Genomic DNA, 65856 nt, shown 5'->3' on the forward strand with positions numbered 1-65856 from the left:
GCAGGAGGCAGCCGCATTTCTCAGGAGTGCCGGGCCAGTGTAAACCCAGCACTGCCGCCAAGAATTTGCTAACAATTCCCTGGAACTTCCCCATCTGCTCCGGCAGGGTTTGCTGCTTCCCATAAACCCCGCTCCCACTTGGCAAAGCTGCTCCCAGACCTCTCCAGGCGCTGGATCCACAGGGACTGCCCCAGAGCAGCAGGTTGAGGGGACTGGGGGGGACATGCCACTGTACGGAGCAGCCCCCAGCACTGCCATGTCCCCAGGGATGCTGTGGGTTTGCTGCCAGGTGAAATAGTTAAGGCAGACTCCCTTGTTTGTCCCTTCCCAAGAGGTACAAGCCTCCATCCTGCTGCCCAGACAGCTGCTCCCAGGGCACTACCTGACTCGCAGGGACCCTCATGGGCCACGGTGAGGTTGGCGTCTGGGTGGGCACGGGCAACCTCCAGGAACCTGCAGATCTGGGCGTAGGTTTTGCCGTCGGAGCCGCAGAGGGCCAGGCGGGAGAGGCAGGTGCACTGGGGCTCGGGCACCTCTCCGTGCCGCAGGTCCCCGGCATCCAGCTGGCACTCCAGGTGCTCCCCGCACTTGCCATAGAAGTGGTTGGTGTTGTCCAGGTCACAGATCTGTCCCTCCAGGTTGGCACACTCCCAGCAGCAGTCGCAGGCATCCCGCACCGTGCCAGCAAGGCACCCTCGCGGCGCCGGGCACTCCTCTGGCCGGCACTCAGCACAGCCCTCCCCTTCCTCCAGCAGCCGCTGCCAGCCCCGCTGGAGGTAGTCAGAGGTGCTGGGAAAAGCCTGGCCCAGCGGGAGCAAAGCCCAGTGCAAGGAAAGCAAGGAAAGCATAAGGCAAGAGGAGCTCAGGGTCTTGGCTTCAGACATCCTCGCGGCAGCTCCTCTATCCTGGTCCCACCATCACTTGGACAGGGACCTCCAGCACTGCTGTGGCGTCCCTGGCTAGATCCGAGGAGCCATCCTGGCCTGCAAGGAGGGAGGATGTGTATTACCAGCAAAGGAAGTGTTTCCCACCCCTCTGGATCCTGGCTGGCTTGCCCTGAGCAGCAGCACTGCGTGATGTGCAGGGAAGGGTTGGTCCCAGTCCCTCACACCCAGCCCCGCAGCCATGTCCTTCCCACCCTGGGGCTCCCCAACCCCTGCTGGGCTCCTCAACCAGCTCCCACCCCGAGATGCTGACCATCTTCCCGTGGGACGGGGCTGCTGACCCCAGACCCACCAGGTTTCATCCTTCTTCCCCGGCAGCCCAGCGGGCAGACCCCAGCCTGCTCTGACTCCACTAAGGCCTGGGGAGCCACAGTGCTGACGGGGGCCCCGACAGGCTGCTCTACACCGTCATGGCTCAGCCGGTTTGTACCCTGCTCTTCGTCTCCTCTCAGGAAGCCGTTCTCGAGCCAGGCGCCCCTTTCCTTTCCCCATCGCTTTGCAAGTCACGAGCCCTTTTTTCCTCCCTCACCATCCAGACAAGCGCAGTGGAGCGACTCATCCTGCAGACAAGGGGTTCTTTCCGCACTGGAGGCAGCCAGCCGAGAGGAGTCAAGCCAGCAGGATGCTCCCGGTCACGCCTGGCTTTTGTCCTCCTCCCCTCCCTGTGCCGTAACCCCTCTTTCTAGGCACCTCCCACCCAAGCAGTGGCTGAAACACCCCCCAAGAAAGCTTTGTGAAGCCCCCAGATATCACACAGGTGACGGGCTGAGCACGGGGGAACTCAGCACACAAATGGGCAGTCAGCAGGCTGGCAGCAGACCCAGCGTGGTCAGCCTGTACCAGCACTGCGGGATCCCTGTCCTCAAACCCCAAGCCTGCACTGTCCCCCAGGTAAGCAGAGAGGCAGATCTGCCCCTGGGCTTCCCATCCGTGCTGGGAGGATATGTGGGGTCTTGGAGCCCATCCCCAGAGGGGTGACAGTGAACTGAACCCCTTTGCAAGCACCCCCTGACCCCCCGTTACACCCTGGCTGCCTTCCCTGAGGTGGAGTGAAATTACTGTCCCCTGGGCCACCCACCACGAGCGAGCAGGGCTGGGGAGGGGACCCAGGCAGCCGGGTGCCCCCTCTCCTCCTGCTGGGAAGAGCACCGAAGGGCAGGCTGCAGCCCCCCGCAGCTGCACCCCGCAGACTCCCCCACCCTCCGGGACGAACGCAGCCCAGAGCTGGGGTGATGGGGATGGCCAGGCCGGTGGGTTTGCGAGGTTAAACACACAAGCTCCCACCGGATAACAAACGGCGAAGCCGTTTACCGGAGACCGCCGAGACCCCTGGGGCTGGGAGGATCCCCGGCCGCAGCGGGTGGGAAGTGGCAGGGGTGGAAGGGGGTCCCGGTGCCGGAGCCCCCCGCTCAGCCCTCCCTACCCCGGGCTGCACGGAGAAAGGCTCCAGCCCCCGATGGATGTGGGGGCCAGGGAAGGGGGGGGATAACTTCAAAGTTGGTCTCTGGCTCCCCAAGTGCGGGGTGCAGGCGCTGGGGGTCCTGGCTGAGTCCTGGCAAGGGGCACGGCGTCCCCTGGGGTGCCCCGGGAGCCACCCCGCCGTAAGCCGCCACTTACCGGAGGTGCCGGCGCCGGGGAGCGGCGGTTTCGGGGGGCCGCGGGCGGGCAGGCGCGGGTGCGCAGTGGCCGTGGCGGCGGGGCTGCTGGCCCCCGGCTGCTCCGACACCCGCCGTGATGTCAGCGAAACGTGAGTCCCCCCGCCCCTCTCCGGGCCCGCGGCCCATCCCTGGACCGGGACCCGGGCTGGCGGGCACCCCTTCCCTGCCGGGGTCCTGCCACCCGCTGCACCCCTGCACCCTGGCCCCGGGGCTTTGCCGCTCCGGGCCCCTGACACCAGCACCTCCCCTCAGACCCCAACACCGGGGTCACCCCAAGCCATGTCTCGGGACCTGGGCTGATGCTCAGCTCCACCCATGGGGAAGGAGGGGACCGGGGTGGGGGGCAGAGAGCCCTCCCGAGCCAGGGGTGGGCATGGCTGGGGGAGCAGGCAAAAGCATCTCTCAACCTGTAATTTGAGTGGGAAACATGGGCTGAAACAGTGTCATTAAACGGGGGGATAATTCCTGGGGGACGTCTGTGCTCACCACACCCTGGGAGCCAGGTACGAAGCAGGTATTGGGGTGCAAGCAACGGCATTACCTTGGCTGGAGCCGAGCAGTCAGGAGCAGTGGTGGGTCTGCTCCACACCACAGCAGTGCAAAACCCGCACGGGGCTGAGGCTCCAGAGCCTCCGGCAAGCTGCCCGGCTGCTCCCTGCCTCAGTTTCCCCGGCTCCGAGGAGCGGGGCACCCAGCATGCCTTTGCAGCACAAACACGTTGTGCATTTGCATATTGCTCCTGCCACTGTGCTGGGGGCATCCCACAGCCCGTTTCCCCTCCTCCAGGCAAGGAATTTGTGGGATTTGCTTCCCCGGTGAAGCTCAGGCAAAGCAAAGCCGTTGCAGGACCCCTCAGAGGATCTGGTTTCCTTCACCACGCTGCAAAATCTGCTTTTGCTTTCCAACACCCTCCTGCAAATTCGTTCTGGGCTGCGGGGCCTTCGCTCAGTTATGTTGCAAATCCGGCCGTGGCTAACGATGGAAAATGTGCCAGGCTTTGGCCCCCCTAAATCCACTTTTGCCGGCCAAACCCCTCTCCAGTCCCCCACCGCAGAGGGGGGTTTCCTGCCGGCTCTGCCTTCGTCCTCGCCTCCCGCTCCCCCTCCGTGGCCCCCAGCCCCTTGGCTCAGGGCTGCCTCCCTCCCCAGCTCCCCTCGCCTGGCCCATCGAGCACGATCCCAGCATGCCGCAGGTTTTCAGCCCTGCATCCATGAGTCGCTGAGCAGCTGGGGCTGCAGCTGCTTTGGGAGCAGGGAAAAAATCAGGAGGGGCTGAGATTTTCCTGCATGCACCCTCAGAGCCAGTTCAGAGCCTGAGCAGTGAGGGGACAGGCTGAGGTGCTGAGCTGCTGGGCTGCCCCCGCCTTGGGATGAAGCATTGCCTGCATGTTCGGGCATCCCTGTGCCAAGCGCACCCTCGCCTACCCCTGCCCCACACGGGGCAAAGCAGTGGGGCGAGCCTGGCCCCAGATGCCACCTTCAGCCCACACAGCTCCTGGCCGGCACAAAAATAGAGCCAGTACTTAAATCCCAGGCACTGCTGAAAAGTGGGGCCAGGAACGGTCCCTGGTTATTTGCTTCTCTTGCCCTTGGCAGAGGGACAAGGGGGGACAAACTGCTGCTGTCCTTCCCCACACACGAGGACCCCAGCCCTGGCTCCTTCTCCCATGTACCATGCTCTGGGTACCTGGTGTGCCCCTGTCCCCATGGGGTTACCGTGGCCTCTGGGAGGCTGGATTCATCACTGCAGCACCTCCCACTCACAAGGTGGGGAGAGGCCACATCTCCGGATGGAGATCCCCTGGCCAGAGGTGAAATCCAACCACAGATCTGAGCAGGGAAAGCTCCAGCCGTGGGGCAACACAACCCAGCGCCTGGAAGCCATGGGCAGGGCAGGGCAGCAAGATGGAGCTCTAACCTGGCAGGTAATCAAACCTCCTGCTTGATGAGTCTATTGAATGTGCTAATAAATAGTAGGAGCTATGAATGAGGGGTGGAAGATCTAACACATCGATTCAATCAGTGTGGCCCCCAGCTACACGCCGAGCTTGTGGCTCCTGTTGCTGGGAGCAGATCTGGGGGGAAAAGGGTGTTAGCAGCCCTGCGTGGCCTGGAACTGGGGTAGATCACATTCCCGGCTCCCCACCCATGCTGGCCAGTTATCCCTCCTTTCTCCTCATTTGCCCCGAGCCCAGCGAAACTCCTGAAATTGGACTTCGAAGGTGCAGCAAGCCTCAAGCACCAAAGCCCCCTCCTCCCTCCCTGGTGGGTTGCTCCCCATCACCATTTCCCCCCCCCCCAGCAGGGCAGTCACTGCCGGTCCAGAGCACCCCACTGCTCCTGGCCCCACTGACCCCCTTCTGGCCCTGGGCTGATCTCTTGGACCACCCCACAGGGATCTGGGGCTTCCAGCAGTTGAGGCCAAGGAAAAAACCCACCCTGGAAAAAAAGCCCCGGGCCAAGTGACTCAACGTCATGTCAGGGAGGATTGGCGAGTGGTGTTGGGGCTGGCAGGGATGGGAATGCGGGTTATGTCACGGCAGAAGCAAATGTCACCAGGAGATGTTGGAGCAGGGGTTGCTGCCGGCACACTTGCCTGGGGCTGTGGGAGTCTCATTCTGATAATAAACCAAATCTCCCTCATTTCACCTCAAACCCGCTGCTGCTCCTCTCCGTTTCCTGCTGTTCGGGGCAGCCTGACACAGCCGGGATCTGACCAGCCCACCTCAGGGCCATGCGGCTCTTGGGGGTCCCACCCGCATCCCGGGGGTCCACCACGGGGATAAGGGAAGGGCAGCAGGCAGGTCCCTCCCGCCACACGTGCCAGGCAGGACCCACGCTAGGAAGTAGCCAGGCTCAGGTTTCTCCAGGCTTTTCCAGAGCAAATTCCTCTCAAGAACAAACCCGTCAGCAAATTCTTGGGGAAACGTTTGCAGCTGTGAGCAGGGGGGACGGGGACTCTCAGTCGGGCCCCGAGGAGCGGTGGCCGGGTGGCGAGGGATGCTCCGGTCCCCAGGCTGCCACGGTCTCCCCGGCCGGAGGCTGCCGGGGCCCTTCTCCCGCAGGAGTCGCGGCTCTGCGGGGCTGGATGCGGCTCGGCTCCTTCCCCGCAGGAATCCCCCCGCTTTCGCCAGGGATTTTCCACCAGCCCCATCCAAAAGCAGGTCGTATAACCCGAGGCCAGGAACCAAACGGGCAACGGGGGCTGCATTCCCGGGGATGCCCCCCCTCTGCCCACCGCCCGCCTGACACGGCCATGCCAACTTTGACACCTCGGGGCCGGGTTAGCACGGCTCCCACCGCCCCGCGACATGCCAGGCACCCCGGGCTCCGCAGCAAACAGGAGCACCCCCTCAACGTCCCTACCCCCCCGCAGTCCCTGCCTGCCCCCCCCACCGCCTGAGGGGCTGACCCTGCGGAGAGCGGCAGAGAGGTGCGGGCAGGCGGTGCGGGCAGCAGGCTGCGGGGTCTCTGCTGCCACCTCCAGGGCACTGCTGGCCTCGTCCCCTTGCCGTGACACTGTCCCCGTACCTGGGGCCTGCAGATCCTGGAGCAATGCGTGGCCACCACAGTCCCCCCCCCGTCTTCCTGCACCCCAAAACAAGCCCCCCCATATGAGCCCACCCTGGTGATCCCCACCGCAACGTAGTGTCCTGTGGGGCTTCGGGACCCTCCTGAGGTGCGGGGAGCCTCTGCTCAGCCTCTCCTGGGTGCACGGAGCTGCACAGCCCCCCAGCCGGTGAGGGTGCTCTGGAGGGTGCTGCCAGCTCGGTGGCACGGTGCCCTGTGCCCGCTGTCCCCTTTGCCACCCTGCCTTTCCCCAGCCTCCAGCAGCGCCAGAGGGGCTGGGACGCAGCCAGGGAAGGTGACCCACCGCCAGCACCCCGGCACCCCCTGCACCAGGGACGGGCGCTGTGGAGGGGGAGCCTGGCTGCCCCCCTCTGCAAGAGGCTGCCCACTTCCAGGCGTCATTAAAGAGCAATTAGCTGGAAATTAAGCTGAGAACAAGTATTGATTAGCTCATTAAGGCTGGGGGAGCCGGCTGTGGTGGTAGGAATTGCTGCTGCTTGCCCTCATTATGGGCAAGGTTAAAGCTTGCGGTCGGGCAGCTCGTTAAAAATGCCAGGGACCAATCAATGTCCCCGGCCCAGCGCCGCCCAGCACCCCTGGGGACACACAGCCGCTGCTTTTTGGGGACTGGCCCATGACCTCTGGGATGAGCCGGCTTCAGAAGGGGCTGAGCATCCTTGCTCCCCCGCATCCACTGCAGCATCCTGGGCTCCCCCACAGAGGCAGCGGTCTCACCTTCGGGCTTGTCAGCCCCCCAAAACTCACTGGCTGTGGGGTGATCTTTCTCTCACCTCCAACCAGGGGACCTATGGGGACAGGTGCTCCCTAGCCCAGTGAAGTCACCGAGTCAGTGGGCTCTCAGCAGTGCTGCCAGCTTCGGGGGAGAACAGCCAGTGTGGCTGGTTTGCAGGGCAGCACCCTAGACCTGCTTCCCACCAGAGCTGAGTTTGTCAGGTCTCAGCCTAGCATTGCCAGCTTTTATGGGTGGGAGGCAGGCCAAAGGGGGTCTCAGGGGTGGGATGAAAGCAGCTGGGGACATGGGGACAGGCAAAAGCCACCCAGAGACTCTGTAGCAGTGCGCTGCTGTGCCACCCTGCCCTGCACCCCGGCCCCGCAGCTCCAGGTGCTCTTGGGGTGAGCCCAGACATTGCCGGCCATCCAGCCAGACCCAGCCACCCCAAGCCCCTGTGTCTCCAGTCCCCTCCAGTGTCCCTCCCATCCCCATCTCTGCCTCTCTCAGCCACCAGCAGCTCAGGGCCGGGTCCCAGCCGGTGCATGAACGGAGGGTGTCCCTGCGCAGGCTGGTGGTGCGGGGGTGGGGGGAAGGTGTCATCATTATTTTTTTCTTTGCGCTGCCCTAGAAATATATTGTATTCTCAGCTAATCCCGTTCAATTACACCACAATAAAACACATAATAAAAACGTAATTCATTTTTCCCGAGCGCTCCATCTCCCTGTGTCTTGGCAAGCTATTAAAAATTTGTCTTCATTTTTCTGGCAAGAGCCTTGTACCTTTTCATCTTTAATTTATGAGAGCAGAATAGCTACTGACAAGCCCTTATTGCGCGGCGAGGGGCTGCATTATTTATAAGCCGCCAATGGCTGGCTCAGGGGACATATTTGCAATATGCCGGGGCCAGCAGAAGGAGGGGGACAGATCCCCGACACACCTGTCCCAATCCGCTCCCCCACCCTGGGTGGGTCTGGATGCAGGTGTCCTCCTGGCTGCCCCCGGGAGGGAGCACCCCCTGCCCAGCCTCTGCCAGCCCCCGACTGCCAGGGAAGCTACAGCACAGGGTGGCTCTGGGCTGCCTGGCCCTTATCTCGCCAGCTGCTGCATCTGCCCATCTTGGGCTTTGCAGCAACTCTCGCTCCTCCATCCCAGCTCGGCGCAGGGGCTCTGTAGAGCACGGTTGCCTCCATCCCTCCTCTCCCTGCACAGACATCCATCACTGCTTCTGACTGCCCTGGCCTGTGAATGACACAGCCGCTGCCTCCGGGCTTGCCAGGGTCCCACAATAGCAGCAACGTGCTCTCCGATAGCCATGCATAGAAAGCGGGATAAAAATATCCTCGCTGGAGGGGCAGGCACAGGCCTGGGGCTGGGGATTGAAGCAGAGCATCCTGTGAGCGAGCTGCAAGAGGGGGTGGGAGTGTGGGCAGAGCCAGAGGTATGCTCCAGCCTCTCCAAACCAGCAGCAGCCAGGGCAGCAGCTTAGAAGAGCCCTCTGCACTGCAGTGAGGTGCAAAGCCGCCTGTGCTAAAAAAAGCCCTCCTGACAGCTGGATGAGCTTAACCACATGCCAAGCCAGCCAGAGCCACTGCAAACGCAGCAGGCTGGAAAACAGGAGCAGAGCCCAGCCATGGTGGGGCACAGGGCCACCCCGGCAGCTGACCTGCCTGTCCCTCCCGCTCCCATTCTCACCCTGATGGCAGTCCCCAGGTGCCTCTCCACCGTGTACAAACCGGCAAGCGACACGCTTCTCTTTGCTTTTGGTTTTGTATAAACAACCTGCCTTTATTATTTGGTATATATAGGTACATTATACGTATATCAAAAATAACTAGAGGAAACCACGGTGCACTTAAAGCTATTTGAGAAGTTCTATCTGAAAGCAAGCACTCCAGGAGGGTGTAGAGTGACCCCTTGGGGGGAGCCCAGCCCTGAACAGAGATGGCATTAAAATGAGAAGAAAAACGTGGACTCTCTGCTGGGATTAAAATGTGCCATTTGCTCTGGTGATGGAAGGAGCAGAAAGCCACATTAAATCCCCAGAGGAGAGCAGAGGGTGAGCTGAGAGCACACGCCTGGGCTGGGAGAGCCCCCCCCAAGTTCGAGCCACTGTGTGCACTTGAAATCACTCACCCACAGCTATTTTGGGTATGGGGAATTTTCCTCTCCAAAAGCTGCTCTGCCATCCCTAGGCACCAGCTGCTGAACCGCACGGGAACATGAGGAGCCTGCAGAGGGGTTCAACCCTCAAACACCATGATTGTCTGCTGTCTCCTAAAGCTAGGGAGCACCATTTTCTTCCCCACCCCACATCCCCACTCGCAAGGTCCCTGGTGCCGCTGCCCACGCTCCCCTGTTCACTGCACACAGCTACGGGCACACACAGGGTGAGCAAGGAAGAAACAGGGGTGCCAGCCAGGAGGTCCCCAGAGTGGGGCTAAGCCCGAGCGCAGGGACGGGGTTCAGCACAGCGCGGTGCTGTGTGGCTGTGGGCATCCCGGGAAGCAGGGCCAGGAACCTGGGACCTACGGACATGGGATGGCCAAGGGAAAGCAGCAGCAGCCCCAAGGTGCTCCGAGGGGCAAAGCTTAGCGATGCGCCGGCCCCGCGGCTCCACAGCACGTGTCTCGGCTGCCCCGGGCACCCCGGGCCCCCTCTTCAGAGCCCTTTGTTGAAGTAGACCGTCTCCAGCCACGGGTCTTTCTCCCGGATCCGAGCTTGGACTTCAGGCTCCAGGCGGCTCATGGGCATCGAGCTGCCAAGGGGACACGGATGCAGGGGATGGAGGGGGGACACCCGCTGGGAGCCCCGGGTTGGGAAACCACCCGCTGCCACCCCTTCTCCACCTGGACCCCATGGAGATGTTGTCCCCATGGCCCAGTGCAGAGCTTTGGGTCTGCACCGCTGCATGTGCACAAAGACGTGTGTGTGCACACACAGTTTTAAGCCTCTGACCGCTCGAAGAGCAAAACTATCTCTTGGGCATCAGACAGCACAAGCTGCCGATGCACCTCCCGCCTGCAGCCCATGCCCGGCCCCACAGGGCTGCACACAGGGGCAAGGTGCCCGTCCTTACCTTTTCTGTGGGAAGAGCGCGCAGCACAGCGGGGTTGCAAACACCAAGCTGCAAAGGAAAGGCACAGAGAGAAGCTGGGCTGCATAAATCACCTGCTCCCACCCATGCCCTGACCCCAAAGCAGCAAGGAGGCAGCCCAGAGCCGTGCAGGGTGCTCAGCCAGGAAAGGGGTAAGGAGATACCCTCTCCGAGTGTTTGGCTCCTGAAGTGGGGCAAAGCCTGTCCCCATCAGTGTGGGGGAACAGCAATGCTGAGCAGGAGCCCACAGCAAGCTTGAGAGACATCAAGATAGAGCAAAACAGCTGCCAGCTCCAGGACATCATATCATATCCCATTTGCCTGGGGGGGCACCAGCCTGGCCGAGCTCTGGCAACCCTTGAGGAACTTTGGGGCAGCTCTCACCTCCCCTGCCAAGCAGACCCCCCAGCAGCATTGCCCCCCATACCCAAGTTTGGTCTGCGCCAGGGCGGCAATGCCTGTTGTCAGAGGGTGACTTACCAGAGTCCTACCAGGCCGACCTGCAGAGGAGCGTTCAGGTACGGGTACCGCTGCCAGGGACAGGGAGAGGCTACATGTCACTGGGGTGGACGGGGCAGGAAGGTGTCTGTTCCCCAGCGGGGTGCCAGCCCCGAGGGGTGCCAGCACTGTGACAAGCTAGGGGGGCGTCCTCTTACCCACCCTCCCCTCCCGGGACCATCAGTACCTTCAGAAAAGCTCTCTTCTCCAGGGCGTTCATGATCACCGGGGGGATGGCTGGGGCAGAGGGGAAGGAGATGAGCTCCCAGTGCTCATGGTCCCTGCCAGCCGTGGGACCCTGTCCCACACTGCCAGGGACTGGCTGCAGCCCTTGGACACGGGTGGAGGAGGGGACACTCACCCATGGCCGGGGCTGCCATGCCGATGCGGGATACCACCACCTGGAAAATGGCCTTCTGGGCTGCAGCCGTGGACTCGCCCAGGCGGTTCCCATTCTCATCCGTGACGGGGATCCCCAGCTTGAGCTCTCTGCAGGGAGAGCAGGGGTGAGGGGGGCCCCAGGGCACGCGGGTGGGGGGATCAAGGGACAGGGCAGCAACACAGCACAGGGGCATGTCTCCAAGGGAGGTCGGTGTCCTCCTGTATGCCCCATCCACTGCCTGTGTAATAAGTTGGTGGGGGTCTCAGCTGGACCCACATTCACACCTGTGGGGTTTTCAGCAGGGCTGGACAGGGATGGGGAGTTCACAGCTGGCATTAACCGATAACCCCTTGGGTTGCAATGGGGTACTTGTACCCTCAAACCAACCCCCCACGATAAGGGGTGCCAGCAGGGCCAGGAAGGAAGTCCCCTGCAAGCCCAGGGCACTGCTCCCCCCCACCCCCTGCCAGTGCCTGGTGAACCCCAACGTGAGTCCCAAGCACCCCATTCCAGCCCAGGGCCTCACCTCTGCCTCATCAGCGGGATGTTGATGCAGTTGGCAGCAGCCACGGCTGCAAAAGGCACATACCGGCCGATGATGGCTGGCAAGTGCTGGGGAGGCAAGCAGGGAGCACGTCATGCAGAGGGTCTGGGGGCAGAGCTGGCTGTCCCTCTCTACCACCGTCCCTCTGCAAGACCCTGGGGTGTCCCAGCCCCACTGGGGAAAACTGTTTTCTCCTCCCCTGCAACTCCCAGACGGTGAAAGCTGCACAACCCAGGGGGTCGGGGGGTCCCACATCCCCTCCCGGCCCTGGAGGGAGGTTGAAGGGTGAAAGAAGCCTGGAGATCCAGCTGGTGATGGAGTGGGGCCGGAGGGACAGGCCATCTCTGGAGCCATCGCTGGGGAGAGGGGCTGCCTTGTGTGAATGCCCTCAGGAAACCCCATTGCTCCATTTTCTCCCCTGCCCCAGGTGATGGGGTGAATCCCCTGCTTAGCTGAGAGCTCAGGGAGACCCCACAGGGAGGGTCCAAGTGCCCCGGCCAGTGATGCCCAGTGGCTACCTTACCTTGGTGAGAGATTTAAGCCCCAGTGCTGTGACAACTGCCCCTGTGGTCGCGCTCACATAGGCTGTCCCCAGCTGGCTGTAAGGGCAGCAGGTGATACCAATAAGCCAGGGTTCCCCCATCCCACCACCCCCTCAAAGGAGGGGACAGCATGACCTTCAATAGCATCAAGAGACCTGGGTTCCTCTCCCAGCTCCACCACCAACCCTGACAGCCCCACTGGTAACTGTCTCTGGCTGCGCCAGGTCCCCATCATCCCATCTCACGACCCCCCCACTAATCAAGAAGCTATTCAAGACAGGCCCCCCCAGCATTTTTGGGTGCCCTGGGGACCTGGTCAGAGGGATGCTTACCTGGGGGTGATGGGTGCATCCCCGCTGCGGTTGGTGTAGTTGACAATGGCGTTGAAGGACTGGTTGACCCACTGCCAGAACAGCACGGCCGGTGTGGTCCTACCAGGCAGAGGAGGGTGCTGGTGGCACCAGGAGATGCCACCTGTGCTCCTACGGCACGGGTGCACTGCGGGGTGCAGGACATGCATCCCCTCCTGGCCCTGGGGTGAGGAGGGGACGGGTACCTGTAGAAGGTCAACATGCAACCGGTGATGGTCATGTTCATGGGGACCTGGGCAGACATGCGTCCCACGAGGAGCATCTTCTCGCCCGTATCAGGGTGGAAAGCCGAGTCGTAGATGTACTTCGCCCGCCAAAGCTGGTCCTCGGTCAGCCCTGGGGGTACCGTGCCTGCCCTGACGGGTAAGGGTAGCACCTGTTGGGAGACCCTCTGCCAGCACCTGTGCCCCACCTGGTCCCCCACCCCATGTGAGGCAGCTGGGGGAGGCCTTGGGGACCAGCCAGGCAATTAGGAGGGCTGGCTTTGGCGAGGGTGGCACCAGCACTACTCCCATTCCCACCCCTGGGGATGGCCCCAAGGCCGTATCCTGCCCTGGAGCAGTGCTGGGTGTACCGCCTCCCTCCCAGTACCTGTAGTCCTCCACCACCCGGCGAGCCTCCTCCAGCGTGGCCCCCGAGAGCAGCAGGTTTCGGGGGTCCGTCACCATGAAGAAGTGCTTGGCCCGGCCCTGGAAGGTGCTCTGGTCCCAGCGGGGCTCCCGGATGTTGATGGTGGCAGGCAGGGACGGTGGCATCTTCTGGGGGGGGGCAGTTTCGTGGGATGTGGTGCCCGTGTCTCTGCCCCTTGCAACCCTACTGGGGCAGCTCTGGAGCTCCCCCGGCCTGGGGGGACACGGGGGCGAAACGGGGGAGCCCCTTTGCAGTGGAGCTGAGTGGGGACCCCCGAACCCACCTAGCAGATGGGGTAGCTTGTGGGTGGGTGACCCCACCACTGCAGCCCCATCACCCTGCAATCTGTCAGCGGGGAGCCCCCTAACCCAGCTTACACCAGCCACCAGAACAGTTAGGGACCCCCCACCCCAGCAGGGCACCCCGGCCACGGGTGGGGGACGGGGACCCACCGCCTCGGGGCTAGCGCCGCTGCCAGTCGTGGGGAGGCGAGGAAAGGCACGGGAAGGCAGAAGAGCCCCACCCGGGAAGGCACCGAAACACACGGCACGGCCCCATTTCCACGCCCGCCCTTCCCCGCGAGAAGCGGGCTCTGCTCCCCGCCCCCCGGGCCGAGCATCCCTCCCCCACGCGTAACCCACCCCCAGCATAACACCCCGGGCCAGGGTTGTCCCCGCACTCACGGCTTCCCGCACTTCTCACGCCGTACCCGCGCCGCCGCCGCCCCCCCGCTCCCGCCCAGCGCGCTGACGTCCGGGCTCGTCACGGGGGGCGGCCCCGCGGCGGGTGGGGGGGGGAGCCGGGCGCCGCCGCGCGGGGGGCGGCGGGGGCCACGCGGGACCGGGCCGGCTGCGGGGGGGTCGGTACGTGCCAAGCCTCACGCGGCGTCTGCCCCCCCCCCCCCCGGGTTGCGCGCGTGGGTGCGCGCGCGGATGCGCGGGAGTACTCGTGCGTGGGCGCGCGTGCTCACGTGGGTGTGCCCGTGTGTGCTCACGTGGGTGTGCGCGTGTGCGCTCACGTGCATGTCTGTGTCCGTGCGTGTGCGCTCACGTCGGCTTCCGCTCACTCGGGTGCTCGTGTGTGTGTTTTCACGTGGGTGTTCACGTGCGTGTTTCTGCGGGTGGCCGTGCGCTAAAGGGTGTCCCCGTTCCAGCCGTGTGTATCCGCGGGCTCACGCGGGTGTTGATGTTTGTGCCGCGGGCGCTTGTAACGGTGTGCTCGCGCGTGTCGCGTTGGTGTTCACGCGTGGCGCGGCAGCTGCGTGCGGGCGCGTGCAGGGCAGCACCTCTGCTGAAGTCTGCGCCTGCTTGTGCGTAGGGTGGCGCGTGTGGGCACACGCGCGTGCACAGCTGTGCCTGTCTGCGTGAGTGTGAGCAGGGCTGTGTGCACGCGTGTGTCCCGCTGCGCGTGCGGCGGCGCTCCGTGGGTGTCTGCGGGAGTGTGCACGGGCGGCGCGGCTGAGCTTGCACGCGTGTGCGTGCGCAGGGGTGTAAACACGCATGCCGTGGGCGTGTGGGTGCATGGGGTGTATGTGTGTGTGGATGCATGTGCGTGTCCCCACACCGGCCGCGCCCCACCAGCCCCTAACCCAGGCGCTCCCCCCCCGCCCGGTGTCGGGGTGCCCCGGGGGGGCTGCCCCAGGGCGCAGCGCACACCCTGCCCCGGTGAGAGCGGGGGGACCCCCCCGCCCCGGTCCCCGCCCCCGCCGCCCGCCCGCAGCCCCCCCGCAGCCCCCCCGGCCGCCGCGCATCACCTGAAACCGCCGCGGTGTCGGGTTCGCGCTGGCGGCGCCGGGCCCCGCCGGGGGGTCACGGCCACCCCGGGGCGGAGGCGATGCCCCCCGGGGAGGGGGACACGGGGGACACCGGCTCGCATCACCGGAGTGAGCGGGGGACACGCACCCCCCCCCTCCCCTGGCCGTGCCTCAGTTTCCCCTGCGTGCCCCCGGGATGCTCCGCGCTAAGGGAGGGGCTCGGGGGGGGCACCGCATCCCACGCCCCACGCAGCCTCGCGGGGGGACGCACCCCCCCGAGCCCCACCACGCCGTGCCCGTGGGGGACACACGCACACAGTGCTCCCCCCGCCACCTGCAAGGCCAGCCCTGGCCGCTCTTGATTGACAGCTCCCGCGCCCGATGGCCGCGCCGGTCCCGCAGGGGCAGCCAATCCCCGCGGGCGGGGGGGCGGGAGGCGGTGCTGCCCCCCCCGCCCTCTCCATCCCCCCCGCGCTGCCGGGTGTCTCTTTCGCAGGTGGCACCATGGGGACAGGTGAGGAGGGCACGGGGCGGGGGGGGGGGACGGCGGCAGTGGGGTCTCCAGCGCCCCTTCGGGGAGGGAGAACCGACGGCTGTTGTTGGGGGGGGGGGACAGCGTGGGCGGGGGGGTCGTGGGGGGCTGGCAGGCGGCGGAGACACCGGCGTGTCCCCCTGGCCGGGGCCATCACTTATTTATTGAGGTCAGGCTGGGGCGAGCGGGGGACGAACCGGGGGGGGGGGGGGGGGGGGCCGTGGTGGCGTTTCACCCACCTCTGGAAAATCCCCGCGGGAACTGCCCCAGGGGGCAGCGGGCCTGTCCCCTGCCCCACGGCAGCTCCCAGTGGTGTCAATCCGGAGGGGCTCCGGGGAGGATGGGGAAGGGTTCTCCCCCCCCCCCGCTGCGGCAGATCCTCCCCAGGGTGGGGCTGGGAGGGTCAGGTCCTGCTCTACAGCCTAAACCTGAGGTCCCCACATCCCCTCTCCGGAGCCTTTCCGGATTTACACTGCCAGGCAAAGCCCCTTTGCTCCCCCTATTCCGGATTTACGCTGCCAAGCAAAGCCCCTTTGCACCCCCTGTGCTGGATTTACACTGCCAGGCAAAGCCCCTTTGCACTCCCTATTCCGGATTTACGCTGCTAGGCAAAGCCCCTTTGCACCCCCTATTCCGGGTTTACGCTGCCAGGCAAAGCCCCTTTGCACCCCCTGTGCTGGATTTACACTGCCAGGCAAAGCCCCTTTGCACCCCCTATTCCGGATTTACGCTGCTAGGCAAAGCCCCTTTGCACCCCCTATTCCGGGTTTACGCTGCCAGGCAAAGCCCCTTTGAACCTCAGCATCCTTGTCCCAGGGCAGGGCAGCCTGTGCCCGCAGCCCCCATGGTGGTACCCAGGAGCCCTGCAGCAGTTTGGTCCCCAGGGCACTATAGAACGGTAAGGGACAGGGCTGGAGAGGGGGTCACGAAGCTCCTTCTCCCCCCAGGCTGTGCCACTGCGCCTGGGATCTGTCCTGCCAGCGCCGAGCACCCACGCCAGCCGGCCCCGGCATCGCGCTGCTAGGAGGGAGCGGTGCCCGAGCCTGGGCATGTGCTGCTGGACTATGCCATGTCCCCCCCTGGCCGGCGGGCAGCCCCGGCCCCGTGAGGACGCGGCCAGCCCCGAGCCGGACGCCGGGACGCCAGGGTGCCCAGCACCACCATGGCCCAGGGCTGGGACGCGGCGCTGTCGGGGATGACGGCGGGCAGCCAGTCGCGGAGCTCCAGCAGTGAGGCCAGCCTGGCTCCCCGCTGCCTCCTCAGCAAGCAGAGCCGTCTGCTCAACGGGGCCACCCGGGGCAGCCGCGCTGCCTCCCCAATGGGCCGTGTCATCCTCATCAACACCCCCATCGAAGGTGCGTGGGGTGCCCTCCCAAGCCTCTGCACGGCCAAGGGGGCCCGGACGCCTGGGTTCCCCGGGTCTGGGGGCAGGGAGAGTTGTCCTGGGACTGGGAACAGCCCCAGCAAGAGAGACACCCCCCCGCGCTGTTGCTCGCACCCAGCCCGGGTGACACGTCCCGTCCCCCGTCCGCACAGCCAGCAGCAACGAGAGTGACATCATCAACGCCATCACGGTGGAGAAGAGCGTGGACGGCAAGCTGGGCTTCAGCGTCCGCGGCGGCTCCGAGCACGGGCTGGGCATCTTCGTCAGCAAGGTGGAGGAGGGCAGCGCTGCTGGTAAGTGGGACAGGGCGAGGGACAGCAGTGGGGACAGACACGTGCCAGCAAGACCCTCTCGGGGAGCTCCTAGTGACACAGTGCCACAGTGACGATGCCACCCTTCATGGTGGCAAGCCACCGTTTGCTCCCTTCCCCCTCTGGCCATGGGGTTTTCAGGCTTCCCACAGAGAAGGGCAGGGGACAGGATGGGCAGCCCCATGCCAATGGCTCTGAGCTCCATCCCCAAGCCACAGCATGGTGACAAGCCACCCATGCCTGCCACGGCCTCAGTGCGGTTGCCAGGCACCCCTGCCTCTGTTCCCATGGGGTTCGGCTCAGGTTGGGGACACATTTAGGGAGGGGATGCCAAACAAGGGCATCAGTGCCAGGTCAGGTGCCCAGCCGAGCTGTGTGCCCCTTGCAGAGCAGGCCGGGCTGTGTGTTGGTGACAAGATCACGGAGGTGAACAGTGTGAGCCTGGAAAACATCACCATGAGCAGCGCAGTCAAGGTCCTCACTGGCAACAACCGCCTCCGCATGGTGGTCCGGCGGATGGGCCGCGTGCCGGGCATCAAGTTCTCCAAGGAGAAGACAGCTTGGTGAGCAGGGCGTCCCCCGTGCCAGCATCCCAAAGCCCAGCTCCATGAAACACATGGTGGGGAGGCTCAGTGGGGGATGCTGGGGGTCAGGGAGGATCCTAGAACTGCGGGACCCCCAGGGTGGGGGGGCATTGGAGGTCTCTGACAAAGGTGGGTAGAGCCCAGGGTGGGGCACAGGATGGGATAGGAAGGTCTGGCACAGGCAGGGTGGGTGCAAGGCCCATCCTCAACATCCCCTGTCCCCATCACTCTCCTCTGGGTGACACCAATATCTCCATCCTGCTGGAGGACAAGAGACGGACCTCCGAGCCCCCCTCCTAACACCGTGCCTGTGCCCCAGGGTGGATGTGGTGAACAGGCGCCTGGTGGTGGAGAAAAGCGGCTCAACGCCATCGGAGAGCGGCTCCGAGGATGGACTGCGGCGCATCGTTCACCTCTACACCACCTCCGACGACTACTGCCTGGGCTTCAACATCCGCGGTGGCAGGGAGTTTGGCCTCGGCATCTATGTCTCCAAGTACGGTTACCCCAGAGGGCACGCAGCACTCCGATCCCCGCTGCGCGCACACTGGGTCTCAGTGCACCCTCCCTGACTGAGCCCCCGACCCTCATAAGCCTGTGGGCATCGCCACCGTGGGTGCTGGGGCATGGGGCCACCCAGGTGGAAGTGTGGGGCAGGAGCAGGGCTCTGACGAGGGCTCAGCCCCATCCTGCCCCCCGCTGCTGCTCTAGGGTGGACCCCGGGGGGCTGGCAGAGCAGAATGGCATTCGGGTGGGAGACCAAGTCCTTGCAGCCAACGGAGTCAAGTTCGAAGACATAAGCCATAGCAAGGCAGTGGAGGTGCTCAAGGGGCAGACCCACATCATGCTGACCATCAAGGTACCTGCACCTGGCCCTGCGGGACCCCTGGGTGAGGTGAGGGGGGTCGGTGTGTCCCGGCACTGGCGCTGCCCCAGCTCAGCCCAGCACCCGTGGGGCTGGTGCAGCTGCCAGCTGGTTGGGTTTCAGGCAGGGGTGGGGGGGGGGGGCGGGGGGGATGCATTATTCATGGCTGGCACTGGATCGGGTTCACCCAGGGTGTCCAGCCCATGTTGACCCCCATGTCCTCTCCCCCTGTGCCTAGGAGACGGGCCGGTTCCCTGCCTACAAGGAGATGGTGGCCGAGTACTGCTGGCTCAGTCGCTGTAAGGACAGTACCGCCCGGGTACCGGCAGGGCCACCGGGCTGGGGTGCGGAGGGGCTGGGACCCCCATGCAAGGGGCATCGGACCCTGGTGGGGAGGGAGAAGGTCTTCGTGCCGTGGGGTCCCACGGCCTTGGAGGGGGCATGAAGCTCCCTGTGCCATGGTCAGCATCCCCATGGTCCCCATGGCCTCACAGGGTCCCACCTGAAGAGCCCCATGCTGTGGCCAGCAGCCCCGTGGATCCTGTGATCCTGCAGGGTCCCACATGTCCCCATCCTTGTAGAGGACATGAAGAGCCCTACGCAATGGCCAGCAGCCACCTGGTCCCCACAACCTTATGGGTCTCCACATGCCCCTGTCCTCAGCGTGGAAGCAGAGCTCCCTGAGGCCCTGTGGTGTGTCGCCCCATGTCCCTGCTGTGCCTTTGCAGTGACCAACGGGCAGCTACAGCAGCTGTCTCAGACCTCGGAGACCAGCTCCTCCATCTCCTCCTACTCCTCGGGGCCGGCGCCAGGGGCAGTGAACGGGCTGGGGATGGCCACCCCGGGGTCCCCCACCCGCACCGTGGATGTGGCCATCTCCACGGAGGATGGGCCACGGCGGGGCTGGGCACGGGAGCATGCGGAGCGGGCCATGCAGACCGAGCCGGCCACCGAGGGACTGCCGGAGACACGGCGCACAGTGCGGCCCCCTGAGCTGCTGCGGGACACCGCCATCCGGGGCCAGGGTGCCCGTGAGCCCCCCAGCACCCACTCACGCCGGACCTTCGCCCACTCGCCCAAGACGGCACTGCTGCTGGCACTGAGCCGGCCCCGGCAGCCCATCACGCGCTCCCAGAGTGACCTCACCGTCGCCGGTAGGCACCAGGGCACGGCCCCAAGCATGAGACTCACCCTGGCTAAGGTACCCCTCCAACTCTGTACCCCAGCCCCGGGCATCCCATAGCTTGGCCTCTGCCCCACGTTGAGCCTGTCCCTCTAGCCCCTGCCCCACACAGATACCTGGCCCCCACTCCTGGGCATCCTATAGGTGAGTCCCTGGCCCCCACCCCATATGGACACCTGGCCACCAGCCCTGAACATCCTATAGCCCTGCATAGCCCCAGTCCTGTCCTCGGGGCTTGCAGGGCACCCCGAAGCCCAGCCCCTGGAGACCCCCTGCACCTCACAGCAGGACTCTTCCAGTCAGTGCCCCTCAGTAGCCCACTCACCCCACAGGTTCCCAGCCCGGGCCTCTTCCCAGCCTCCAAACACCATTTGAGGTGGCATCCCTGGCCCCTCCACTCCAGCCCCCTCTCTCTGTCCCCAGAGGAGAAGCGGAAGAAGGAGAAGCCAGAGGTACAAGGGGCACGGGGGGCTCCCCCAGGGCTGCACCGCTCCAAGACCCTCGTCAACCTCTTCTTCAAGGGGGGCCGTGCCACCAGCCAGAGCTGGGCTCCCCCCAGCCAGGAGCCCCCCGCCTCCGACCACCGGGCACGCGCCAAGTCCCCAGGGCGCCCTGACGGGGACAGAGGTACTGAGCTGGGGGACAGGGTGGAGAGGGACCCGACCTGGGACCGGTCCCACCTTCTGTGGGCACCGCAGCCCTTTTGTGGCATCCCTGGCGTTGGGGGGGCGCATGGGAAAGGGGTCCGTAGGCATGCAATTTTGGCAATGGGCAGCAATGCCGCTGCCCCCCACCCCCCAGGCGCTCACCCCTGTCCATCTCCCTTGCAGTAGGCGCTGTACAGAAGTTTGTCATCCGGAGCCTGAAGCGGGGTAACGGGGGTGCCCGTGTGCCCAGGGGGGGCTGCGGGGCAGGCTCTGCATGTGCCTGGCCTCACGCTGCGTGTGTCTGTCTGACTTTGGTGTGGAGCGAGCTGGTGGGGTGGGGGGCATGGGGGTGTTTGTGAGGTGCACGGGGTGGTCCCTGCCCCGCTGGCCATCCCTCCTTGCTGTGCCCCCCCACAGAGAAAAGCCGGCGTGCCAGCATCCTGGGCCCTGCGGGCATCGCCGCCCTGCAGCCTAATGGCAGCGACCCCGAGTCCCGGCTCCCGCACATCCAGGACAGCGCCGCACGCCTCCTCAGCCCCGACGAGGTGACGGCCGTGCTCCGCCACTGCTCCCGGGTACGGCGCCGCGGGCAGGGTGCAGGCAGGGCAGCATCGGCAGCTCCTGCATCTTGGGAGGCACTGTGACCAGAGCCATGTTCCCACATTGAGCTCTTGGAGGTAAACTGAGGCACGGGGGGGGCACCCATCTGCTGACACCCATTCTGTGCCCACAGTACCTGCATGAGGGCAGCGTGGAGGATTTGGTGCGGCCGCTGCTGGCCATCCTGGACCGGCCCGAGAAGGTCCTACTGCTGCGGGATGTGAGGTGGGTGGTGCCAGAGGGTACTCAGGGGTACCTCAATACTACCCAGCTGGGTGGGACAGACCCAGAGCCCCACATGCGCTCTTCGGCCCCGGTCATGCTCCATTCCGGAGGCAGCCACAACCTGTCCCCCCACCTTTCCCCTGGCAGGAGTGTGGTGGCCCCCACGGACCTGGGCCGGTTTGACAGCATGGTGATGCCCCTGGAGCTGGAAGCCTTCGATGCCCTGAAGAGCCGTTCAGGTAGAACCTGGCCCCTGGGGACCATGTCTGGGGGGACAGCAGGCAGGGGTGGGCACAGACTGGGGGGGTGACGGGTGGCTCTCCCTGCCTGCAGTGCGCTCGCCTGCCCTCCGCCCGGCCCACCACGACGCCCCCCCCAAGAGACACCTCATCACACCAGTGCCTGGTCAGTGCCACCCCATGGGGTCTGTCTGGCCCCCGGGATGCACCATGGTGGTGGGGGCACCAGGAAGGGGTACAGGGTGCAGCGTGGAGGGGGTACAGGGGCAATTTGGGGGAGGAGAAAGGGAGCTGGGATGCCTGGGTGCAGGGAGTCCCGGGGGAGAGAGGGGGTCTAGTGTCCCTGGGTGCTGGGAGGTCCTGGAGTAGCAGGATCTGTGGACCCTGGGTGCCAGGGGATCTTGGGGAGGAGGATCTGGAGGATCTGGAGAGAGCTGGGGTGCCTGGGGGTCCCTGGGTGTCAGAGGTCCTAGGGAGGGGAGCCAGGGTGCCTGGGCATCCCTGGAGGAGGAAGATCTGGGGCCCTTGGTGCCAAGGGGGTCCCTGGGTGGCAAGGCCCCTAGGGAGAGGGGCTGGGGGGTCCTGGGGGGATCCCTGAGTGGCGGGAGTCCCCAGGGAGCGGGGCTTTGGGGTCCCAGGGGATCCCTGGGTGGCAGGAGTCCCAGGGAGCAGGGCTGTGGGGTCCCAGGGGATCCCTGAGCCCCTCTTATTGCAGACTACCGGGGCGGGTTCCTGCTGAAGCCGGCAGGTGCCCCGGAGCCGGAGGAAGCCGGGGGGCTGCAGGCGAGCCCGTCCCGGCCGCGAGCCTCCCCCAGCCCCCGCCGGCTTCATCCCCGCACCTATACCCCGCTCCCCGACGTGCCAGTGGATGCCTACGCCTGCGCCAGCCGCGCCCTGCCTGCTGCTGGCCCCCGGCCCCCCAACTGGCTGCTGGCTGAGCCCCCCCTGGGCGAGGGGCGCGGGCGCTCGTGCAGCCCCCGGTCTACCTGGTGCAAGGAGCCCCCCCGGTCGGTGCCCGACAGAGGGGCTGACGTGCTGGGGAAGCCCCGGCGGGCACAGCACCCCCTTGCACCCCTCTTTGGGGGGCCAGGGGGTGAGGCGGGGGCTGCGGCAGCCACCAATGGCCCTGGGGATGCTGGCAGGGAGGAAGAGGAGGAGGAGTACCGGCTGCTCACCGTCACCCTCTCCAAGCTGAAGCACTCACTAGGTGGGTGGCACACAGATGGGACCCCAGAGGTGCGGTGGGGATGGGGTGGGGACTCTCCTCCTGGCACCAGCATCACTGGGATGGGTGGGACTCCCTTGGCAATGGGCATCCCATTTAGGGAACGGGGCAAAAGCCCGAGCACTGCCCCTACCTACTCCTCCAAAACTAGATGGGGAGAAGAGGAGCTGCCACTGCCCAGTGCCCTTGTCCCATAGGACCTACCAAAACAGAGCAGGACAGAGGCCCAGGGGAGGGGGGGTACTGTGCGCGGGAGTGGGTGGGGGTCTCAGCCTACCCGGGTGTGAGGGTCTTGTGGCTCCCTCGCAGGGATCAGCATCTCTGGTGGCATCGAGTCGAGGGCGCAGCCAGTGGTGAAGATCGAGAAGATCTTCCCCGGGGGAGCCGCCTTCCTCAGCGGTGTCCTCAAGGTACAGGGGGATCTCGGGGGGACGCAGCGCACCCCAGGGGGTGGGCAGACATCCAGACATCCCCATCCCACAGTGCCACTGGGTGCTGGCAGCCCCCTGGCACCCTAGAAGCAGCTGCACTTCACCCCACTGCCTTCTCTTGCGGGGGCCAGGCCGGGCAGGAGCTGGTGTCAGTGGACGGGGCGAGCCTGCAGAACGTCACCCACCAGCGGGCTGTGGACATCATCCGCCAGGCCTACCGCAACAAAGCCAAGGAGCCCATGGAGCTGGTAGTACGGGTGGCTGGAGCTCCCCTGGAGTGATACTGCACCCCGCTTCGAGGAGCTGTTCCGTGCTCCAGAGGAGCCAGATGGCTCATTCTTGCACCGAGCTGTGGCCAGTCTCAGCACAGCCAGAGGACATGAGACCCGGAGCTGCCCCACGGGCATGGAGGAGCTGCCTGCAGCAGGACCCAAGGCAGGGCAATGCTGACAAGGCAGGAGGGGGGCACGCAGCCCCTGACCCTGCTCCAGACACACGGACGCAGCCCTGAAAAAAACACAGCCAGGGGCTTGTTTTTAATCGGCATTTCCAGGTGGTACACGGGTAAGCCGGGCTCTGGGAACAACTGAAATAAAATACAAAAATTCCCCCCTGGAGCTGGGGGTGACCAAGCCAGAGCTGGGCACAGCCAGGCTTTTCCTTTGGTTTGACCCCCCCTGGGTGCCCAGCTGGGCCCCCCACCTCTGCCCACCCTCGAGGTGTTCCCAGCTGGCACCCCTGGTACCACACCCCTCTCCCCTGGCAAGCTGGGCATCACAGGGGCATGGGCCAGGCTTTTTTTTGGGGGGAAACAAAGGGATGCCAGGGGCAAGGGCATAGGAAAGGCACTGAGGGCAAGCTGCCCCACGGCAGACGTGAGGGGGGGCGCAGACAGGTGGAGTGCGAGTTGGGAGAGGGTGATAAGTTTTGGTAGCTCCTATAAAAATAGTTATTTTAAATGGCACAGAAACGAATCCCCTGACAAACACACTGGGGGCGGGGTGGTGGTGGTGGTGGTGCTGGCACGGGCAGGGCTGGGGCACAATTTGTCCCCTCTGGAAGTGTTGGTTGACAGTGCCAGCAGGGACGAGAGGGAGGTGAGAAGCCAACCCTCCCCCTGCCCAAGGTGACCCTGGCTGAAGCCAGCACCGCTAATCCCCTGGGCACTAAGAGGATCAGTGGAAACCAGCTCCGGGTGGCCCCAAGGACAGGGCACCCACCTAGCCCTACATCTCACCGCACCCCCCCTGCCGCAGAAGGTGCCGACAGACGCTTGCCCCAACACCTCGATGCTGGGGAGGGGGCAGCGCCTGTGATCCCCTCTGCCTCTCCCCAGTGCCAGCGGTCTCTGCAGAGCCAGGGGGAGAGCAGGGATCCCCCATGGCTCCCAAAATCCCAGGGGCTGGAGGGCCCCCCCAGGCTCTGAGCACAGAGCGAGGGCAGGCAGTGTCTCAGATCTCGGTGGCCGTGATCTCCTCGAAGGGCGGGTCAGGGCCGGGGGGGTCGCAGGGCTCGGGCGGTGGGTCCTCGCCTTGGAGACGGAGATGCTGGAGCCGCTGCTCGAGCCGCCGGTTGCGGCGGTACATCTGAATGTAGCTGTACTGCAGCTGCTTCTGGTAGCGGATAACCCGCTCCTTCTCGCCCTGCCACGTGCCACGCTCCTGCTCGAAGGCATCCCGCTGCTCCTGCCCGCGCCGCCGCTCCAGGGCCACCTCTGCCCGCAGCCGTTCCAGCTGCTGCCGCAGCCCCGCGCCACCCCGGGGCTCCTCACTGGGTTGAGGGCATCCCTCGCTGGGCTGGGGGCATCGCCCACGGGCGGCTTCCCGCAGCCCCGCCACCTCCTGCTCGAGCCGGCCGGCTTTGGCGCGGAAGAGGTCAGCCTCGCTCTTGCGGCGCTGCAGTTCGTTGGCACAGACCTCCAGCTCCAGCGCCTTCAGGCGGGCGGCCTCCTGCAGCCCCTGCGCCCGCCGCTCGCCCACCTGCAGCTGGGCCCGTGCCTCCCGCAGCTGAGCCCGCAGCCCCAGCAGCTCGGCGCCCCGCTGTGCCAGCTCCGCCTGCGCCTCCTTCAGCTGCTGCTTCAGCAGCGAGATCTCCCCTGACTTCTGGCACACCTGCAGGGACGACAGGGCTCAGGCGCCGGCCGGGACACCCCCCCCCCAGCCGGAGCCTGCACCCCCCTGACTCACCCAGAGCCATTGGGCGACTCACCTCCCACTTGGTCTCCTCCAGCCGGGGTGCCAGCTCGGTGCGCTCGCGCTGGAAGGAGGCGCAGCGATGCTCCAGCAGCTCCCGCTCCTGCAGCAGCTGGGCGAAGTCCTCCTGCAGCTGCTTCTTCTCCTGCTGCAGCTGCAGCACCTGGAGCTGCAGGACCTGCTGCCCTCGCTGCGCTGCCTGGGCCGCCTGCCGTGCCTGGGCTGCACAGCGCTGCCGCAGCCCCTCCAGCTCCTGCTCGCAGCGCCGCTGCTTCTCCTCGTACACCTGGGGGGCGGGCAGGCACGCTGGGGGGGTGCCGTCCCCGGGATGGACACCCCCTGCCCACAGGGAGGGAGGTGGCACGTCCCCCCCCAAGCAGAGGAGGGGTCCAGGAAGGGTGCGATGTAGTGGTGGCCCTCCTTGGTGTGCTGGTTCCCCCAGGTCAGCACCCTCAGAGTCTATAGGGTTCCCCCAGCCCCACCACCAGTGGGGAGAAGCTCCAGGTGCATCCAAGAGAGGGCACCCCAAGATGAGGCATCCCAGTCTGGCCCCCCAGACAATACGAGGGTCCCCCGAGGGATTACATAGGACCACCCACAAGTGGGGAAAATCCCCATTCCCAGACCCACAGAAAGAACTATCCCCATGCAAGGGTCCCCAAAGGGGCTCCCCCACCCCCCAACCAGGGGGGCACATCCACACAAGATGCCCCAGGGAGGGGGACAGGGACAGGACGGGGGGATGCTAGGGGCATACCTGGCAGATGGCCACCTCGTTCTCGTCCAGACTGTCACGCAGGAGCCGCAGCTCAGCCTCCCTCTCCCGCAGTTTGTCCTCCAGCTCCTGCACCAGCATGGCCTCCTCGCCGGGCAGGGGTGAGCGCCCGCAGGAGCCGCTCTCCGAGGAGGGCCGGCCCCGGCCACCCAGCGAGCCCGTGCTCTTGCTGGAGGACGAGCGCCCGCTGTCCGAGTTGGAGGGGCGGCAGCCCCCCGGGGGGTCAGCAGGACCGTGGGGGGTGGCCGGCAGGGTGCCTGCCTCGGGGTGCTGGCTGCAGCCCGTGCTGTAGGTGGGCAGGCTGGAGAGGGAGTTGCGCCCCGAGTCCGAGAGGGTGCTGGCGCGGCAGCTCAGGGAGCCGGGCTTCTCAGCACCCAGCAAATGGGTGAGGCTCACCTGGCTCTCCGAGAGCCCTGGGCGCCCGCCCGCCTGGGCGCTCCGGAGCTTGGGCACCACTGGCTTGAAGGCCATGGGGCGGATCAGGGTCTTCTCCACATTCTGCCAGGGGAAGAGGGAAGAGTGGGGGTGCTGGGGGAGGACCCACCACCCTCCCAAGGGGCCGCCTGGGATGGTGACAGGGCGGTGCCCCCAGCCCCAATGCCTTCGCCCCCAAAAGGAGACAAGAGTCGGTTGCTGCCTGCTCCGTCCCCCATCCATGGGGTTCCCAGGTGGGCTCCCACATGCACCCCTGGCACGAAGGAGGGGACATCAAGGGCACGGAGACCACCATATCCCCAGGGACACCAAAAATGTGGCCATGTGGCCCCAGTTCACATGCCCGAGCCGACAGCCCCAGCGTCGCACAGGGAGCAAAGCCAAGCACCCATCCACCCCGCTGCCGCCCCCTCCTCACCTCTTCCAGCTTGCCGGAGACAGGGACAAGCTTGGGGGGTGGCCCCCGGAGGTGGCCACTCAGGGCTCGGTCATCACGGGGCTCATCCGAGTCGCTGCAGGGGCTGCCAGGAGAGGGGGCGTCGAGCCAGTCACCGCAGAAGCCCCCATTGGCGTAGGCATGGGGGACGCCAGGCACAGCCGCGCAGAACTCCTCAGGGGATGGGGGGTCCCGGGGGGTGGCCCGGAGCAGCCCCTCCTGCTTGCAGAAGGAGGCGGCAGGAGGGCCCCCGTCGCAGGGCTGGCCGGCACGGTCGTGGCGGGGCCGGCCGGGCAGGAGGCTGCCGACGCTGCCCATGGTGGTGGGGGGCGAGCGGGCGGCGGCACGGAGCTGTGTAGCCCCCTCAGCGGTGGCCTCGAGGGGCACCGGCAGCGTCTGCACGATGGCCATGGCAGGGGGGCCCCCAGCGGGCAGGAGCACGCGGGCAGCCTGCAGGCAAGGGAGACGGGGTGTCAGAGCAGCGGGCACCACCGGTCATGCCCCACTGGCTGCCGGCATCCCCAGGTGGGCACAGCGGCACCCCTGAACCCCTGTCTGCCATTCCCAATCTCACGGGTGCGGGTCAGCCTGAGGGGAAGCAGGCAGAAGGAGATGCCAAACGAACCAGAATAAAACCGGGATTAGCTAGGGGGACAGCAGCAGCATCCCCCAAACCAGGCTCAGCACCCTGGGGGAGCAGCCCGGAGGTGCCAGGGGCTGTGGGGTGCCGGTGGCACCGTGGGGCAGCGGTGATGCAGTCCTGCCCCCCCCCCCCCCCATGCCCTGGCATGACCCCACTGCAGGAAGCGTGCCAGAGCTGGAGGCGAATCCCAAGAGGCCCATGGAGAGCTGGCTCCCGGGCAGCCTGCCTGCCCCACGGCGCTGCCTGCCCCACTGTGCCCACCAGTGCAGCCCCCATGGAGAGTGGAGGGCAGCCCCACACACTGGGAACAGCCACTTTCCCTGCCCCACAGCACCCACCTGTCTGCAGTGACCCCACAGATGGTGTCCTCCCACCCCCAACCATCCACAGTGGGGTGCAGGGTCCCCCAGAGAGCCGCCAGCCCCTGCCCATCTGCTCGCCAAATCCCTGCCGCCCGGGGGAGCCGCACCACTCAGCCCCTGACCCACCACAGGTGGGGGGTGGGCACATCATGCAGCCCCCTCTGCTACCAGCATACCAAGCAGGTGGGTCAGAGCCCCTGTGGGGGCTCTGCCCCAGGCACCCCCCACTCAACCCTCGCCGGCCACCCCCCTCCACTGAGGGGGAAGCTGCTGGGCAGGCGGGTGGTCCAGGATGCCAGCCCCAGGCTCTTTCCCAGCCCCAACACATGGGTGCCCCTCATTCCTGCCCCACATGCCCCCCTCCAGCCGGGGGAGCTCTGCCAGTGCCCTGCTGCAGCCCCCCCCTGCCCCAATCCACGCCATATGCCCACGTGACGTGAGGCAGCCGACGGGCCGGATCCGTTCCCCGCTGCCTCATCGCATCTCACACGTGGCTGCAGCTGGCACAAGGCACGGGTGGGGGAAGCCGCTGCCCGCATGGTCTTGCCCGCCGAGCTGTCACCTGAAATCAATCCGCCTGCCAGCGCTCAGGGGGGCCGAGCAGGGGAAGAGATGCTGGCAAGCCAGCCCCCCCGCCACCATCGCCCCCACCGGCACGTGCCGTCCCTGAGCACCATGACCTCACACCATGCCCATGACACCCCCGGGTGGGAAGGTGGGTGACCCCCCACCCCACGCTCCGCTCACCTCGCCAGCTGCTGCCCATCCGTCCGGTCCGCTCGGGCCCCCACACCGCGAACACGGCTCTGCCGGCCCCTGAAGTGGGACGGAGAAAGAGGAGGGGGTCAAGGTACCAAATGGCAGCAGGAGTCCCTGTGCCACCCACAGCCCCCCCTGCCCAAGCCCCCCGGCCAGCAGGACTGGGGCAGGCGGTGCCAGCATGGCGCAGGGGGTGGCAGGGGAGCCCGGCAGCAGGTACACTGCTCCCAGCGCCCAGGGAGGGCTGCGGCCGCCCCGGGAGGGATGGTGGGGACAACGGCCCCCCATGGGGACCTACTGCGGCCGGAGGGGCAGGAGGAGGGATCAGGGATCGGGCAGGGACATGGGGGCCCCTGTCCCAAAGGGACCTCTCAGTCCCCCCCAGCTGCAGACAGGCAAGGCACAGCACCCCACTCCAGCGAAGCCCCCCCCACCCGGGACTTGCAGGTCAGGGGGATGAACCTGGGGACAGCCGGGTCCCCACACAGCCACGGAGGGGACGCTGCCACCGCCGGGGCCCGCGCTCAGCGGCCAGGCTGGGAGGCGGTGGGAAGGGACTCCATCTTCTCCCTCCCGCAAGCCCCCGCAGCCAGCCGAGAGGGTCACACCGCCGCCCGAGGGGGGCAAGTGCCCCGGAGGGGGGTCAGCTGCCCAGCCGGCTGCCAGCGCCCTGTGAAACCTCCCTCCAGCCACCCAGTAAAACCAGTCAGCAACTGGGGCGGCGTCACCACCAGCTGCTCCGGCCGAAGCGCAGCAAAGCCGGGTCCCACCGTTCCGACCCCAAAACGGCAAGGGAAGGCTCGACCCCTGCTCAGCCGGACCCCCACCCTGAGCTGTTGAGTGCTTTGGGCCTCTGGGGACCCCCGCACCTGGATGGCACCTCAGGGACCCCCCAGGGCAGGGGGAAGCAGCCCCTCATCCCTCCCCACGCAGCTGGCACGCGTGGGGTGGGCACACTCCCATCCCTAGCTGTGCCCCCCTCCAGCCCCCCCGCTCCATCCCGAGCCTCCCTGGGTGACGCTGCCTCCCTTGTCCGCCCCACGCGCCCCCTTGCCCTCCCACCCACCCCACACTGCTCCACTGAGCCCCACAGCACCCAGCCTGCCCCACGCTGCTTCCACCCTGCCGGTCCCCATGGCTCCCATAAGTGCCCCACGGCACCCCTTGGCTGCCGCTGCCCCAAAGCACCCTAAAACACTCCCAAAATTCCCCATGACACCCCGAAGTGCCCCACGGAGCCCTGGGGCCTGTACTGTCCCACAACACCCCTAAAGTGCCTCACGACACCCCCAAAGTGCTCCACAGAGCCCCAGGGCTTCTGATGCCCAACAGCTCCCCCAAAGTGCCCCTAAAACACCCACAAAGTGTCCCACAGAGCTCCTGGGCCTCTGCTGCCCCACAGCTCCCCTAAAGTGCCCCTAAAGCACTCCCAAAGTGCTCCAAAACACTCCCAAAGTGTCCCACGGGACCCCTGGGCCTGTACTGCCCCACAGCTCCCCCAGAGTGTCCCTAAAGCACCCCCAAAGTGCCCCGCGACCCCCCCAAAGTGCCCCATGGAGCCCCTGGGCCTCTGCATCCCCAGGACACCCCCAAAGTGCCCCTGAAACACCCCCAAGGCGCCCCACAGCGCCCCAGTGCCGTCGCTGCCCCCCAGAGCGCCCTGGCCCCCCCCCAAAGCGGCCCCTGGGGGCCTGGCCCCCGGGGGCCCGGCCCCCCCAACACCCCAAGCGCCGGCTGCTCCCCTGCATCGCCCCCAAACCCACCCCCCCCAAAGCGCCCACGGGAGCTCCTGCCCCTCGGTGGCCCCACGGCTCGTCCCCAGCGCCGTCGCAGCCCCCCCGGCCCCGCGGGACCCCCCCCGGCCCCGGCCCCCACACTCACCGCGGCCCCGCTGCCGCCCTCCCGCGCCGCGCCGCGCCCCGTCGCCCCGCCCGTCGCCAGGCCCCGCCCCGATACGAGCCCCGCCCCCTCAAGGCCCCGCCTTCCAACTAGGCTCCGCCCCCCGCTCCGCGAGGCCACGCCCCCCGAGCGGGAAGGGGTTGGGGTTGGGGATGGGGATCGGGATGGGGATACGGAAAGGCTGTGGGGGTGCGTGGGGCAGCCGTGTGGGGGAGCCCCCGCGTGGGTCACCCTCCCTCAGCACAGCCCCAGTCACGTCGATTCCGGGGGATTCCCGGGCTGGGGGCAGCTCGTCCCCTTATTTGCACCAGCCAAGCCCCCCACCTCGGGGCTCTCCATCCTCCGAAGCAGCCCCAGACCACAGGGGTGAAGGCCGCCCCCGAGAATATCCCCTCCAAAATTATTTGGGTACCCCAGCACCCCGCCAAGGGGGCTGGGGGGGGGCTCTGCCCCATTTGACATCACAGCCTCCATCCCCCTCTGCCCCCTCCGTGAGATATTGCAGCTATTGCCACCCCCCACCTCTCCGAGAGCCCCAAACTGGGTGAAAAGGGAGGAAAAAAAACCCCACATCAACCCACCCGCAGCCCAGGGAGCTGTGGGTGCCCACCTGCCCCCCGGGGTCCGGGATCACCCCCGCCCCAGCTCAGCTCCATCACTCCCTCCCACCCCCAGGGAGGGATGGGTAGGAGATGGGGCTCCCAAGCTTTCCCACTGCCCCACTTCCACTCTACAGCCCCGTGACAGCACCCACCCTAGGTTAGACCCGGGGGGAAATGGGGGCCAGGGAGCCGGAGGGGGCCCTGGGGCCGACACCCACAGTCTCCACCCATGCCTCCATGCAAACCCTGACCCAGCTGTGCTGGGGGCCTGGCTCCCTCTGCCATCCCCTGCCTCACCTCCTCTTCCCCGGGAAGCGCCTCCTCCGCCATCACCCCTGGCCTGCCCTGGGAGGGCTCACACCTGCACGAACAGCACCCAAGGGTGCTCTCCGGGAGAGCCAGTGCACCCCGGAAACCTGGGGCTGGGTGTGTACCGCCTGGCCGCCCCGGCCCCTCATTATGGCTCAGGTTAAAACTATGCCCGGCGCGGAGGCCTGTAATAACCCATGCGCCAGGGCTGGGGCAGGATGCTCTGCGCAGCGGGGACCTCCTCTGACGCCACATCCCCCCAGATCTCTGGGGGCCACCCCCTCCCTGACTAGGGTCACACCCCCCCCCCCCCCCAGCCCCAGGGTCCCCTGGTCACAGGGACATAGAAACAGCACTCACATTTATGCTTTAATAAAAGTAGGAAGGGAAAAAAACCCAAAGGGATTAGACCAAGATCCGGCCATGGACTTGTCCTACGATGGCGAGGACTGGCCAGGTCACAGTATTTGCTGCCCACAGCCCAGAGGGCATGGGGGTGGCTGTCCCCCCAGCCCAGCAGAGCAAGGCAGGGCTGCTCCCCCCGAGGTTTTACTGCTGGTGATGTTCCCCGGAGAAAGGGGCTGGGGGAGACCCTGAGCAAAGGGGGCTGGGTCAGGCGCTAGCTGGGCGGGCAGAGCCAGTGAGCGCCATGTCGTACCCACCAGCACAGGAGGACGCCAGTGCTGCCTTCAACCCGCCATGAGCAGCGACACCACAGGGGTCCAGCTCCCACCCTCCCATTACGTCCCACAGAGAGCGCACAGCTGGGGGGCAAGAGCCATCCACAACCTCCCACGCTTCCCTCCACCACCTTCCCCTTGCTGGCTCCATCCCAGCCAGGATCCAGCCCAGAGACCCCCACCCGTGACTGGGGGGTTCCTGCCATGCGTCCCTCTGCACAGTCCCCCCCCACAATCCCTCCCACCAGTGACAGCCCACGATTTCAGCTCCATTTTAGCCAGAATTTAACGACCTGCCCCAGGTCCAGAGATCCCCAAATCCTGGGCTGCAGGTGACCGCCCCCTGTCACCCAGCACGCACTGACTCTGCTCCGCCCCCATGCTCCCAGCACTCAGCACCAGTATGAACCGGCCAGTGTTTGCCAAAGCACCCTGCCCTGGCCACTTTTCTCTGGGATGACCCACTTCTCCTCTCATGGTGGCCCCATGTCTCAGAGACACTGTGCTGGCAGCCAAGTGGCTTGTTCGTACAGGAGGAGAAAGGGCCACAGCGGCGTGTGGTTGCTGCTCCCAGGGAGGAGGGGCTGGCATACCCCAGCCCCGTGCTCCCAGCACCAGTCCCCATCCCTCCTGACGGACTGAGGAAGACCTGCTAGGCTCACAGCTTCTTGGAGGCTCCCGAGCCTCCCTCCGGAGCTTTCTTGGCCAAAAGGGCCTTCTCCTCCTTCATCTTCTTCAGCCTAGCCTTGCTTTTGCTGGGGGATGAGAAGGTAAGCGAGGACTTGCTGAACTCCAGTGGGAAGACGCCCACATCCCCATCGAAGCGGTTCTTGGACACCTGCAGGTAGCGCTTCCCTGGCCCTGTCACCAGCTTACGGTCCTGCAGGATGAGGACGTTGTCGGCCTCCTGGCTGGCCTGGCAAGGGAGGGAAAACATTTCCAGGAGGGTGCTGGGGATGCAGCCAGAGCCAAGGGGCTCGGAGGTGCTCATGGGCTGCCTGCCCGACTCCTTCGAGCCCTGTTATGGGGCAACCCAGGCCGTGGCAACACCAGCACCTCCCCGACACCAACCCCTTGTCTTCGCCCTGGACATCCCAGCAACCTGCTGGGCAGACAGGCTTGAGCTGAAGCCACAGCACGCTCTGCGGAAGCAAGGGAGCACGGGAGGGCCGTGCACACTCACAGAGCACCTCCTGCCCACCACTGCAGGGTTGTTCAGCATCACGGCAGAGACTGGAGCACTCAGAGAGCCCATCCCTGCACCCTCCCATGCTCCTTCTTTAATTACCTCATACTACATCCCACTCACAGTCAGTGAGCACTAATTAACTGCACCTAAAGCTCCAACAGAGCTTTAGCTGGCAAAGGGTTTGCTCCCTGTCTGCATCTCCCTACCAAGGCCTGGCCAAATCAGGACTCCACAAATCCGCAGCAGGTGACAAAGAGTCCTGGGAACAACCTGCCCCTCACAGCACCTTTCAGGTCCCAACGATGACTCAGGGTGCTGGTGGGAGCTGGGGATGGCTGCCCAATGTATCCTAGCCCCTTCCTGGGAACACGCTGTGCTGAAGGGACAGGAAAGGCCACCTAGCCCAGCTCACCTTGGCGGAGCCGAAGATAGAGGCCGTCTGCAGCTCCTTCTCGTCGTCCTCCTTGCGGGGATGGATGACCAGTGTGATGTGGCAGGTGTTGTCTGTGGCAAACTTGCGGAAGGCACCAATGATGTAGTCCTGGGCAGCAAGCCTGCCACGGCAGCGAGAATGGGGTCAGGGGCTGGCACTGCTCGGTTGCAGGGGCAGCAAGGTGCTGCCAGGTTCTGCCCCACAGCAGGAAGCGCCCAGGGGTCTGGGCTCACTCTCTGTGAGGCAGCTGGGCCCATGTAAGCAAAGGGATGGGACACAACAGGGATCATGGGTAACTGGCTCACCCTTTCCTACCTCTTCTTCCCCAGGGCAGTGATCACCCTTCAACAAAACAGGGCTGCCAGACAGGGACCCCGTGTGGGTCCCCAGCCCCTGCCACGACACCAACAGTGCCAGCTCCAGTGACAAAGGTGGTGGAAGAAGGAGGGGGCAACTTGGAGAAGGGCTACCTGTCCACAGAGAGGTGCTCATGTCCCATCATGAACTGGAGGTTGTCGACGACCACGTGGGTGATGTCGTACATGTAGACAGCGTGATGCATGGTGTCAATCACTGTCCTGGGCAAAGGGAGACCGGGATCAGCCCCGGGGATCAGTGGAGGAGGGGATGGGGATGCTGAGCCTGGCACAGGGACAGGGAGAGGCAGAGCTGGGAGGTATCAGGCTGGCTCCTGCTGGGCCCTGGGCGTCCCACCTCCGCATCTCCTCCGTCAGAGGATGGGGGCAGCCCCATCCCCACAGGTAAGGGCAGCTGGATCAGGAGGACCCAGCTGCTGCCCACACAGCCCCTGCCCACTGTCCCGCAATCCCCCCAGCCTGCGGGGACCCTCAGGGCACATGGGGATGCGTGCAGATGCCACAATGCTTAGTGAATAGAAGGAGCTGGAGGTGCCTGTCCTCCCTCCTCAGCAAACAGCAGCGCTGCCAGGTGAGCAGGGTGTGGGGGGACACATCCTGCCAGGGGCAGAGGCTGGTTTTAGAGCAGCCACCTAGCACAGGGGCAGGTCCCCTCCCTTCATCCCTAACCCAGAAGGAGGCCATCACAGTCCCCATGACAGCAGGGACAGTTGAGCCATGTGCCAATCCCGGGACTTGACCAGCCCCAACGTGCCTCCTGCCAGCCTCAAATCCACAACCCACTGCGGGAGAAAAGCCCTGGCTCCTCAGGGCCCCACAGCACATGCCATGAGGGGTAAACGCCACTGGGGACAAAGGTGTGGGACCATACTTGATATTCTGCTGCCCGTGGAAGGTCATGAAGTAGAGCGGGAGGTCCTCAAAGCGGTCGGCCCACTCATCGTACAGCTGCAGCTGGTCCTCCAGGCGCTGGGCGGCAAACTGCGTCAGCATGATCTTGGCCAGGCGGACGTTGTTGATCTCGAAGCTGCCCCACAGTGTGCAAACCCCCTGCATGCACAGGTCCAGTGCGTACTCACTAATGAAGGTGGTCTTCCCACTGCCCGTCGGGCCTGGCGCAAGGACAATGACAGGAGGAGTTAGCTGGGGGAGAAAACCTGACCTGTCCTGAATGGACCAGGGAGTTGTTTAAAGGTGGAAGCACCGGGGAGTGGTTAAGAGTGACCCATCCACAGCACTCCCACCATAAACACACAGCATCTCCTGCCAGGCTGCATGTCTGGTTGCATGCGTGTCAGCTCCAGCAGCCATCAGGTCCCTGCATGGTGCAGGGAAGGGCTGGGCAGCCGGTGGGGGGGGCACAGAGAGGGCTTAGACAGGAGGTAGCGGATGGGAGCAGGAGGAAGGGACACCCCAGGAGTCCCTGTGCCACCCCAGGCACAGACACTATCCTCATGCTGGCGTGCCTGCCCCACCACACCCGGGAACGTGCCCCAGCCTCTTGCGCACTGCCACGAAGGGCTCAGCCAAAGCCATGAGCAGAAAGGGACCAAGAAGACTCATGAGGCGTCACCCCCAGGAGGGTGAGACCACCAAAGAGCCCTCTGCTGCCCCCGTCCACCAGCCATTTGCCCATCACCTGTGAAGACAGTGAGCTCCCCTCTGCGGTGCCCTTTGAGGAGCTTGTTGAGCTCAGGGAAGCGCGCCCACTTGACACCAGCCACCTGCTCTGTGTTGACCAGCTCCCCAAACACTTCCTCGCGCAGCTGCCGGAAGGAGACGATGGATTTGTGGCTGGCGGGCAGGGCGGCACGCAGGATCTTGGTGAGGTTCAGACCCTGGTTCAGAGCGTCTAAAGGCCGGGGCTGCAGGTCGCCGGGGCGCACCAGGGAGCAGCGCTTGAGGCTCAGCTTCCGAGCAAAGAGCTTGGCGGCTTCCCAGGAGCGCAGGTCCTCGCCCAGCCACAGCGTGATGCGCTTAAACTGCTCCAGGTAAGGGAGGAGGGCAGGGGGCAGGCAGGTGGCCCCTCGCGGCAGGGCCAGGCTGGCCACCCCTGTAGCTTGGTGCAGGGCCAGGGCATCCAGCTCCCACCCGGTTAAGACCAGCTCTGTGTCTCTGCGGCCAATAAGGGGTAGCCCAAAGAGATTGCGATAGGAATCGAAGCGGGGTAAAGTCTCTTCCATGTAAGCTATTGCATCCCCCTTCTTCTCCACCCTCACAAGCTTCAGGCCCTTCAGGGTCGCATCACGGGGGCTGAACCAGGGGAAGACAAGGGATTTGGCAGTCCTCAGATAACGCACCCCGAAGCGTTTCAGGGTGGCGTCCGTCACCAGGGAGATGCCGAACATGGCCTTGGTCTTCTTGGTCTCATCCTCGTCCAGCAGCTCCCAGAGAGGCAGCGCCCGGTCCCAGATGCAGCGGGCATCCTCGCGAGCCCGTCGCGTGTCCTCCTCTGGCTCCTCTGAGCTGGGGGGCGGAACGCTGCGGTGCCGCAGCTCCACGTTGGCCTGGAAGTCTTGCCAGGTGCCCTCGGCCAGGGTGGCCGTGCACAGGAAGCTGCCTGTCGTCTTGTCAATGAAAAGCGTGTAAGGGGCGCTAGCGGAGAGCGGCGGCTGGTCCTCCCGGCCGTCAGTGAAGAGGCTGGGCGTGTGCAGGCAGCTGTACCCGTCGTGGAAGGGGATGCCCTGGGCCCGCAGGTACTGCCGGATCTCGGTGATGGAGACGGAGGGCACGGGCCCCTCGGGGGAGGGCAGCACGTCTTTCTTGTAGCGCCGCTGGGTGAGCCGGCCCGGCACCCCGGGGCTCAGGGAGGCTCCCTTGCTCCTCGCACCCCCGCACAGCAGCGGCAGGAGGCGGCCGGCGGCTCTGCAGGGCCGCAGGGGCACCACCGCCATCCCGCCCGCGCCAGCCTCTGCCGAGGCCACCCCGGCACCCGCCCGCGCCGCTACCGATCCGCATCGGCGGCGGCCCCGCGGCCCCCCCCGGCCCTGCAGCCCGGCGCCGCTCAGGCCGCCGCCCTCACGTGGAGCTCCATGGACGCCGCCATTGCCTGACGCCGCCGCCGCGCTCAGAGCGTCACTTCCGGGCGGTGCCGGAAGCGGATGTTCTCCCCTCCCCGCGCGGTTCCGGTTGCGGGTGAGGGCGGTGCCATGACGGGCCGCGGGGCGCCCAGCCGGTTCCTGGCGGCCGTCCTGCAGAACGGCGTAGGCCGCTACGTACGGCAGCTCCAGCGCCTCCAGCTCCTCTTCAGCCCCACTGCGGCCGACGCCCGCGGCGCCAGGTACCGTCGGAGGCACCCCGCCCGCCCGGGGAGGGGGGGGGGGGGGGGGGGCTGGTGACCCCTGACCTCTGACCCGGTGGGGGAGGGGCTTACGAGAAGGTGCTGGTGACCTCTGACTTGTCTATATAGGGAAAGGGGAAGGTGCGTTTGACCTCTGACCCACAGATGTGGGGGGAGGGGCTGTGACCCCCGACCTCGTATGCGATGGGGGAGGGACTAGAAGAAGGCACTGCTGACCCCTGACCTCCGACCCCCCCCGCACAGGGGCAGGCAGGGTGATGACCTCTGACCTGCAGGTGGCACACCCCCGACCTCTGCACTGTGACCACTCCCATAGGCAGGGCATGGGGGCAGGGGTGACCCCATCCACGACATTTGCCCTGGGGTGGGGGCTACGGTGACCTCCCCCCGCTGACCCTGCTGGGTCTGACAGCCCCCCCACCCCCACCCCCACCCCCGCAGGCAGTTCGTGGAGGAGGCAGCGCTGGACTTCGCCCGGAAACACCCCGATGTCGTCCTCTATGTCCGCCCTTGCTCCGGCCGGGCCCCGTTGCTGCTGGCTGAGTACTGTGAGTGCGGGGGGAAAAACCGGGAGGTTGGGGGGGGCAGGATGGGGACAGGGCCCTGCCTGCCCTGCCTCTGCGCAGCGGCAGACAGTGCTGGGGCCAGCTGCTCCCTGGGGGTGGCTGTGGGGTACGGGGACCCCAGCCTGAGCCCCCCATTCTGCTGCAGTGAACGGGACAGTGCGGGAGGAGCTCATCGCCAGCAAGACGAGTGAGGAGATCGTGCAGCTGGCCACCAAGCTGGCTGGCCAGTCCGGCCTGGATATTGTCCGCATCCGCAAGCCCTTCCACACCGACAACCCCAGCATCCAGGGCCAGTGGCACCCCCTCACCAACAAACCCTCTATCCTCACTGTCCAGGGCCCGCGCCTGCAGCCCCAATAAAGCCTCTGCCCCGTGCCTCCACGTCCATCTCTCCTCCCGCCATCCCGCGCCTGCACAGATGCTGCCATGCCATGTCCAGACAGAGCCGCGTTTATTGCCGGGGGCACGTGGGGCTGTGCATGAGGGGTGCCACGCACGGAGGGTGATGCCCCTTGTTTGGGGGGGTGGTGGTGCTTGGGAGTGGCTCATCCCTCCTGCAGCAAAAATGAGGTGGGGGTGGCAGGATGGGAGAGCCCAGGTGTTTGGCTCTTGCCTTTCACCACTAAGCCTCGCTCTTCTGGGGCAGGAGGGGCCTGGGCTCCAGCCCGTTAGGGACCCCTGGGGCTGTCCCCTCCTTCCTGCCCCCTTTGTAGGGCTGTCATCCAGGAGATGTCCTGCTTCCGGAGGTGCTGGCAAGGAACATGGTGGGAACACACACACCCCAGCAAGTCTGTCCCTCCCCGGCTTCTCCGGTGTTACTGCCCTGTACCCAGGGTGTTAGACGCTCTTGTCACCCCAGTCCCTTGGGTTCCCCCAGGAGGTGGCAGGAGCAGAGGTAGTTGGGGGCGGTTTAGGGACAGTGGCTGCCCCTGGAAAGTGCTATGAAGAGCAGGAGGCCCCAGAGGGAGGCAGGCCCTGGTCCAGGGCTCCTCTTCCTTGCTGCGTGAGGACGTTTCCCCTCCCACACGTTGTCCCATGGGGGACAGGGCTGTGCCTGAACCTCAGTTATCCAACAGCACCACACTGGAGAGCAGAAACACGTGGTGCCCGGGGCTGCAGGGTCACTGTAGATGCTGGGAAGCCGTGGGTGCTGCTCTGGTCCCTTGCCATGCTGCAGGGCACAGCAGTAGCTGCCGGTCCTGTTGCCAGTGCATCTTGCTGCCCGCTGCTGCAACCCGCTCTTCCCCTGCAGCGCCCTGGGGAGAGGGAGCAGAGTCCTGTCAGGGTCAGAGGCCCTGGGGCTGCCATGTCCCAAGGGCACCCAGCCCTGCGTTTCACCTGGGGCCTCCTTGCAGGGGGCACGCGCTGCTCCACCAGCTGCTCCGGGGCGCTTGGGGACATGGGTTCCTCACCTGGCTCCATCCCTCCCCGAATCGTCCTCTCGCAGAGAGGAAACCCTGGGGGGGGGGCAGACGTGGGAGAGCGGGCAGGGGCTGGCAGCCACCAAGGCCACCCCCCCGCCACAATGCGAGATGTGTACATGGCCCCGTTCCTGCCTGCGAGCAGGCAGCTGGGGGAAAACGTGTCCCGTCCCCCCCCCCCCGCGCCAGGAAGGGACCCCGCACCTTGCAAGAGAGGCGCGGCAGCACCCAACCCCACTACCTGCTCCTCACCCACCTCTCAGCAGCCGTCCGACTCCCGTGCACCAAGGGATGCCCAGCAGGGCAGGCCGAGTCCACACGTCCACAACAGCATCTCTGTCTCACACCTGGATGGACAGACAAGAAACTCTCCCTCCCCACAGTGTCCTCCTTCAGCCAGGTGCCAGCTCCTGCCTCCAGCTCGTGGCCACCATCAGTGGGTTTTTATACATAAATAGGGCTCCCAAATTTAAATAGATTCTTTTTCTTTTCTCTTTTTCTGTACAGCAAGTCTCAAAAGTGAGTGAAAAGTTGAAGGAACGGCCGGGCCCGGGCCCGACCCGGCTCTGCCGTCCAGGAGGTAGTTTTGCCTGAGTCTTGTAACACTGCTGGCAGGGGGTGGGAGAAGGGGCCGGAGGGGAGGAGGGTCCTGCTGGCAGGACCCCCCCCGGCCCCTACACGGAGCTCTCGTCCAGCTTCTCCACCAGGTGCGTGTGTTTCCGCTTCTCCAGGATCTTGCTGAGCTCCTCGGTGAAGGATGCGTTGTAGAGCGGTGAGGCCAGCGGCTCCTCCTGCTGCTGCAGCAGCATGTAGCTGTTGCCATTCATCTTGCGGAGGACATTGGGCAGAGCCCCCACGCCATTGGTAAGCTCAGCCGGCAGTGGCGGCGGCGGCGGCAGCGGGGGCACGGCAGCTGGCAGCTCCTTGACCGGGGAGGTGGCAGCTGTGGGCGCCTCGCCAGGGATGATCCGCAGGCAGCCATCGGGGTAGGCGAGCTCTTCCTCCTCCTCCTCCTCCTCCCGGCGGCCCTTGCGCAGGCAGTTGGCTGAGACGGTCTGCAGCTCCACGCTGGCTGGCCGTGGCTCCCCCAAGACGTACTTGCCCTTGCGCTTCTCCAGGCAGGACACGTAGAGGAGGATGGTGCTGAGCACGGCGCACAGCACCACCAGGGCGACGATGGCGGAGACATAAGCCACCTTCATGTCACCAGCCGCCTGGCTGGCAGCATGGGGCCGGGGGACGGCTGTGGGACCGCGGGGCAGCTCGGGCAGCACGGTGAGGCTGTAGGCGGCCAGAAGTGTCCGGAGACCCCGCTCCTCCCCGTAACAGCGGTACTCGCCACTGTGCTGGGGCAGCGTGTCCGTCACCAGCAGCCCATCCACCCCCACACGCAGTCTGTCCTGCCCCGCGCCCGGCGCCTCGCTGCCATTCAGTAGCCAGACGGCCCGTGCCAGGTTGGAGCGCTGGTCGCAGGGCAGCAGCACGTCGTCCCCCTGCAGCACCGTCCGGTTCTTCCACGGTAGGGAGCCTGCGGGGACATGCACCGCCTCGCACCTGTCCCAGCTACCCTAAGGGACACTGATGCTGGCATCCCCTGCGGTCCCGAGGGGCGGCACAGACTCACCCCGCCCAGAGCTGCTCCGGCATCCCTCGTTGCCACTCTGAATGTCCTGCACCAGCCCTGTGCTGCAAGACATGTGGGACTTCAGCTGTACAGCCCCAGTTGAGCCCACCCTTACGGGGTCATGGCCACCAGCAGACCCACCACTGGATGCCAGACCCTTGGGGGTGGCACTGGGGCGACTGTGCCACAGGGCGACGTGCAGCAGCACGGGATCAGGCAGGTGGAAGGCTTGTGGGGACCCCACTGGGGATGGGCAGCCCGTCCCTACCTGTCTGTGGTGGCGGTGGCGCGGCAGGCCCTGCCGTCCCAGGCGCAGTAGGGGTCCCGGGCGAGGACACAGTCGTAGCAGGAGGCGTACCTGGCACAGGAGGCCAGGGGCACCTGCAGGATCCCGCTGGCTGCCCCCACGTACAGGCTCCTCTGAGGGGAAAGGGCTGGCTCAGCGCTGCCCTGGCATGGGGTGGCTGGGCTGTGGGTTGCCCCATGGTGCCCAGAGATGCCCCCCAGTACCACAGCACAGCTCTCCATTGGTGGGGGTGCATGGGGAAGGGCCCCCAGCTCCAGTCAGTGCCAACGGCTGCAGCTGGCATCTGGCAAAGAGGTGGGTGCCAGGCAGGTCCCTTTCCCCAGGCTGCCCTGCTGGGCTCTGGCACATATCCTGAGCTGGGGTGACCCAGGATTCATATCCCCCCCCAGTCCCCCAAACAGCCCAATGGCAGCTTTGCAGCACAAACATGCCCCATGTTTGGTGTCCCCCCACTTCTTCCACCCCTCACCTGGGCATGGGAGATCACCAGGCTCTCCACGGGCTGCGGGTCCCTGAACACCTGCACCTCCTCCACGATGTGGATGCTGGAGCCCACCACCACGGCCTTGTGGATCCAGCCATCCCCTGGAGAGCAAAGCGAGAGGTTAAGAGGGAGTGTCAGGTGTCCCCTTTGCCCAGCAGAGACCCAGCAAACTCATCCCGCGCTCACCAGTCCCCATGAAGAGCACATCGTAAGAGCGGCCATCAAGGGCCCGCACCCTGTCCACAGCCAGCCGGCTGTACGCCACGCTCTTTTTCACCAGCAGTGGCTCCTCGCCGGCCGGCTTCACCTCCTCGAACATGAGCGGGTGCAGCTTGACGAAGTCCAAGACGCTGTTGGGCAGGTCCTGCGAGGAGTTGTAGCCCTTCCTGCGGGAGCGGTCCGTGATGCACTGCCCGGGGGAGATGAGGGTCAGGGAGGGATGCGGCTGCCCCACGCCCACCCTGCTCCGCACCCCCGAGCACTCACGGAGCCGGGCCGGGGCTCAGGCACCGCACCATCGTAGCGGGACCACTTGCGAGCCGAGTCCTGGTACTCCATGTAGGCGCCCTCAAAGGCACGCTGCACTGCCGAGATGCTGTAGCGGCACACGGCTGAGGCCTCCATGGTCCTCCTGGGGGGCAGAGCCCTGCCTGAGCCTGGGCAGACACACAGGTGCTCCCCACCAACGCACCCCCAGGTGCTCAGCACCCACCTGCGCCTTCCCTTGAGCATCTCCAGTCCCCCCTGCGCCACAGACTTTTAGCCCCAGCCGTTTCAGCTGCTGCCCCACTCACCACTGCGCTGAGAGGGTGAAAGTGGCGTAAAAGATGGTGCTGGCCCAGCTGCCCCCGTCCAGGCTGCAGACACTGCGCAGCACCTCATAGTAGGGCATGTAGCAGACCAGGCGCGCCTTCATGAAGGATGTCCACTTGCGCTGCAGGATCTTCTTGCCCCCCACGTCACTCTGGGAGGGTGCAGGGAGCATTTCTGCACAGGCTGGTGGGGTGTGTGTGTCCCTCTGCCTGTGCCTCAGTTTCCCCCAAGGTGCAGGCACGCAGCCCCTGCGCCGGGAGGAGCAGCGCTTGGCTCCCTGTGGCTGGGAACATGCCTACCTTGCAGACACGGGCCACCCGGGCCACTCGGGCCACCTGGCTCTTGTCGAAGAAGGATGTGGTCTCCTCGCCTGCCCGCTCCGTGAAGAAGTAGTAGATTTTGTCGTCGTCACCCACGGGGCTGTCCTTGCTCTCCTGGACCAGCATGGAGGCCACAAACTCGGCATCTGGGGGATGCAGAGCAAGAGGTGGAGGCTAGGGACCCACCACGGGACAGGGGATCCCTCCCTGCCTCGGTTTCCTCCCATGGCAAACCACATAGGATCCCAGGGCCACCCTCCACCCCTGTTCCGCGCTCCCCGAGGCGATGCATGGCGTCTCACAGCCTGTGATGCTGGTCCCAGGGCGGGGGACAGGGACATCTCACCATTCAGCCAGTGCAGTGGGGACTCCTCCGTCTTCAGCGGCCGCTGGTGCAGGTTCCTCCGGATGTCGGGGAGGCTCCGAAACTCGTAGCGTGTGGCCGTGTACAAGCCGCCATCTGGGCAGGGCAGGCACCCGTCAGCATGGCCCTGCACCCCAGGGACAGCCCCAAAAGCCACCAGCATCCCCATGCCCCAAGTAGAGGGGGAGAAGGAGGACCAAGTCCTGGTTTGCTAAGGCCCCCACACGCAGAGGCCACCGGCTGGGGACCTCCTGTGAAGGCGTTGGGGATGGGGCCAGGGTTGGAGGCATCCCGCATGTCCCCGCCAGCCCTGGAAAAGGTGCCACTTACCCACGATGAGGCCAGTGTAGCCACGGGCAGGGTCGTACGGGCACTTCTCCTTGCCTTCCTCAAAGTGGGATGGCAATGTGAACCTGTCAGCATCCTTGAGGGGGACAGGGGACCGGGTTAGCCAGGAGGGGACAGACCCGCCTCGCTTGCCAGCCCCAGGGTCTCTGCAGAGCCTGCTAGCGGGGACAAAATGATGCCCACAGCCATGCCCTTGTCCAGGCAAGACAAATCCCCCCTGGCACCCTCCAGCTGGTCAGAAACCACACAGCCAGCCAGTGTCCCCAGCCAAGAGCAGGCAGTGGGGTCAGGGGGGAAGGGGAGGCCTGGCACCCCACTTTGGCACTGTGTGGGCACCGCGCAGGAGCCGGCCAGTGCAGCCAATGTTCCTGGGCTATGCCTGGCCAGCAGACGCTGCCCAGCCAGGCTGGGTCCCCTGGGGTGTTGTCCCTGTCACAGCAGGAGTTATTTTCTTTGGGGTTTGCAGTTCAAAGCACGTCAAATAATGATGGGGCCCTTCCAGCTTGGCGGCTCCTCCGCCTGACTCCCAGGGCATGTGATGGCCAAACCGGACCGGTGACACGGCCGTGGGAACAGGTACAGCCCCTCCAGGGCTCCTTGGCCATGCTGGGGACTCAGCCCCAGGCCCTTTGCCCCCCAGCTCAGGGGGGGAGGTGGACAAAGGGCGGCCGAGTCACCAAGGAGCCACCGCACAGGGGTGAAAGTCCTGCTGCCGGGGGACGTGGCTGCCCCCGGCCACTCTGCTGTGAGTCACGGCCACACACACGGGACCCCTGGTCTGGCCCAGGAATTCCCCGGGGAGGGGCCGCTGAGTCAGCCCTGCCACCGTCACCCTCCTTGCCATTGTCACCCTCCCTTGGCACACTTGCCACCAGCCAGTTGGCAGCCTCTGCTTTGGGAAGGGACCTTGCAACAGCAGGGACTGGGGACCAGCTCCAGTGCTGGCATGTCCCACCCCGTTGGCCCTACTGAGCCCACATGTCCGCCCCACAGCACTGACCGAAACCCCAGCCATCTCGCTATGGGGTCAGAGTCCAACCCCGGCACCAGGGTGGGGACTTTGGGCATCTGCATCACAGTGGCTGCATCCCCAAAGCAACCCACCCCAGCCTGGGGGTCACTCGTCTCCCCTTTGAGCTGGGGAGGGACTGGGACAGGGGCAGAAAGGCAGTGGGGCTGCGGGTGGAGACGGAGGGAGAGGACCAAGTCTGCGTCACCGTGGGGTGACATGGTGGCAGGGGACAGGTGACAGCCGTGGGGCTGAGCAGTACTCACGATGGCAGCGCAGAGCGGGTGGAAGGCGTAGGTCCCGCAGGTGTAGAGGTGGGTGCTGTTCAGCCTCTGCAGAAACCGCACGTGGTTGAAGCACTCGGTCTGCAGAGGGGGAGGACAGGTGTTACAAGCTGGGGAAAGCGTTGGCGGCCCCCCCAGCACCTGGCACCCCCCCCAGCACCTGGCACCCCCCCACCAGCTCTACCTTGTTGTTTTTGCCCTTCTGCAGGCAGTCCATCTGCTTCTCTAGGGAGGCTTCCCAGTGGATCTGCAAGGGGAAGAGAGACTGCCACTGCGTGACCCCTCATCACTGAGCGGTCCCCCCCATCCCTGCAGGCTCCAGCCTCTGCCAGAGCCATCAGAGATGCTAAAATTCTCTCTTTTATTTAGAGAGGGTACAGCTGCTCAGAGCATGAGACGGCACCCTGCCCGCATCCCCCCAGCCCAGGGCGAGAGCGGTCCCACACCCTGACCTGTGGGCAGAAGCCCCACAGCACCCACAGGAGCCTGGAGGATTTTGGGGTGTCCTTCCCAGGGGGAGCAAAGGGTTGAGCTTCCCCCACCCCTTGTCCTGCTGGGGTGTCCCTGAAGCAGGTAGTTCTGAGCTTGGGGATGTCTTCCACCACTGTCCCCATGCTGCCTGGCTGGGGAGAAGGATGAGGCATCCACAGGGGACCTAGGGACAGACCTGGGGACAGCACCTCCAGGCAAGACCTGAGATGGTGAGCGGGAGGATGAGCAGGGATAGCGTGGCCATGATTCGCGCAGGGACTGGGCAGCACGGGACAGGAGAGGACAACCAGCCGGCAGCGGGCAGAGGCCAGGCTCACCGTGCGGTGGGAGCCGTCAGCCACGTCACTGGAGTTGAGGGCGAAGATGGCTCCCCTGGCGCCCACGTAGAGGATGCCCCGGTCGTCCTCCAGCAGCAGGGTGCTGTAGTTGAGGGTGTGCGCGCTGAAGCGCTGGACACCCGACAGCTCTGCGAAGGGAACAGGGGGCTGAGGGAGGACCCTGGGGCAGGCACAGCGCGAGCCACCGGGGAAAAGACAGAGGATGGAGCCAGGAGCGGGTGGGAAGGCATCCACCGAGGTTATCAGGCAGATGGTGCCGGGTGCCAGCGGTTACAGCAGGAGAAAAGGAAGAGGGGAGGTTTGGTAGGAGGCGAAAGGCACTAACTGGGCTCAGGTTCACAGGGGAAATTTCTCCCCACTAATTAAAACGGGAGCTCAGGGGTGGGAGCTGCAACGTCCATGCCCGGCACAGGCCTGCCACCCTGTTTGGTGAACCACTGGAGGAACTGAATACACACCAGCAACAACTGGCTCCGAACCAAAACTGCCATGCAAGGGGAGGGCTTCCACAGCAAGGTTGGGTGCTCCCTGCCCACCGATCCAGAGAAACCATCCAATTTGGGGTGCTGAGAAGTGTGAGGTGAGACTCAGCCCCTGCCAGAGGGACCCCAAGCCAGGCTTGGACCCTCCTGCTGCAGGAACCCCGTTGGGCTTGGGACCCCAGAGGCAGCTGCGAAGGGAATGACCCTCCCAAAAGGAGGCATTGCCTGGGGAAAAAAGGGTACCCCAGCTGCAAATTAAACCCTCTCCCACTGTTGACCGCTGAGCTGGGCTTCACTAATGAGGTCAACAAAGTCGTGTGGATGCCCAAGGCATGATGACACTGTGGGGCTGGCTGACACAACAGAGGCTGTAGGCCAAAAGCCCAGTGGCAATTAAAGAAAATCACGGAAGAAAGCTCTGCTGACTATTTGGGCCAAGAGAACCCAGCCCGGGTGTGATGCCCGGCTCAGGACACCCTCCAAGGGCTGCTGGGCAGGGCCAGGGGCTGGCCAAGGCTGGCTCCTTGCACGTTCTTGTCCCCCCCAGCTTTTGAAGAGATGCCTTTGCCCTGCTCCATCCCTCGAGGCACATCGACTCCGGGCACCCAACACCAGACAGCCATGTGGGCTCTGATTTCTGGAGCCTGGGGGACCAGAGGCGCCCCTGTAGCCACCTCCACATGCTGAGCCCCCCTCTCTGGGGGGCTGGTGGAGGCTGGATGCAGTCACGATGCACCAAACCCGGTGCTGGCAAGATCCCAAACCTCACCGCCACCACCAAGACCCACAACCCCTTACCATCAAAGGTGACCGTTGTCCTGGGGGTGGCATCCAGGTCGGTGGCAGATCGCCGTGATGGGTAGCCCATCGCCGCTGCCGCCGCCATGAAGAGAGCCGTCAGGAGATGGGTCCTGCCTCTGCTCATCTTCCTGCTACCCCGGCGAGGGCAGCTGCCCAGCCCACTGCCGCCAGGCCGGCACAGCCGATCCTCGGGACGGGCTCCCCAACTCTCTGGGACAGGGCTGGCCGCCAAACCCTCCTGAAACACAGAGCACTGGGTCAGACACTCCTGCTGTCCCCAGCACCTCACAAGCCAGTGGGCTTGGGAAGGAGCCAGCCATGCACACGCATGGATGCTTGACCGGGCACGGCCTCAGCCCGGGGACGGCTTCAGGGAAAAGCAAACCCTCATCTGCCAAAGGGGAAACTGAGGCATGGCGCAAGGCATTGAGCCTGCAGCCAGCACAGGGCAGGGAGGGGAGTTTGAGCAGAGTGACCCCTGCAGCAACCCCCTGGCTCAGCGTTCGCTCCGTCACAGCAGCGGCAGTCGCTTGCTGAGCGCTTGGTTCAGTTGCTCGGAGGCTCATTTTCCTCCAGGTCTGCTCCGGGCTCCTCTCTCCTTTGCTCCCAGCTATCTCCTCCTGCAGCTCCCCCTGACCGAAGGATATGCTTCGGCAGAGCCGGCTGATCCCCCATTGCATTTTCACACCCGAAAAGCAGGCACATTTACCCCCAAAAGCAGAGAGCAGGGCTCAGGGCCAAGTCCCTCTGCGGGTCTCTTGGCACACTGTGGTACCCCAAGCCCCGCTCCCCAGAGCGGCTGCGGCAGGACAGGCGGATGGGGGGGCTCCTGGGGAGCCCAAGGGCTCTGCTCCCCCCCAAAAGCACAGCTAGCCGTCTCCTGCCGCGCAAGGTACTTGTCCCCAAAGTTTTGCCCCTCCCAAAAAGATGACACTCCTGAGGACAGAGGCGTGGGGAAAGATGCTTCAGGCATGCAGCAATGCAGGGTGAAGGAAAATCCATACAGGAGCTGCTTGGCATCTTCATCAAGTGTTTTCAAGGAAGAACAGCTTTTCCCCCTGGTGTTTTTCCAGGAGATTTCAATTTCTCTTTCATCCCAAGCTGCCTTGAAGCTCAGCATCTACCTCAGCTCTCGCTTTCATGCATCCGATCCCTCCCGAATAACCCCCGGCCTCTCCCGGCTGCGTCGAGCAAAGCCAACGGCTCATTTTGCAGGCACTAAGGAGGAAGGAGACAACCGGGTATCTCCGAGCAGGAGAGCTCCCCATAAGCAACCAGCAGCTATGTTTGCTTAGGGGGTTTTTTTAATATATATATATATAGAGAGAGAGAGAGAGATATAAAAAACAAATACCTGGCCTTGTAGAGAAGCTGTTCAAACACGCTTGCTGCAGACAGTTTCCCTGCAGCAAATACCTCGCCGGGTCTCAGGCAGAGGGGAGGTAAAACCAAAGTGAAACGAAAGTGAAAAGGGCTTTGGGGCTGAAAAGGAGAAGTGAGGGGCGGGATGTGGGATCCAGCCATAGTCCTGGAGCCTGCATTAAACCGCTGTTTCCTTCATGGGGGGTTCAGACCCAGACCTCGCGCCTGCTCTGGCCGCTGCCCTGGAGCACGCCGGGAATGGGGCAGAGGGGACATGTGCCCCCCTGCTCCCATGTGCCTCGCTGCCCCCCGGCACCAGCCCAGCACAGAGCACCCATAGAGCACCCAATCCCAGGCGCAGGCAGGGTGCTGCCTGTGGGGCTGAGCTCCCCGGGGAGCACCGGACGGCAACCTGGAGAATCCTCCCTCCAAATAACTCCTGTTCCTGGTGCAAGCCCTTTCCAGACCGAGGGTCTGCCCGCGAGCGATGGGACTGGCAGGGCGATACAAGGCGGGTGAGTGGGGATGGAGGTCAACGAGAAAGAAGTTGCTTTGGTGGCATAGCATGAGCCAAACCACCATAGCATGAGTCTAGCATGAGCCAAACCCACCAAGCTTTATAGGCAAAGCGAGTGGCAGGGTCACATCTGGAGTACCAAGGCACCCAAAAGTGCTCCGGCCAGCCCCGTGCTGACACCTCTCCATCCCGCTAGTGGGACTGCGGCCATGCCAGCAGCTGCGGGGACCCTTCCCCAGGCCTCTGCGTGAGGACACGAGCCTGGAATCACGCACAAGCTACAAGAGCTGCTGTGCACCTGGGCTGGGAAAGCAGAGGGGAGGAGGAACCTTCTTACAACAAGGCAAACAACAATCCCTAATAAATGAGTAACAGCCCTGTGAGCTGCCTGCACGCTGCCAGGCATCCTCACCTTATCTCCCCCAAACAAACAAGCCCTGAACTTTGCCTGCTGCCCAGCTCCAGGCGCGACAGGGATTGGAGCCAGGAGCGCGGCCGGGAAGGGAGGCAGGGATGGTGCTTATCGCAGGGCAAGCGCCGCCGCGCTGCGAGCCAGCCCCGGCTAACATTTAACCAGCATGGGCATCGAGCCAGCACAGGGGGGAAAAATAAAAATAATAAATTAAGCTGTGGGGCTGTGCAGGGTTCCTAGCGGGGCAGGGGCAGGGGAGAGCAGCCTCCGCTGCCGCTGGGGCTGGGCTCCTCTGCTTTTTCCAGGGGAGCAGCTACACCCATTTCCAAAGGCTCCTTTGCCCAAGATCAGATGCAACTTTGTCCTAAAGGACATTTAATCAGTTAGCTGTAAGAGCCAGTTAATATTTTACTCAAAGGGAAGGGCTGCTCTGAGCTTCTCTTTTTTTTTTTTATTTTTCATACCTAGGGTGGGGGAGAAAGAGCAAGAACAAACTGAAATCATCCTTGGCCCCGCTCAGATCATCACCCCGGGCTGCAGCTGCACCAAACCGCCCCAAACTCATCATCCCCCCCCTCAGCAGGGTGCAAGTTCAAAGCTCTGGGTGAAGGCGAGGGCCAGGGTCCAGGGCAGGAGGCAGAGGAGGTCTCAGTCCATGGGATCTGCCAGCTGATCTGGGGGCAGCTGGTTTGCTAAAGCCCAGCTCTTCCATGGGAAACAGGGAAAAGTCAGGAGGGGAAACGTCACAGAAAGCCTTCTCGGGGGGAAGGAGACAAAAGGGGGAGAGGAAGAGGCTGAAAAGCAGCAGCAGCTCTGATGACATCTGGGGTTTAAGAGCCAAACTACCCAGAAAAGCCCAGCCCATCTGCAGGAGTGAGCTCCCAAGCCCCTCAGCACCTCACCTACTTCCCAGCGCAGGGGAGACCGACATAAGACCCAAAATCTGTCCCCAGCTCTCGCCCCGGCCGGTGACGCTGAAGGAGAAGGGTGGCGGAGGTAGGATCCGGCCACAGGGCTGACAGCCGCCCCGAGAGCGAGGCAAACCCAGGAACCAGCCGCTCACATCGCAACGCGCGATGTCCACGGGTGCCAAAGCCCACCCTCCTACCGCCGGCTGTCAGTGCTCCTGTGGGATGCAGCCGTGGCTCCCGGCACGCAGCCGGGTGAGCCCGACCCAGGCACCGGCTCCTGCCGGCGGGTTGGGTTTGCTGGTCCCCCGGGAACGCCAGGAAAGCAGCGGGGTGGCGGAGGCGTGCAGGCGTGCGTGAGTGCGCAGGGGAGCGAGCGAGCCCCGGTCAGGTCTGACTGGGTTTACTGGGTCACAACGGAAGCTGTGCGAGCGTGACTGTGCCGGCCTCAGCCTCCCACCAGCAGCCAGCCGGCACAGCACACCCAAACGAGCCAGCCCAGTCGGCACCTCCTTAAAATCCCCGCGACCAGCGTCTCTGGAGGCGCAAAAAGCTTTTGATGAGTGAATTTCCCGGCGGCAGGTCTCACCAGCCTGGATCTGGCCAAAGAAACCAGCCAAAACTGCCGCACCCCTCAACGGCCGCTGCACCGGGAGCTTCTGCTGGCCATGCTGGCCCCTTCCCACTGCCCCGCGGTCCTCAAAGCCACAAGGCAGCAAAACCTGGGAGCAAGAGCTGGCTGCAAGCCGCGGTGCAGGGAAGCTGCGCTGTCAGTGGGGCTGGCAAATATGGAGGGACCTCAGCTGGGGTCTTATGGGCCCCCCCATGGCTGTTTCAGGGAACATGGGAGAAAGAATGGAAACGCCGCGTGGGAGCAGCCCTTCTCTGGCTCAACCCCAGCATCCATCCTGGATGGCGGGACAGAGATTTGCAGAGCGGGATCAGATGCTTCCCCATCCTGCCACTCCGTAGACAGCTTGTGGTTGCTCCACCAAGCTCCAGTAAAGCCCAAGCAGGCTCCTGGAATGGCTGCTGAACCTTTCTCCCCATTTCGTGGGCTGCTCCCCTCGGCATCGTGCACTCCTACAAGCAAGCACCGCTGGCTTCCCAGTGCAGGCCAGGATTTCCAGTGGGTCTCCTCCGGGTTACAGGGTTGCAAAACAGCCTTAACAAAACTCCCGGCAGGGACTGCAGCAGGAGCCACCATTTACGCCTTGCTTTTTTACGGCAGCCCAGCCCAGGCACTCCAAACCCCACAGAGCCAATTCAGCTTTACTCATCGGGGCCAAGCCCGGCACGTGACCCCCCCCAGCCTCCTCGGCTCCCCCACTGCTCGCTCCCCCAGCCACGCTCCCACCGGTCCAACACCGTTTTACCCCCCCAGGGACCCATAAGAGTTGCCCTCTGGTTCAGCCAAAACAGCCTGACCCATTCCCGGCGTGGTGGGGAAAGGCGCCCGCCCCAGGGGACAAGGTGGGGAGAGCTCCCAGCTCCCAGGGCATGGGAATGAGCCAAGGAATTACGGGAAAAGAGCCATCCAGCAAGAGGCGAGCCTGGCCCCTGTCTGGCTGTGAGCGCAGCGTATTTTGGGCCCCCGTTCCCAGGAGCCGACAGACCTTGGGTGGGAAATCCTGCGAGATGCGGGAAGAGGAGCCGGGATGGAGGTTGCCAGGCAACTTTAATTCAGCCCTTGATGAACTTCCAGCACGTCCCTGCCTCTGCTGCAGAGCCCAACCAGCAAATGATAAAACATCAGGTCCAACTCGAGCCCGTGGCATCCATCCCTCCATGCCAGGGGCTTGCTCATGGCCTCATGCCCGGGGTGCCCTGCAAGGCGATGGGTGTGTGTCGTCCCCCGGCAGCATCTCCAAAGGCCAGCCCAGGACGAGCCACCCTTCCCGGCAGAGATTTGCAGGGGCAGGATTTGACCCATGGGACTGGGCTGGTGCTGCCACACAGATATTTCTCAACCAGACGGGATTTTTGTCAACAACAGCAAGAAAAAAATGCTAACTTGCTGAAAGCCCTCCGGGAAGAGGGGACCCGCGCTGGGTTTGGGGAGGGAAGGAGCACAGTGACCTCCCAGGAGCCCCTCGCCAAGTTTATTTTAGTTGCTTTCTTTAAACAAAACCACGCTTGACCCTGAGGCACTTCAGCAGACATGCACGAAAGCTTCGGTAATGCGGGAAGCAGATATATCCCTCCATTACCCAAATTTGGGATTCGGGCACAGAGAGGGGGAGGCAGAGCGGCAACATCAGCTCCTCTCAAGGAGCATCCCACCCTGCTCCCACCACAAAGCTCCCACGCATGGCACAGCCGCCATGGAGCCAGGGGGACGGGCGGCGGGCACCGGTGGGCCATGGCGATGGGCTCTGAATTTCCCTGGCATGGCACAGCCCCAATGCACCACCGGCAGAGGAGAGCACCCAGCTCTGATCCCACCAACGTCACGGCAGGGAGGAGGTGCGTGAAGGAGCAAAGTGATGGATGGGGGAGCGAGCGGGGTTGGTCGGGGAGGTGGGCCAGTTTAAGGAGCACCAGAGCCAGACATCTAAACATCCCTAAAAAGACAAGCTGATGCATCAGCAAAAAAAAATACCAACAGCGCAATTTCCAACAGATTTGCCCCACTGGCCCCTAGTGCCGTGCCTTTATCTCCATCCCCTGTTAGGTTTACGGTTGGACTTAATGATCTTAAAGGTCTTTTCCAATCTAAATGATTCTATGATTCCTCCGGGGGATGCCACCCACCCAGCGAGGGGCAGGGATCAGCCATGGTGTCCCCCTGCACAGCTGCAGGGATCGGGGCGTTTTAGCTTCTCCCCAGCTCCCCATTTTCACTGATCTTACAAGAACTCGTTCCTCTCCTCCATCAGGTCAGGTCTGATGTGGAACGGGAGGTTCAAAGGGGCTGCCAGGCAGCGACGGAGCTCGCTGCCAAGTCCCCGTGAGAGCTCTCCTGACACTCACATCCAAACCCACCCAAAACAACCCAACTGAGAAAATAAGGAAAGCTGTTCTGCCCTGTGCCATGGGCAGGCATCACCTGCCTGCAGCCGCCTGCCAGGCACAGGGGTGGCTCTGCTCCAGCAGCCCTTGGAGCACCGCAAGCAGACGGCAAGAGCACGGTGCCCAGGACGGCAAGACGGAGCACTCCTCCGCTCCCCGTCCGTATGGAAAACCTACCAACGCCGGATGTCAGTTGAAACAGTTCCTCGCCTGGCTCCATCGCCCCAAAAGCCTTGCTCAGAGCTGGCCCAGGAGGGAAAGGTGCAAGGAGGGGAGGCTGAAGGGCAAACCCTTGCAGCTCAGTGGCAGGATCAAGAGCACTAAGGGATGCCCCGGCCAGCCCGGACCCGGCACCCCTAGGCAGAGCAACAAATCTCCCCTCCCAGGAGCAATTCCCTGCGTGCCGGGGGCCATTTGGCTCTTGCAAGCCAGCAGTGAGGACAGAGTCCCCGCGGCTTTTTCCTCCCATCCAGCACGTCTCCCTCTGCGGAAACCCCACGGCAGCAGCCCTGGGCCAACCCCGCAGCCCAGGAATAGCTGAGAGCCCAGCCGGGAGCTGCCCAGGAACCGGGAAGTGAAACCGGAGGATGCCGAGGCATGGTGGCCTGACTCTGACTTCACCCTGCTGCCAGCCCAGCCCCACATCCAGGCCACGGGGGAGGCAGATTGTGGCCGCTGAGCCTCAGAACGCAGAGTGCAGATCCCCGGGACTCCCACCTCCTCCATGGCAGGGAAGAGGCATGCTTGGCGCTAGCAACATCACCCCCAAACCCCGGCATTTTCCATTCTTTCCTGCCTCCGCTGCAGCAGGCCAGGCTTTGTCGCTTGCCGGCAGCCCTTCAGCAGACTGGACGGACAGACAGACAGCTGGACAGACAGCCCTCCACATCACAGCAAAGCTTCCCAGCAAGGGGGCATTCACATCCAAGTGGCTCAGCGCTGGATGTGATCTGCAATTCAGCTTTCAAAGGCCTTCTGGCTGAAGCACATTGTTTCCACGGCAGAAGCAGGAAAATAATTGTAGAATTAAACTCCCAGGAACAATTGGAAAGAACACAAAAAAAGACCCCAACTCTAAATGTAAAGGGACATTTCAGAGCCAGCAGATTTCAGGGCTTTTTGACGCATTTGAATCCATTTGCTCATCCCCGTGGCTGCACCGTGTTTCATTTCACTGGGCTCGTACAATGCAAGACAAGGAATTAACACGGGTGTTTGTTTAGAGCTGGTTTGTCTTCCAGTTTTTTTTCCAAAGCCAGGTTTGAGTTTCAAAGACGTTTCTTGGCAATGCCTGGGGTTCCCACCGTCGGCGTAGGTTCCCCGAGGGGAAACCGAGGCTCAGAAATCCTGTACAACCTGGGGTCCCCTCAGAAGCGGGGGCAAGAGCTGAAGCACAACCCAGCTTGCCTGGCATGAACATGGAGCTTTCCGCCCCAAGCCTGGCCCTCTCCCTTTTATTTATTCCAAAGATAAACTGTTTTCTTTTCAGAAGTCCAGCAAAACCAGATGACGGGAGCGGTTTTATGGCTTCCAGCTTTAACAGTCTCTTCTTGTTTTCTTCGCTTTCCCTCCAACAAAGCTTCAAATTTGGGGTCAAACTCAATTCGATATTCAACTTCACGTTCAAAACTGCACGACACAAGGCAGCAGCACCTGGTCCTTCCCACAGCCGTTTGCATACCACCAGCTTTGCTGCCCCAAAACCAGATCCCCACATTATTTGCACGGGCTTTGCAACAGGCAAATGAGAGCCATCCAACAGGCAACAGGAGGTGGGGCTGTACCTGGGGGGAGCTTTTAAGCTCCCCAAAAAGCACAACCCAGAGCACACCCTGAATTGCCAAGCTGCATCCCGGCCCCTGCACCGGTCGGTAACACGGTGCCTGAAACCCTCGGCTTCCTTCATCTCCGAACGGCGGAGCTCGGGCCCTGGGAGGAAGGAGGGGGTGGTTTGGTGATGACCTTGCTACGGCAAAGCCCTCGTGCTTGTACATCACCAGGAGTGGTGGCACAGCCAGGCAGGGAGGGACGGCAGTGGCCACGTTTCCTCCTGAAGCGCCAGCGGGACAGGGAGCTCTCACCTTTGAACGGGAACAGGCACCCGCCCAACACCTGCAGTAGCACCCGGCCACTGCCACGAGGGCTTTCACAGCAGGGGAACATAAAAAAAACTCCGGGGGCATCGCACCCCCCCTCCCTGAGAGGCAGCAGATCCCCCGGGAGCAGCTCCCCCACCACCAAAGCACCCATCACATGAGCCGCTTCCCAACAAGTCCCATCACGATGCCAAGCAGAGCCGGCGGGCAAGCGCAGGGAGGGAAATTCCCCACACGCAGCCAGGCGAGGCTGGCACTGTGTCTCCACCGCACCCACCGCTGCCCTTCTGCAGGGATGCTGGCAGACGCCCCCCTTGCCGGCCCTGCCGAGTGCACCTGGATGCTTTTTCCCAACACATGACCTGCCAGATTTGCTGAATAAACCTCCCAGCTCCGGCAAACCCGCTGCACTCCTGGCGGGGAGAGCGGTGAAAGGTTCAAATGGATGTTGGAAAAGGCAGGGAGGTAGAACAAGCCTATGACACAAAGCCCTCATCTGCAGGAACCAAAAGCATTCTTGGGGTTTGGGTTCTCCCCCCACCCCCGGTTGCAACACAAAAACAAAGTCAAGATACAGATCGCAGTGTGCTGGGGGGGGGGCAGCTCCCTGCCCCTTGTCCCTCCAGGCAGTGAGCCTGGCCAAACTGAGATGAAGCAGAGATGCGTCCCACGGGACACGTGCACAGCATCGCCACGGCCGTCCCACCTGGGTTCGGGGTTCAGGCAAGGGGTCCCAGCCCGCGCCCAGCGCGGAGGGAGGCAAAGCAGCCTCCTGCGGTGGTAGGCCAACTAGCACAAAAAAATGCCATCGTTGTTATTAATAATTTCCCTGCCTCTGGGGGATCTGCACTCCTCATCCATTTTGGGCAGTCTCTTTGTCTTTGGAGGCTGTTTTTCTTGGCACCTGGAGAGCCCTTTCATGGTTCCCCCTCCTACTTCATGCTCTCGGTTTGAAAGGCCAGGCGCAAGCCACTGGCCCACCCGGGTACCGGTGAGGAGGGCAGAGAGCCCCAAACCCCAGTGGTGCCTGGCTGCACGGCAGGTCCCTTCTACCGTCAGATCAGCAGATACGAAGCTTGACCCCAACACAGACGAGTCCCCAGCACAAGCCGGTCCCCTCCACCTGGGAGCATCCACAGCCGCCACAGTGATGCATCCCAAGGAGATGAATCCCAAGGAGCCAGGGCTCAGGCAAGCCGCATCCCATGGCCCCCTGCCTCCTAGGGGGAAGGAGGCGGGAGGCAGGGATTGCACTGCACTACCCGCATTGGTTTAGTATCTCGTCCCAGCTGGCTGAAACACCAGCTGCCCCCAAGGTAACTCAGCCTCCCCAGATACCCCCAGCAGTCCCCATCCCCACAGACCCCCTGATCCCCCGCATCTGCTGGGGAAGGGGGGGGGCTGTATCTAGCTCTCCCCCCAGAAGCTGGTGCCCTGTCTGGCTGCAATTCATCATCTTCCCTCACCCCTCGGCATGTCCCCCTGTCACTCCTGCCCAGGTCCCCCTGCCCCACCTCACCCCACACCCCAAATCTGTCCTTAAAGCAAGCTACCTGCACTGCCACAAGATCCCGCATGTCCCCACCTCCCCTCCAGCTTGTCACTCCCAAATCCTCACCTGCATCAGACCTCCACTGAATCCCTCTCCATCCTTACCCCAAGGCTCTGCCCCCCTGTTTTCCCCAAGGCATCATTCCCTGGACTTTAACCCCAGCAGGTCAGACCCCTGCTCCTCCTCCTTCGGACCCTGCCTGTGCACCCAGCACCCCCACCCAGCACCCCAGATCCTGCCTCTGGACTCAGCACCCAGACCCAGCACCCCAAACCCTGCCGGCAGACCCAGATCCAGACCCAGCACCCCAGGTCCTACCACGGGACTCAGCACCCAGACCCAGCACCCCAGATCCTGCCTGTGGACTCAGCACCCAGCCCCAGCACCCCCAATCCTGCCTGAGGACCCGGACCGAGACTCAACACCCCAAACCCACAACCCCCGACCCTGCCTGCGGATAGACCCAGCACCCAGCCCCAGCCTGTGCACGCAGCACCCGGACCCAGCAAACAGATCCAGCTTTCCGGATCCTGTCTGTGGACGCGGCGCCCAGACCCAGCCCTCCCGGCCCTGCCTGCGGACCCGGACCCGGCGCCCCGACCCGGACCCAGCACCCGGCCCCCGGCTGTCCCCGCTCGCCTCTCCCCGGCACTTGCCTGGTGCGGTGCGGTGCGGTGCGGTGCGGCGCGGCGCTGCTCGGCTCGGCGGCGCAGCAGGTGCGGGCGGCGCGGCGCGGCGCAGCGCAGCGCAGCCCCGGCGCAGACCGGCTGTGCGCGGCCCCGCCGTGCCGTACCGAGCCGTGCCGAGCCGCGCCGCCCGCACCGCACCGCCCCCTGCCGGCCGCGGCGGTGCGCGGAGGCCGCCGTGCCCGGCCCGGAGCCAGCCGGCCGCCCGCGCGGGTCCCGTCGGGCGGGCTGGGGGGGGTTCGCTCAGCACCGGCGGTTTGGGTTATACAGCCCCAGAAAGGCCGCTGGCAGGGGGGGCCTGCGTTCAAGCCCTTTGCAAGGCCAGGGAGGCAAAGGGCTGGAAACTTGGGCTCGTGACTATAAAAAAAGCGTTACCGAATGCAGATAAGCATCATCCCGCTCTGCCAGCACAGCACAGGCGGTGTCATCACACCACAGCCACACGGCCGGTGCCGCGGTGTCCCGCTGAGGTTCCTTGCATCCCACATCGCGCAACTGACCGGGGCACCGTGCCCCATCTCCACCTTCCTATAACACGTGCCTCCCCAGTTAGTCTGCCTTTACCCGTGGCGGAAGCTTGTTTGGAAACACAGTGGTTTCTCCACGGCCCCGTGTGGAGCCTTTTTTGTCCTGGGTGGCTCCTGCAGCTCCTCCCCACGGGCAGGAGCTGCCAGGTTCAGGCCTGTGTTTGCTTTCCTTTTGCAAGCTTTCAGCGCCTGGCCAAGCCTCCTGCCTCACCCGTGGCGGTGGCAGGCCTCCCAAAAGCAAAACCCCAAGCACTGTATGTAATCAGCAGGTTGGATCTAGGGCAATTGGAAATCAGCTGGAGCGGGAGGTGGGGAGATGCTGTACCTGCACATGTCAGGTTACAGCTCCCGAAGCTGGTGGGGCGGCTGGGTGCTGCCAGCCTGTGGTTACAAAGCCATGCTCATCCCCTCCACTCCACACCGACCTCCCACGAGGGGTGAGGTCTCCAGGAAGGGGAAGAGGGTCCCCCCAGCCCTGCACCCTGCAGACCAGGAGCTGGACCTGTGGCAGGGCTTAGTGCTGAGTTGGTTGTGCTGAAGTTGCTCAGCATCATCCAGGGATGAGGGTCAGCCCCGGCTGAGCCTTCCCCATCACCTGGACCTGCGAAGGGCAGCAGAGGCAGGGTGGTCCTGTGAGGAGCCCAGCTGACACACCACTCTTAGGGCCTGTAAGTGCCGGGGTCCTGCCTCCTAAAAACACTGTGGGTGGGAGGGAGAGCAGCAGAGGCTTGAATCCCCCCACTCCCCGCACACTGATGGGTCTCAGCCAAGGAGGGACCCGTCTGGGTGCTCCTGCGGATGGGGTGGCTCCCATCACCCTCGTGCACACTCACCAAGCAGCCACAATCCCCTCGCCTGGCATGAGATGCTGGGACCTGTTCACTGTCCCCACTCCCAGGGGCCCAGAGAGAGCAGAGCAGAGACGCTACCCACCTCATCCAGCATTCCCGTCCTCCCTCCGTCCCCTCCTGTACACTCCAGCGGCTAATTACCATTTCCTCCTGTCCTTGGGCAAAAGCCCAGCGTCTCCTCCACGCCTCACCGCGCCTCTCCACCCACCCGGCGGAAGTGGGATGCCCACACACCGGGAGCCATGCTCACCCGCAGCCCTGCCCGGCCGGGCCCAGAGCGCTGCTCGGGCAGCAGGAGGGCAGGCTGAAGCAGCAGGCGCTGCCCGCAAGGCAGGGATGCTTTTGGCCAGCCTGTCTTACCCAGGGATGGGGGGTTCGGGTGCTGTGAGGTGGCTGGTCCCCCGCAGCCACTCCGAACCCCATCGCCTGCCTTAGCAGAGGCGCAGCTGGAGGATGCGGGACCAGTTATGGGGAGAACTTCTCCGTGAGCACTGGGGAAGGGGGTGCCAGGGCTGGGACGGGGCTGCCCAAGGCTCCCTCCCTCTCCAGGGAGCTGTGCACATCCCATCCGGCAGCAATACTCCCTGCCCGTGTGGGCAGCGCAGGCAGGCGGCCTCCCACACAGCTGCAAGCCAAACCCGGCACAAATTGGAGCTGCGTTAGCTCCTGGCCTCGCAGTGGCGTAATTAGTGCATGAGCAAAGAGCGAGCAGAGCCTGGCGCGTTCAGCGCTGCGTATTTACAGGCCCGAGCTTGCAAGGCTTTAATTAATTAACACGAGTCATCAGCAGCTGGAAACAGATCTATTTTCAGAGTCTTCGCCTGCTCTGCTGCCCCCGTGAGATTATCCGAAGGAATTTAGGGCCCCGCGAGGTTGAAGGCCAGGGCCTTGCTCTTGTTTGCACAGCTTTCCCAAGAGCCGGAGCAGGATGCAGGCGGCCGCAGGCAGGAGCTGAACAGGACCCGACCCTCTCCTGCGCCTGCATCCCTCTGCCCCGCAGAGCGGCACTGCTGAGGGGGGGTCCTGCTTGTGCTCCAACCTCAGCCCAGAGCCAGCAAGGCGTTGGAAGGGGAATTTCCTATCAGAGCAGCCCTGCAGCCCCAGGATGGCCTGGAGCAGGGGAGCCCTCAGGTCGTGCCATGGTGCCTTGGGAAACCGCCCTCCCCACAGCCACGCAAGGAGATTCTATCCCTAATACTCTTTTCTCCCTGTTAATGTGAATGGTCTTTAGGAAAAGGAAACACTTTAGTGCCCTGATTGCCAGCCCAGAGTCTGGCTACTGTTCAATTTCTTCTTCTTGTCGCTTAAACACCGCGTCCCACGGAGAGAGGACTGGGCAGAGCGGGACAGCCCCGTCCACACCAGGGTCAGCTGCCCTTTGCCTGGGCTGGCAGCTGCCCATCCCAGCACAGCCCCACCACTCCAGCACACGGCCAAGCCAGGCAGATGCCCATGGTGCCCACGCTCAGCCAGCATGCTCGCGTTTGCCTGTCTCTGCCAGATAACCCCTACCCACGACAGCAGGTAGAAACGCCTGTGGCCGGCCCCTTTCTCTCTTCTGATGGCCAAGGACCCAGGGCAAAGCCATGGCAGCTCTCGTGTTTCACTTGGCACCGCACCACAGTCCCAGCTGGCATCCCACATGACGCGAGGAATTATAACAGGGCCACAGCGCTGTGAAATATTGATGGCATTAGCGCTGATCAGCTCTCCCAGCGCGCATACTGTGCTCACCCTGAGCCCAGGAGCCGGTGACCTGTGTGCACTCAGGTTGCAGCTCAGCGTGCGGGGCGGCAGTGCTGCCGGCTGCTCCCTCCCCAGGGAGAGACATTTCTCCAGAGAGAGTGTCTTCCCAGGGAGAGACGTTGCTCCAGCCACCGCCAGCCTGCAGCGTTCCTAGGGGGGACATGGGGGACCCATCACAGCACAAGATGACATGCATTAAGTTGGTTAACGCACGACAGCACTGTGCCTCAGGCTCTGCTGGTGATAAGTGTTGTCTAGTTTGGTTGTAGCTCAGCACCCACCGCCACCCTGGGCCCCAAAGGACCCCCACCATGCCTGCAGCCCCAAGCCATGCCAGCCCCCAGGCTCCATCCCCTCCATTCCCCTTGCCCCCTTTCAAGTTCATCCCATATGGTCAGGGCCATAGGAGATACCCCATGCATGAGGCATGTCCTGGGTGGCTGGCAGGAGAACCCTGCCCTCCCCACCACTGCGTGCCACTGCTCCCACCGCTAGAAACTGGGTTTGGCTGGGAAGAGCATTTCATTATGGATCACAGCGGCATAAATACAAACAACTTAGCAGGACCGAATAACAGCCAGCATCAAATGGGAAATACACTGGCAGGGGTGCACACCGTGGCAGCAGTGTGTCACGAAACCCCCAGTTTTGGGGTTGTAGCGCTGACGGGGTGTCAGTGCCTATCAAAGCCATGGGGCTCACCAGGATCTGCAGCCTGTCATAGGAAACTGCTTCCTGGGGCAGGTCTGGCTCCTCCCCAGCAGTGCCTGCAGCCTGCCTTTCCCTTGCCCCAAGCAAGAAAAGCAAGATAAAACCCCAGCACCTGGGATTTGCTTTACCAGCCTCTGCAGTCTGAGGGGCAGCAGGCAGCTGACCATTTCAAGCTGCTCTCCAGACTGGTTTGAAAGCCAGCTGAGAGTTATAAAATCACAGCACTCCAGGAGCTGGGTATTTATAAAACTTGCAAAAGAGTTGTGAAACTCATGCTCAAGCTGTGCCAGCCCGCACCGTGCCAAGAAGTATGTTATAACACCAAAACCGCTGGTGGAAAACTGGGTACTTTTCCCTTTTGACGTAAGAAAGCAACAATGAGCAAACCCGCCTTTCTCCAGGCCCCTCCATCCCTTAACCACGCTGCGAGACCAGCATCGCCGCTTTGCCTGCCCAGTGGGGAGCACACCAGCCCCACAGCAGGAGGTCGGTCTCACTGCTCCAGCATTCGTCACCTCAGCGGTCCCCCCTGCCCACCCCAGGACCAGCCTGCGCAGGCTCCGGGCTGGTAATGCTGCGTGAAGCGGAGGAAGAGAAAGACCTGCCGGCGATACCTGGAGCGCAGCGGCAGCACTCGGGGCTTCCCAGCAGCTGAGCACATGCTCGCCAGGCTTGGCTTTGTTTCTTGAGAGTGTCATGGACTCATCAAGCCAAGCGTGATGCTCTGCAGATTAACCCTGGGGGAAAAAAAATATTCCAGCGGGCACAGAGCATGAAAGGCTTGGGAGCCTCTTCCCTTCGAGTCATTGAACAAACTTTCCAAACCACTGTTTCTTCGGGCTGAGAGCCAGCAAGGAAAATTACAATTGCAGAAGAATTTGTCTGAGAAAGTTATAACGATCTGGAAAAAGGCAGGGGCAGGCCAGAAGGCACCCGAACAGCCAGCCGGTGCTGCGACCACTCCAGCCCAGGGCTCAGTTTCACGTAGGGACAGGACTTCTCCCCCCAGCTCAGTACAGCAGTGGAGTTGCTGCCTCGACTTCCCGCAAGATCAGATGCTGGATTTCTCCTCTGTAAGTGTTTGGCAGTGGAAATCGGGATGTTTTGCCCAAGGCCATTTGTTGATGAAGGCTGCGAGGTGCTGGCAGCCCCAGCCGCCGAGCCGAGCATGGTGCCAGGGCGGATTTTCTCAGGGGAGAAGCAGCTGAGTCACAGCAGCCTCTGATCTGTTCCCACAAGCCCGGCTGCGAGAGACGCATGGGGGTTCATGGAGGACAGGCACTCGCACGGGGAGCTGGCAGGGTTTGGTTTGCTCGTCTGCAAACCTCTCCGAGCCGGCGGAAAGCATCTCCCTGGCTCAGGATCTGTCGGCAGCGCACCTGCGGGGAAGGGCTGGCGAGACTGCGGGAGGGCAGGCTCCTGACCTGCCTTTCAACCAGGCAGGTCTGCTTTGGGATGCTCCTGCAGCACAGCGGTGGGGTGGGTAATGCCAGCAGCTACTGGGAATCCCATGGGAGAGGCGAGGGTGGGGGTTCGGGGCTTAATGCAGGGTCTTGTCCTGGCTCTGGGGCAGGAGCAGGACCAAGGTGGCTGCAGGTGGGGAAGGGGCAGAGCGACAGCTCCAGCCCGGGAGAAGTGGCTGGCTCCGCTGGACACCGGCAAACCCTCTGCCCGTCATCCCAGCTGCTCCCAGTAAAAGCAGGTGGGCTCCAGCCTGGCTGGAGTCTCCCCCTCTGTTTCTGCGGCTGGGGCGCAGCCCCTGCGTCTTCCCCTGCATGGCAGGTCAGGTCCCTGCCCCACGCTGCCGAGAGCAGCAACATGCATCCCTGGGGCTGCACGGGGGCTGGGGCAACACCGGTGCGTTTTAAGAGCTGCCCTTTTGGCTGAGCAAACCCGCACCCCCCCAGAGCTAAAGCCAGGAGGGTGTAACAGCCCCTGGCCCCCACCCTCTGGGCCAAGCCGCCAGCCAGGATCCACGTCCCCACAGCTTCACCTTTTGGCCATCTGAGCCCTCGTGTCCAAGTGGCTTCTCCCCATCCCTGCCTGCTCCAGCCCGAAGCCAGGCTGACTCGTGGGCAGCCTGCCTCTCCTTCCCAGGCACTGAACCCCAACGCTGCCGTCGCCACCACCGAAGAAGAAACAACCCGAGCAGCACAGTAAATAACTTGCCGCACACAGGCAGAGCGCTGGCAAGCAGAGCCGGGCGCATCCATCACTCTCACGGTTTTTCTTTGGCTCTGACACTTTGATAGGGGTGAGGGGGTGGGGGAAGGAGAGGAGCTTCCAAAATTTATGAGCTCGGATTTAAAAATATATCTCCTAGAAGCGCTGCAAAACCCGGAGATGGCGAATGCAAGTGGCTTAGAAGCTGCCTTCGGAAACGAATGTGAAGGCTGTGCCTGCCTCAGAAAGAGGGATTTGGGAGACCAGCATGGCTGATGTTGCAAACGGTGTCCCCGTTGGGATCGTTTTGCAAGTCACAGCTCTCCGTGCTGTGCATTGCAAATGAAATGAAAGGTAGGGGTAACAAATGACGGGTTAAAATCCCTCCAGCCCTACGGTAATGTCAGCCTTAGCACGGATAGGATTTAAACGTTACCTTCAGTCTCCCAGAGTTTCTCCTCTACATCCCTGACCTCCTGCTGCTCCACACATAGCCGGTCTCCCAGCCCCGTTTGGAAACAGATCCCCTTATGCAAACAAAAAGCTTCTAACTGTAAATTTAGCTGAAAACATCTCTACCGCCAGGAATCACGTATCAACTAATAAAGCCATACGAATGTCAGGAAGAACAACCACAATATCAGAGTCCTCGGTCTTTATAGATGGACTCTCCCCCAGCAGGGTGCCACAGAATCAGCAGCTGAAAAATGTTACCCTATCATTAAAAACATCTAAAAGTAATTTAGCCTGAGTGACAATGATGCTTTAAGCAAGTTATTTGTCTACTGAGATAAAATGAGCTGTTTTAAGCTCGCCTTTTGTTGTAGTTTTCTTTTAAAGTCAGAAAGGACTGAAAAACACTGAGCCTACAGCCTTGCCCACGGAACCCTGGTGCTGCAGCAGCGGCGCGGCACAGCAAGCATCACCATGAGCTGCCCTGATCCCCCCGGCTGTCACACTCCCACCTTCTCCAGAAGGATGCTTGGAATGGACTGGGAAGATGGTCCCCAGGGCCACTGCCACATCTCTGCTGAGTTACAGTGCCATTTAGGATGGTGGTTTTGCCATGGAAACATCTCCCTCCTAACAACCGATCTATCAGCACATGTCCCAAAAGCAGCCTGGCATTCATTACACGGTAATTTTTGCTTCCCCGTGACAGAGGCCAGAGTCTTTCCCTTCCCATGCTTTTTTTTTTTTTTTAAAAAAAGAAAACCCAACATTCTTGGTTAACCCATCAAAAGCATTGCGTGAGCCTAAGGTTGCTCTAAAACCTCCTCCTACTGAGATTTTTGGTGGGCTTTTTAGATACACAGAGCATTTCAAATGCCCAGTGTTAAATATTTCAGGTGAAACATAACTCTTCTAAGTGTAGCCAACCTTGCTCTGAAGCTCCAAGTCAGTGAAATTTCTCTGCAGCCTTTGGGAATTGATTTGCTTCTTGCTTCTTCCTGTACTATTCAACTGACTTAATGGATTCCAAAGCTTGATCCCCCCCCCGGTAATCAGATTTTGGGAAGCTGCGGTGAGATGCCTTACAAGCAGGTTTTGTCCTCAGGTGTTTTCTGAGCAGGCTGCATCTATCACATCCTGGTGCTTTAGCACACCTCTGTACAAATGGTACGTTCGAGAGTCAGCTGAATTCCTTTGATTCATGTTCCTGCATATCCATATAGCTAATTTACCTTTATTAAAAAAAAAAAAAAAGAAAAGACAAGAAGAGGGAGCTATTAAGAAGGACAGAGTCAAAGCCAGCAGAGCGAGCGCCGGAGGGGTGGGTTAATGAGCTGTGCGGTCGCTGCCGTCCGAGCACCCGGGCTGGCTGGAGCCAGAAGCTACTCTCCCAGCAGGGCTGACTCAGTCCTTCATCGGGCAGAAACAAGCTGCAGACTCCTGCACCCCTCTTTCGGCTAGTGCCTACATGCCACGGTTCGGGGTTCATCCCACTCGCTCCAGCCTCCTCTGCTGTGTTTTCCTGGAGGGGGGTGTCCCGCATTTGTTGGCCTCAGGCCAGCCCCTCTACCCAGCCCCAGCTGCATCCCTGTGCTTCGGGGAGAGGACGAAACAGGAATAGGGATAAATTGATCTGCCCTCCCATCTCACGCAAAGGCCACCCTGTTCGCCTCCCACAGCCGGACAAGCACGCTGCCCCTGCCTCTGCCTGCGCCAGCAATGTCACCGAGCTGCTCCCTTGTAAGGACACTTCCAAGGCGAGGGAGTGGGGATTTGCAAGACATCCGTCATGATCGTTTATTCTCGTAATTTCTGACCCTCGGGGTAAGAAGAACATCAGAGCACTGCAGGCACGAAACAACAAGCTTTG

The 65856-nt window shown here is 63.7% G+C and overlaps 7 protein-coding genes across 8 annotated transcripts in view; 2 read left to right on the forward strand and 5 right to left on the reverse strand.

Moving 5' to 3' along the window:
• Nucleotides 1–964, reverse strand: part of KAZALD1 (Kazal type serine peptidase inhibitor domain 1) — a 4063-nt gene extending 3099 nt beyond the window's left edge. Inside the window, exon 1 of the mRNA XM_009820027.2 lies at nt 383–964. Within this exon, the coding sequence (XP_009818329.2) occupies nt 383–884 (502 nt within the window). The 5' untranslated portion in view covers nt 885–964. The remainder of the gene's footprint in view (nt 1–382) is intronic.
• Nucleotides 965–8664: 7700 nt separating this feature from the next.
• SFXN3 (sideroflexin 3) lies at nt 8665–13685 on the reverse strand. The gene is made up of 11 exons (XM_059821552.1): nt 13650–13685; nt 12928–13094; nt 12522–12692; nt 12298–12396; nt 11947–12022; nt 11406–11491; nt 10859–10986; nt 10685–10734; nt 10480–10529; nt 9982–10029; nt 8665–9660 (listed from the first exon to the last, which is right to left on the reverse strand). Exons 2-11 carry the CDS (start codon nt 13089–13091, stop codon nt 9564–9566), a joined length of 969 nt encoding a protein of 322 aa, XP_059677535.1. The 5' UTR covers nt 13092–13094; nt 13650–13685; the 3' UTR covers nt 8665–9563.
• A 2728-nt stretch (nt 13686–16413) lies between these two features.
• On the forward strand, nt 16414–23575 carry PDZD7 (PDZ domain containing 7). 2 transcript variants are annotated; one of them, XM_059821550.1, is made up of 17 exons: nt 16414–16606; nt 16788–16928; nt 17335–17509; nt 17850–18026; nt 18242–18389; nt 18634–18694; nt 19124–19549; nt 20002–20205; nt 20409–20450; nt 20643–20800; nt 20959–21050; nt 21198–21289; nt 21384–21455; nt 22005–22247; nt 22314–22496; nt 22824–22924; nt 23077–23575. In XM_059821550.1, exons 1-17 carry the CDS (start codon nt 16414–16416, stop codon nt 23224–23226), a joined length of 2658 nt encoding a protein of 885 aa, XP_059677533.1. In that variant the 3' UTR covers nt 23227–23575. The 2 variants fall into 2 exon arrangements, with proteins under 2 accessions (XP_059677533.1, XP_059677532.1); XM_059821549.1 differs by having other exon boundaries at nt 22005–22496.
• LZTS2 (leucine zipper tumor suppressor 2) lies at nt 23574–31378 on the reverse strand. The gene is made up of 6 exons (XM_059821551.1): nt 31346–31378; nt 28536–28604; nt 26766–27233; nt 25895–26410; nt 25154–25423; nt 23574–25056 (listed from the first exon to the last, which is right to left on the reverse strand). Exons 1-6 carry the CDS (start codon nt 31376–31378, stop codon nt 24397–24399), a joined length of 2016 nt encoding a protein of 671 aa, XP_059677534.1. The 3' UTR covers nt 23574–24396.
• Nucleotides 31379–32250: 872 nt separating this feature from the next.
• Nucleotides 32251–36930, reverse strand: TWNK (twinkle mtDNA helicase). Its single transcript, XM_059821232.1, has 5 exons — nt 35676–36930; nt 34908–35148; nt 34130–34237; nt 33639–33780; nt 32251–32953 (listed from the first exon to the last, which is right to left on the reverse strand). Exons 1-5 carry the CDS (start codon nt 36928–36930, stop codon nt 32696–32698), a joined length of 2004 nt encoding a protein of 667 aa, XP_059677215.1. The 3' UTR covers nt 32251–32695.
• Nucleotides 36931–37185: 255 nt separating this feature from the next.
• Nucleotides 37186–38278, forward strand: MRPL43 (mitochondrial ribosomal protein L43). The gene is made up of 3 exons (XM_059821233.1): nt 37186–37316; nt 37779–37885; nt 38049–38278. Exons 1-3 carry the CDS (start codon nt 37186–37188, stop codon nt 38261–38263), a joined length of 453 nt encoding a protein of 150 aa, XP_059677216.1. The 3' UTR covers nt 38264–38278.
• A 1720-nt stretch (nt 38279–39998) lies between these two features.
• SEMA4G (semaphorin 4G) lies at nt 39999–47114 on the reverse strand. The gene is made up of 14 exons (XM_059821301.1): nt 46988–47114; nt 45687–45835; nt 45062–45124; nt 44860–44958; nt 43567–43660; nt 43219–43332; nt 42852–43018; nt 42534–42703; nt 42226–42370; nt 41926–42148; nt 41725–41840; nt 41217–41368; nt 40941–41010; nt 39999–40871 (listed from the first exon to the last, which is right to left on the reverse strand). The coding sequence occupies exons 1-14, from the start codon at nt 47112–47114 to the stop codon at nt 39999–40001; spliced, it is 2562 nt and encodes an 853-aa protein (XP_059677284.1).
• Between the last annotated feature and the right edge of the window lie 18742 nt (nt 47115–65856).

Source organism: Gavia stellata, chromosome 9 (genome assembly GCF_030936135.1).
Source record: "Gavia stellata isolate bGavSte3 chromosome 9, bGavSte3.hap2, whole genome shotgun sequence".
NCBI lineage: Eukaryota > Metazoa > Chordata > Aves > Gaviiformes > Gaviidae > Gavia > Gavia stellata.

Coding starts and splice junctions, on each gene's coding strand:
- PDZD7 (XM_059821549.1), top strand. CDS start 16,414: ATGGCCCAGGGCTGGGACGCGGCGCTGTCGGGGATGACGGCGGGCAGC. Junction 18,027..18,241: donor CTCGGCATCTATGTCTCCAA/GTACGGTTACCC, acceptor CTGCTGCTCTAG/GGTGGACCCCGGGGGGCTGG. Junction 19,550..20,001: donor GAGTGACCTCACCGTCGCCG/GTAGGCACCAGG, acceptor CTCTGTCCCCAG/AGGAGAAGCGGAAGAAGGAG.
- TWNK (XM_059821232.1), bottom strand. CDS start 36,930: ATGGCGGTGGTGCCCCTGCGGCCCTGCAGAGCCGCCGGCCGCCTCCTG. Junction 35,149..35,675: donor GGAGCTCACTGTCTTCACAG/GTGATGGGCAAA, acceptor TCCTTGCGCCAG/GCCCGACGGGCAGTGGGAAG. Junction 33,781..34,129: donor GAGCACCTCTCTGTGGACAG/GTAGCCCTTCTC, acceptor CTGCCGTGGCAG/GCTTGCTGCCCAGGACTACA.
- MRPL43 (XM_059821233.1), top strand. CDS start 37,186: ATGACGGGCCGCGGGGCGCCCAGCCGGTTCCTGGCGGCCGTCCTGCAG. Junction 37,317..37,778: donor GCCGACGCCCGCGGCGCCAG/GTACCGTCGGAG, acceptor CCACCCCCGCAG/GCAGTTCGTGGAGGAGGCAG. Junction 37,886..38,048: donor GTTGCTGCTGGCTGAGTACT/GTGAGTGCGGGG, acceptor ATTCTGCTGCAG/TGAACGGGACAGTGCGGGAG.
- SEMA4G (XM_059821301.1), bottom strand. CDS start 47,114: ATGAGCAGAGGCAGGACCCATCTCCTGACGGCTCTCTTCATGGCGGCG. Junction 43,333..43,566: donor CTACACTGGCCTCATCGTGG/GTAAGTGGCACC, acceptor TGCCCTGCCCAG/ATGGCGGCTTGTACACGGCC. Junction 43,019..43,218: donor CCCACTGCACTGGCTGAATG/GTGAGATGTCCC, acceptor TGCATCCCCCAG/ATGCCGAGTTTGTGGCCTCC.
- LZTS2 (XM_059821551.1), bottom strand. CDS start 31,378: ATGGCGGAGGAGGCGCTTCCCGGGGAAGAGGAG. Junction 28,605..31,345: donor CGCTTCCCGGGGAAGAGGAG/GTGAGGCAGGGG, acceptor GTCCCACTTCAG/GGGCCGGCAGAGCCGTGTTC. Junction 27,234..28,535: donor GATGGGCAGCAGCTGGCGAG/GTGAGCGGAGCG, acceptor CCTTGCCTGCAG/GCTGCCCGCGTGCTCCTGCC.
- SFXN3 (XM_059821552.1), bottom strand. CDS start 13,091: ATGCCACCGTCCCTGCCTGCCACCATCAACATCCGGGAGCCCCGCTGG. Junction 10,987..11,405: donor ATCCCGCTGATGAGGCAGAG/GTGAGGCCCTGG, acceptor CTCTCCCTGCAG/AGAGCTCAAGCTGGGGATCC. Junction 10,735..10,858: donor CATGGCAGCCCCGGCCATGG/GTGAGTGTCCCC, acceptor CCTCTGCCCCAG/CCATCCCCCCGGTGATCATG.